Here is a 69,992-nt window from a genome sequence, read left to right as displayed (position 1 = left end):
TCAGAAGCGGGAAATCAGAGGCGTAGAATCAGAGGCGGGGAAACAGAGGCGGGGAAACAGAAACGGGGAATCAGAGGCGGGGATTCAGAGGCTGGGATTCATAGGCGGGGAATCAGAGGCGGGGAATCAGAGGCAGGGAATCTGAGGCAGGGAATCAGAGCTGGAGAATCTGATGCGGGGAATCAGAGGCGGGGAATCAGAGGCGTGGAATCAGAGGCGGGGAATCAGAGGCGGGGAATCAGATGCGAGGAATCAGAGGCGGGGAATCAGAGGCGGGGAATCAGATGCGGGGAATCAGAGGCAGGGAATTTGAGGCAGGGAATCTGAGGCAGGGAATCAGAGCCGGGGAATCAGAGGCAGGGAATCAGAGGCGGGAATCAGAAGCGGGGAATCAGAGGCGGGGAATCAGATGCGGGGAATCAGTGGCAGGGAATCTGAGGCAGGGAATCTGAAGCAGGGAATCTGAGCCAGGGAATCTGAGGCAGGGAATCAGAGGTGGGGAATCAGAGGCGGGGAATCAGAGGCGGGGAATCAGAGGCCGGGAATCAGACGCAGGGAATCAAATGAAGGGAATCAGATGAAGGGAATCTGAGGCAGGGAATCTGAGGCAGGGAATCTGAGGCAGGGAATCTGAGGCAGGGAATCTGAGGAGGGGAATCTGAGGCGGGGAATCTGAGTCAGGGAATCTGAGGCGGGGAATCTGAGGCAGGGAATCACAGGCATGGAATCAGAGGCGGGTTATCAGAGGGGGGAAATGAGATGTGGGAAACAAGATGCAGAGAAAGATGCACTGAAATAGAGGCAGGGAATGAGAGGCAGGGTATCAGAGGCAGGGAATCAGAGACACGGAAAGAGAGGCGTGGAATCAGAGGCCCGGGATCAGAGGCAGGGAATCAGAGGCAGGGAATCAGAGGCAGGGAATCAGAGGCGGGGAATCAGAGGCAGGGAATCAGAGGCAGGGAATCAGAGGCAGCGAATCAGAGGAGGGGAATCAAAGGCGGGGAATCAGAGGCGGGGAATCAGAGGCGGGGAATCAGAGGCGGGGAATCAGAGGAGGGGAATCAGAGGTGGGGAATCAGTGGGAGGAAAAGAAATGTGGGGAAAGAGAGACAGAGAAAGAGGCGCGGAAATAGGGGCAGGGAAAGAGAGGCGGGGAATGAAAGGTGGGGAATCGGAGGCGAGGAATCAGAGGCGTGGAATCTGAGGCGGGGAAAGAGAAGTGGGGAAACGGCCGGGAAAGTTGCGCGGAAAGGGAGGCGGGTAATCAGAGGCAGGGAATCAGAGGCGGGGAATCAGAGGCGGGGAATCCGAGGCGGGGAAACAGAGGCGGGGAATCAGAGGCGGGGAATAGGAGGCGGGGAATCAGAGGCCGGGAATCAGACGCAGGGAATCAAATGAAGGGAATCAGATGAAGGGAATCTGAGGCTGGGAATCTGAGGCAGGGAATCTGAGGCAGGGAATCTGAGGCAGGGAATCTGAGGCGGGAAATCTGAGGCGGGGAATCTGAGTAGGGGAATCTGAGGCAGGGAATCACAGGCATGGAATCAGAGGCGGGTTATCAGAGGGGGGAAATGAGATGTGGGAAACAAGATGCAGAGAATGATGCACTGAAATAGAGGTAGGGAATGAGAGGCAGGGTATCAGAGGCAGGGAATCAGAGGCGGGGAATCAGAGACACGGAGAGAGAGGCTTGGAATCAGAGGACCAGAATCAGAGGCAGGGAATCAGAGGCAGGGAATCAGAGGCAGGGAATCAGAGGCGGGGAATCAGAGGCAGGGAATAAGAGGAAGGGAATCAGAGGCAGGGAATCAGAGGAGGGGAATCAGAGGCGGGGAATCAGAGGGAAGAAAAGAGATGTGGGGAAAGAGAGGCAGAGAAAGAGGCGCGGAAATAGAGGCAGGGAAAGAGAGGCGGGGAATGAAAGGTGGGGAATCAGAGGCGGGGAATCAGAGGCGGGGAATCTGAGGCGGGGAAAGAGATGTGGGGAAACGGAGGCCGGGAAAGTTGCGTGGAAAGGGAGGCGGGTAATCAGAGGCGGGGAATCCGAGGCGGGGAAACAGAGGCGGGGAATCAGAGGCGGGGATTCAGAGGCTGGGATTCAGATGCGGGGAATCAGAGGCGGGGTATCAGAGGCGGGGAATCAGAGGCGGGGAATCGGAGGCAGGGAATCTGAGGCAGGGAATCTGAGGCAGGGAATCAGAGCTGGGGAATCTGAGGCGGGGAATCAGAGGCGGGGAATCAGAGGCGTGGAATCAGAGGCGGGGAATCAGAGGCTGGGAATCAGATGCGAGGAATCAGAGGCGGGGAATCACAGGCGGGGAGTCAGATGCGGGGAATCAGAGGCAGGGAATTTGAGGCAGGGAATCAGAGGCAGGGAATCAGAGCCGGGGAATCTGAGGCGGGGAATAAGAGGTGGGGAATAAGAGGCGGGGAATCAGAGGCAGGGAATCTGAGGCAGGGAATCTGTCGCAGGGAATCTGAGGCAGGGAATCAGAGCCGGGAAATCTGAGGTGGGGAATCAGAGGCGGGGAATCAGAGGCGGGGAATCAGAGGTGGGGAATCAGAGGTGGGGAATCTGAGGCGGGGAATAAGAGGTGGGGAATAAGAGGCGGGGAATCAGAGGCAGGGAATCTGAGGCAGGGAATCTGTCGCAGGGAATCTGAGGCAGGGAATCAGAGCCGGGAAATCTGAGGTGGGTAATCAGAGGCGGGGAATCAGAGCCGGGGAATCAGAGGTGGGGAATCAGAGGTGGGGAATCAGAGGCGGGGAATTAGAGGCAGGGAATCAGAGGCGAGGAATCAGAGGCGGGGAATCAGAGGCGGGTTATCAGTGGGGGGAAATGAGATGTGGTAAACGAGATGCAGAGAAAGAGGCACGGATATAGAGGCAGGCAAAGAGAGGCAGGGTATCAGAGGCAGGGAATCAGAGGCGCGGAATCAGAGACACGGAAAGAGAGGCGTGGAATCAGAAGCGCGGAATCAGAGGCAGGGAATCAGGGGCAGGGAATCAGAGGCAGGGAATCAGAGTCAGGGAATCAGAGGCAGGGAATCAGAGGCAGGGAATCATAGGCAAGGAATCTGAGGCGGGGAATCAGAGGCGGGGAATCAGAAACGGGGAATCAGAGGCGGGGAATCAGAGGCGGGGAATCAGAGGCAGGGAATCAGAGGCAGGGAATCATAGGCAGGGAATCTGAGGCAGGGAATCTGAGGCGGGGAATCTGAGAGGGGGAATCTGAGTCGGGGAATCTGAGGCGGGGAATCAGACGCAGGGAATCAAATGAAGGGAATCAGATGAAGGGAATCTGAGGCAGGGAATCTGAGGCAGGGAATCTGAGGCAGGGAATCTGAGGCAGGGAATCTGAGGCGGGGAATCTGAGAGGGGGAATCTGAGTCGGGGAATCTGAGGCGGGGAATCAGACGCAGGGAATCAAATGAAGGGAATCAGATGAAGGGAATCTGAGGCAGGGAATCTGAGGCAGGGAATCTGAGGCAGGGAATCTGAGGCAGGGAATCTGAGGCGGGGAATCTGAGAGGGGGAATCTGAGTCGGGGAATCTGAGGCGGGGAATCTGAGGCAGGGAATCACAGGCATGGAATCAGTGGCGGTTTATCAGAGGGGGGAAATGAGATGTGGGAAACAAGATGCAGAGAAAGATGCACGGAAATAGAGGCAGGGAATGAGAGGCAGGGTATCAGAGGCAGGGAATCAGAGGCGGGGAATCAGAGACATGGAAAGAGAGGCGTGCAATCAGAGGCGCGGAATCAGAGGCAGGGAATCAGAGGCAGGGAATCAGAGGCGGGGAATCAGAGGCAGGGAATCAGAGGCAGAGAATCAGAGGCAGGGAATCAGAGGAGGGGAATCAGAGGCGGGGATTCAGAGGCGGGGAATCAGAGGCAGGGAATTTGAGGCAGGGAATCAGAGGAGGGGAATCAGAGGTGGGGATTCAGAGGGAGGAAAAGAGATGTGGGGAAAGAGAGGCAGAGAAAGAGGCGCGGAAATAGAGGCAGGGAAAGAGAGGCGTGGAATGAAATGTGGGGAATCAGAAGCGGGGAATCAGAGGCGTGGAATCTGAGGCGGGGAATCAGAGGCGGGGAATCAGAGGCGGGCTATCAGAGACACGGAAAGAGAAGCGTGGAATCAGAGGCGCGGAATCAGAGGCAGGGAATCAGAGGCAGGGAATCATAGGCAGGGAATCTGAGGCAGGGAATCTGAGGCGGGGAATCTGAGAGGGGGAATCTGAGTCGGGGAATCTGAGGCGGGGAATCAGACGCAGGGAATCAAATGAAGGGAATCAGATGAAGGGAATCTGAGGCAGGGAATCTGAGGCAGGGAATCTGAGGCAGGGAATCTGAGGCAGGGAATCTGAGGCGGGGAATCTGAGAGGGGGAATCTGAGTCGGGGAATCTGAGGCGGGGAATCTGAGGCAGGGAATCACAGGCATGGAATCAGAGGCGGTTTATCAGAGGGGGGAAATGAGATGTGGGAAACAAGATGCAGAGAAAGATGCACGGAAATAGAGGCAGGGAATGAGAGGCAGGGTATCAGAGGCAGGGAATCAGAGGCGGGGAATCAGAGACACGGAAAGAGAGGCGTGGAATCAGAGGCGCGGAATCAGAGGCAGGGAATCAGAGGCAGGGAATCAGAGGCGGGAATCAGAGGCAGGGAATCAGAGGCAGAGAATCAGAGGCAGGGAATCAGAGGAGGGGAATCAGAGGCGGGGATTCAGAGGCGGGGAATCAGAGGCAGGGAATTTGAGGCAGGGAATCAGAGGAGGGGAATCAGAGGTGGGGATTCAGAGGGAGGAAAAGAGATGTGGGGAAAGAGAGGCAGAGAAAGAGGCGCGGAAATAGAGGCAGGGAAAGAGAGGCGTGGAATGAAACGTGGGGAATCAGAAGCGGGGAATCAGAGGCGTAGAATCTGAGGCGGGGAAAGAGATGTTGGGAAACGGAGGCCAGGAAAGTTGCGCGGAAAGGGAGGCGGGTAATCAGAGGCAGGGAATCAGAGACGGGGAATCAGAGGCGGGGAAACAGAGGCGGGGAAACAGAAACGGGGAATCAGAGGCGGGGATTCAGAGGCTGGGATTCATAGGCGGGGAATCAGAGGCGGGGAATCAGAGGCGGGGAATCAGAGGCAGGGAATCAGAGGCAGGGAATCAGAGGCAGCGAATCAGAGGAGGGGAATCAAAGGCGGGGAATCAGAGGCGGGGAATCAGAGGCGGGGAATCAGAGGCGGGGAATCAGAGGAGGGGAATCAGAGGTGGGGAATCAGTGGGAGGAAAAGAAATGTGGGGAAAGAGAGACAGAGAAAGAGGCGCGGAAATAGGGGCAGGGAAAGAGAGGCGGGGAATGAAAGGTGGGGAATCGGAGGCGAGGAATCAGAGGCGTGGAATCTGAGGCGGGGAAAGAGAAGTGGGGAAACGGAGGCCGGGAAAGTTGCGCGGAAAGGGAGGCGGGTAATCAGAGGCAGGGAATCAGAGGCGGGGAATCAGAGGCGGGGAATCCGAGGCGGGGAAACAGAGGCGGGGAATCAGAGGCGGGGAATAGGAGGCGGGGAATCAGAGGCCGGGAATCAGACGCAGGGAATCAAATGAAGGGAATCAGATGAAGGGAATCTGAGGCTGGGAATCTGAGGCAGGGAATCTGAGGCAGGGAATCTGAGGCAGGCAATCTGAGGCGGGAAATCTGAGGCGGGGAATCTGAGTAGGGGAATCTGAAGCGGGGAATCTGAGGCAGGGAATCACAGGCATGGAATCAGAGGCGGGTTATCAGAGGGGGGAAATGAGATGTGGGAAACAAGATGCAGAGAATGATGCACTGAAATAGAGGTAGGGAATGAGAGGCTGGGTATCAGAGGCAGGGAATCAGAGGCGGGGAATCAGAGACACGGAGAGAGAGGATTGGAATCAGAGGACCAGAATCAGAGGCAGGGAATCAGAGGAGGGGAATCAGAGGCGGGGATTCAGAGGCGGGGAATCAGAGGCAGGGAATTTGAGGCAGGGAATCAGAGGAGGGGAATCAGAGGTGGGGATTCAGAGGGAGGAAAAGAGATGTGGGGAAAGAGAGGCAGAGAAAGAGGCGCGGAAATAGAGGCAGGGAAAGAGAGGCGTGGAATGAAATGTGGGGAATCAGAAGCGGGGAATCAGAGGCGTGGAATCTGAGGCGGGGAAAGAGATGTTGGGAAACGGAGGCCGGGAAAGTTGCGCGGAAAGGGAGGCGGGTAATCAGAGGCAGGGAATCAGAGACGGGGAATCAGAGGCGGGGAAACAGAGGCGGGGAAACAGAAACGGGAAATCAGAGGCGGGGATTCAGAGGCTGGGATTCATAGGCGGGGAATCAGAGGCGGGGAATCAGAGGCGGGGAATCAGAGGCGGGGAATGGGAGGCAGGGAATCTGAGGCAGGGAATCTGAGGCAGGGAATCAGAGCTGGAGAATCTGATGCGGGGAATCAGAGGCGGGGAATCAGAGGCGTGGAATCAGAGGCGGGGAATCAGAGGCGGGGAATCAGATGCGAGGAATCAGAGGCGGGGAATCAGAGGCAGAGAATCAGAGGCAGGGAATCAGAGGAGGGGAATCAGAGGCGGGGATTCAGAGGCGGGGAATCAGAGGCAGGGAATCTGAGGCAGGGAATCTGAAGCAGGAAATCTGAGCCAGGGAATCTGAGGCAGGGAATCAGAGGTGGGGAATCAGAGGCGGGGAATCAGAGGCGGGGAATCAGAGGCCGGGAATCAGACGCAGGGAATCAAATGAAGGGAATCAGATGAAGGGAATCTGAGGCAGGTAATCTGAGGCAGGGAATCTGAGGCAGGGAATCTGAGGCAGGGAATCTGAGGAGGGGAATCTGAGGCGGGGAATCTGAGTCGGGGAATCTGAGGCGGGGAATCTGAGGCAGGGAATCACAGGCATGGAATCAGAGGCGGGTTATCAGAGGGGGGAAATGAGATGTGGGAAACAAGATGCAGAGAAAGATGCACGGAAATAGAGGCAGGGAATGAGAGGCAGGGTATCAGAGGCAGGGAATCAGAGACACGGAAAGAGAGGCGTGGAATCAGAGGCCCGGGATCAGAGGCAGGGAATCAGAGGCAGGGAATCAGAGGCAGGGATTCAGAGGCGGGGAATCAGGGGCAGGGAATCAGAGGCAGGGAATCAGAGGCAGCGAATCAGAGGAGGGGAATCAAAGGCGGGGAATCAGAGGCGGGGAATCAGAGGAGGGGAATCAGAGGTGGGGAATCAGTGGGAGGAAAAGAGATGTGGGGAAAGAGAGGCAGAGAAAGAGGCGCGGAAATAGGGGCAGGGAAAGAGAGGCGGGGAATGAAAGGTGGGGAATCGGAGGCGAGGAATCAGAGGCGTGGAATCTGAGGCGGGGAAAGAGGTGGGGAAACGGAGGCCGGGAAAGTTGCGCGGAAACGGAGGCGGGTAATCAGAGGCAGGGAATCAGAGGCGGGGAATCAGAGGCGGGGAATCCGAGGCGGGGAAACAGAGGCGGGGAATCAGAGGCGGGGATTCAGAGGCTGGGATTCAGAGGCGGGGAATCGGACGCAGGGAATCTGAGGCAGGGAATCTGAGGCAGGGAATCAGAGCTGGGGAATCTGAGGCGGGGAATCAGAGGCGGGGAATCAGAGGCGTGGTATCAGAGGTGGGGAATCAGAGGCGGGGAATCAGATGCGAGGAATCAGAGGCGGGGTATCAGAGGTGGGGAATCAGATGCGCGGAATCAGAGGCAGGGAATCAGAGGCAGGGAATCAGAGGCGGGGAATCAGAGGCAGGGAATCAGAGGCAGAGAATCAGAGGCAGGGAATCAGAGGAGGGGAATCAGAGGCGGGGATTCAGAGGCGGGGAATCAGAGGCAGGGAATTTGAGGCAGGGAATCAGAGGAGGGGAATCAGAGGTGGGGATTCAGAGGGAGGAAAAGAGATGTGGGGAAAGAGAGGCAGAGAAAGAGGCGCGGAAATAGAGGCAGGGAAAGAGAGGCGTGGAATGAAATGTGGGGAATCAGAAGCGGGGAATCAGAGGCGTGGAATCTGAGGCGGGGAATCAGAGGCGGGGAATCAGAGGCGGGCTATCAGAGACACGGAAAGAGAAGCGTGGAATCAGAGGCGCGGAATCAGAGGCAGGGAATCAGAGGCAGGGAATCATAGGCAGGGAATCTGAGGCAGGGAATCTGAGGCGGGGAATCTGAGAGGGGGAATCTGAGTCGGGGAATCTGAGGCGGGGAATCAGACGCAGGGAATCAAATGAAGGGAATCAGATGAAGGGAATCTGAGGCAGGGAATCTGAGGCAGGGAATCTGAGGCAGGGAATCTGAGGCAGGGAATCTGAGGCGGGGAATCTGAGAGGGGGAATCTGAGTCGGGGAATCTGAGGCGGGGAATCTGATGCAGGGAATCGCAGGCATGGAATCAGAGGCGGTTTATCAGAGGGGGGAAATGAGATGTGGGAAACAAGATGCAGAGAAAGATGCACGGAAATAGAGGCAGGGAATGAGAGGCAGGGTATCAGAGGCAGGGAATCAGAGGCGGGGAATCAGAGACACGGAAAGAGAGGCGTGGAATCAGAGGCGCGGAATCAGAGGCAGGGAATCAGAGGCAGGGAATCAGAGGCGGGAATCAGAGGCAGGGAATCAGAGGCAGAGAATCAGAGGCAGGGAATCAGAGGAGGGGAATCAGAGGCGGGGATTCAGAGGCGGGGAAACAGAGGCAGGGAATTTGAGGCAGGGAATCAGAGGAGGGGAATCAGAGGTGGGGATTCAGAGGGAGGAAAAGAGATGTGGGGAAAGAGAGGCAGAGAAAGAGGCGCGGAAATAGAGGCAGGGAAAGAGAGGCGTGGAATGAAACGTGGGGAATCAGAAGCGGGGAATCAGAGGCGTAGAATCTGAGGCGGGGAAAGAGATGTTGGGAAACGGAGGCCAGGAAAGTTGCGCGGAAAGGGAGGCGGGTAATCAGATGCAGGGAATCAGAGACGGGGAATCAGAGGCGGGGAAACAGAGGCGGGGAAACAGAAACGGGGAATCAGAGGCGGGGATTCAGAGGCTGGGATTCATAGGCGGGGAATCAGAGGCGGGGAATCAGAGGCGGGGAATCAGAGGCAGGGAATCAGAGGCAGGGAATCAGAGGCAGCGAATCAGAGGAGGGGAATCAAAGGCGGGGAATCAGAGGCGGGGAATCAGAGGCGGGGAATCAGAGGCGGGGAATCAGAGGAGGGGAATCAGAGGTGGGGAATCAGTGGGAGGAAAAGAAATGTGGGGAAAGAGAGACAGAGAAAGAGGCGCGGAAATAGGGGCAGGGAAAGAGAGGCGGGGAATGAAAGGTGGGGAATCGGAGGCGAGGAATCAGAGGCGTGGAATCTGAGGCGGGGAAAGAGAAGTGGGGAAACGGAGGCCGGGAAAGTTGCGCGGAAAGGGAGGCGGGTAATCAGAGGCAGGGAATCAGAGGCGGGGAATCAGAGGCGGGGAATCCGAGGCGGGGAAACAGAGGCGGGGAATCAGAGGCGGGGAATAGGAGGCGGGGAATCAGAGGCCGGGAATCAGACGCAGGGAATCAAATGAAGGGAATCAGATGAAGGGAATCTGAGGCTGGGAATCTGAGGCAGGGAATCTGAGGCAGGGAATCTGAGGCAGGGAATCTGAGGCGGGAAATCTGAGGCGGGGAATCTGAGTAGGGGAATCTGAAGCGGGGAATCTGAGGCAGGGAATCACAGGCATGGAATCAGAGGCGGGTTATCAGAGGGGGGAAATGAGATGTGGGAAACAAGATGCAGAGAATGATGCACTGAAATAGAGGTAGGGAATGAGAGGCTGGGTATCAGAGGCAGGGAATCAGAGGCGGGGAATCAGAGACACGGAGAGAGAGGCTTGGAATCAGAGGACCAGAATCAGAGGCAGGGAATCAGAGGCAGGGAATCAGAGGCAGGGAATCAGAGGCGGGGAATCAGAGGCAGGGAATAAGAGGAAGGGAATCAGAGGCAGGGAATCAGAGGAGGGGAATCAGAGGCGGGGAATCAGAGGCGGGGAATCTGAGGCGGGGAAAGAGATGTGGGGAAACGGAGGCCGGGAAAGTTGCGTGGAAAGGGAGGCGGGTAATCAGAGGCGGGGAATCCGAGGCGGGGAAACAGAGGCGGGGAATCAGAGGCGGGGATTCAGAGGCTGGGATTCAGATGCGGGGAATCAGAGGCGGGGTATCAGAGGCGGGGAATCAGAGGCGGGGAATCGGAGGCAGGGAATCTGAGGCAGGGAATCTGAGGCAGGGAATCAGAGCTGGGGAATCTGAGGCGGGGAATCAGAGGCGGGGAATCAGAGGCGTGGAATCAGAGGCGGGGAATCAGAGGCTGGGAATCAGATGCGAGGAATCAGAGGCGGGGAATCTCAGGCGGGGAGTCAGATGCGGGGAATCAGAGGCAGGGAATTTGAGGCAGGGAATCAGAGGCAGGGAATCAGAGCCGGGGAATCTGAGGCGGGGAATAAGAGGTGGGGAATAAGAGGCGGGGAATCAGAGGCAGGGAATCTGAGGCAGGGAATCTGTCGCAGGGAATCTGAGGCAGGGAATCAGAGCCGGGAAATCTGAGGTGGGGAATCAGAGGCGGGGAATCAGAGGCGGGGAATCAGAGGTGGGGAATCAGAGGTGGGGAATCTGAGGCGGGGAATAAGAGGTGGGGAATAAGAGGCGGGGAATCAGAGGCAGGGAATCTGAGGCAGGGAATCTGTCGCAGGGAATCTGAGGCAGGGAATCAGAGCCGGGAAATCTGAGGTGGGTAATCAGAGGCGGGGAATCAGAGCCGGGGAATCAGAGGTGGGGAATCAGAGGTGGGGAATCAGAGGCGGGGAATTAGAGGCAGGGAATCAGAGGCGAGGAATCAGAGGCGGGGAATCAGAGGCGGGTTATCAGTGGGGGGAAATGAGATGTGGTAAACGAGATGCAGAGAAAGAGGCACGGATATAGAGGCAGGCAAAGAGAGGCAGGGTATCAGAGGCAGGGAATCAGAGGCGCGGAATCAGAGACACGGAAAGAGAGGCGTGGAATCAGAAGCGCGGAATCAGAGGCAGGGAATCAGGGGCAGGGAATCAGAGGCAGGGAATCAGAGTCAGGGAATCAGAGGCAGGGAATCAGAGGCAGGGAATCATAGGCAAGGAATCTGAGGCGGGGAATCAGAGGCGGGGAATCAGAAGCGGGGAATCAGAGGCGGGGAATCAGAGGCAGGGAATCTGATGCAGGGAGTCAGAGGCAGGGAATCTGAGGCAGGGAATCTGATGCAGGGAATCAGAGCCGGGGAATCTGAGGCGGGGAATCAGAGGCGGGGAATCAGAGGCAGGGAATCAGAGGCAGGGAATCATAGGCAGGGAATCTGAGGCAGGGAATCTGAGGCGGGGAATCTGAGAGGGGGAATCTGAGTCGGGGAATCTGAGGCGGGGAATCAGACGCAGGGAATCAAATGAAGGGAATCAGATGAAGGGAATCTGAGGCAGGGAATCTGAGGCAGGGAATCTGAGGCAGGGAATCTGAGGCAGGGAATCTGAGGCGGGGAATCTGAGAGGGGGAATCTGAGTCGGGGAATCTGAGGCGGGGAATCTGAGGCAGGGAATCACAGGCATGGAATCAGTGGCGGTTTATCAGAGGGGGGAAATGAGATGTGGGAAACAAGATGCAGAGAAAGATGCACGGAAATAGAGGCAGGGAATGAGAGGCAGGGTATCAGAGGCAGGGAATCAGAGGCGGGGAATCAGAGACACGGAAAGAGAGGCGTGCAATCAGAGGCGCGGAATCAGAGGCAGGGAATCAGAGGCAGGGAATCAGAGGCGGGGAATCAGAGGCAGGGAATCAGAGGCAGAGAATCAGAGGCAGGGAATCAGAGGAGGGGAATCAGAGGCGGGGATTCAGAGGCGGGGAATCAGAGGCAGGGAATTTGAGGCAGGGAATCAGAGGAGGGGAATCAGAGGTGGGGATTCAGAGGGAGGAAAAGAGATGTGGGGAAAGAGAGGCAGAGAAAGAGGCGCGGAAATAGAGGCAGGGAAAGAGAGGCGTGGAATGAAATGTGGGGAATCAGAAGCGGGGAATCAGAGGCGTGGAATCTGAGGCGGGGAATCAGAGGCGGGGAATCAGAGGCGGGCTATCAGAGACACGGAAAGAGAAGCGTGGAATCAGAGGCGCGGAATCAGAGGCAGGGAATCAGAGGCAGGGAATCATAGGCAGGGAATCTGAGGCAGGGAATCTGAGGCGGGGAATCTGAGAGGGGGAATCTGAGTCGGGGAATCTGAGGCGGGGAATCAGACGCAGGGAATCAAATGAAGGGAATCAGATGAAGGGAATCTGAGGCAGGGAATCTGAGGCAGGGAATCTGAGGCAGGGAATCTGAGGCAGGGAATCTGAGGCGGGGAATCTGAGAGGGGGAATCTGAGTCGGGGAATCTGAGGCGGGGAATCTGAGGCAGGGAATCACAGGCATGGAATCAGAGGCGGTTTATCAGAGGGGGGAAATGAGATGTGGGAAACAAGATGCAGAGAAAGATGCACGGAAATAGAGGCAGGGAATGAGAGGCAGGGTATCAGAGGCAGGGAATCAGAGGCGGGGAATCAGAGACACGGAAAGAGAGGCGTGGAATCAGAGGCGCGGAATCAGAGGCAGGGAATCAGAGGCAGGGAATCAGAGGCGGGAATCAGAGGCAGGGAATCAGAGGCAGAGAATCAGAGGCAGGGAATCAGAGGAGGGGAATCAGAGGCGGGGATTCAGAGGCGGGGAATCAGAGGCAGGGAATTTGAGGCAGGGAATCAGAGGAGGGGAATCAGAGGTGGGGATTCAGAGGGAGGAAAAGAGATGTGGGGAAAGAGAGGCAGAGAAAGAGGCACGGAAATAGAGGCAGGGAAAGAGAGGCGTGGAATGAAACGTGGGGAATCAGAAGCGGGGAATCAGAGGCGTAGAATCTGAGGCGGGGAAAGAGATGTTGGGAAACGGAGGCCAGGAAAGTTGCGCGGAAAGGGAGGCGGGTAATCAGAGGCAGGGAATCAGAGACGGGGAATCAGAGGCGGGGAAACAGAGGCGGGGAAACAGAAACGGGGAATCAGAGGCGGGGATTCAGAGGCTGGGATTCATAGGCGGGGAATCAGAGGCGGGGAATCAGAGGCGGGGAATCAGAGGCAGGGAATCAGAGGCAGGGAATCAGAGGCAGCGAATCAGAGGAGGGGAATCAAAGGCGGGGAATCAGAGGCGGGGAATCAGAGGCGGGGAATCAGAGGCGGGGAATCAGAGGAGGGGAATCAGAGGTGGGGAATCAGTGGGAGGAAAAGAAATGTGGGGAAAGAGAGACAGAGAAAGAGGCGCGGAAATAGGGGCAGGGAAAGAGAGGCGGGGAATGAAAGGTGGGGAATCGGAGGCGAGGAATCAGAGGCGTGGAATCTGAGGCGGGGAAAGAGAAGTGGGGAAACGGAGGCCGGGAAAGTTGCGCGGAAAGGGAGGCGGGTAATCAGAGGCAGGGAATCAGAGGCGGGGAATCAGAGGCGGGGAATCCGAGGCGGGGAAACAGAGGCGGGGAATCAGAGGCGGGGAATAGGAGGCGGGGAATCAGAGGCCGGGAATCAGACGCAGGGAATCAAATGAAGGGAATCAGATGAAGGGAATCTGAGGCTGGGAATCTGAGGCAGGGAATCTGAGGCAGGGAATCTGAGGCAGGCAATCTGAGGCGGGAAATCTGAGGCGGGGAATCTGAGTAGGGGAATCTGAAGCGGGGAATCTGAGGCAGGGAATCACAGGCATGGAATCAGAGGCGGGTTATCAGAGGGGGGAAATGAGATGTGGGAAACAAGATGCAGAGAATGATGCACTGAAATAGAGGTAGGGAATGAGAGGCTGGGTATCAGAGGCAGGGAATCAGAGGCGGGGAATCAGAGACACGGAGAGAGAGGATTGGAATCAGAGGACCAGAATCAGAGGCAGGGAATCAGAGGAGGGGAATCAGAGGCGGGGATTCAGAGGCGGGGAATCAGAGGCAGGGAATTTGAGGCAGGGAATCAGAGGAGGGGAATCAGAGGTGGGGATTCAGAGGGAGGAAAAGAGATGTGGGGAAAGAGAGGCAGAGAAAGAGGCGCGGAAATAGAGGCAGGGAAAGAGAGGCGTGGAATGAAATGTGGGGAATCAGAAGCGGGGAATCAGAGGCGTGGAATCTGAGGCGGGGAAAGAGATGTTGGGAAACGGAGGCCGGGAAAGTTGCGCGGAAAGGGAGGCGGGTAATCAGAGGCAGGGAATCAGAGACGGGGAATCAGAGGCGGGGAAACAGAGGCGGGGAAACAGAAACGGGAAATCAGAGGCGGGGATTCAGAGGCTGGGATTCATAGGCGGGGAATCAGAGGCGGGGAATCAGAGGCGGGGAATCAGAGGCGGGGAATGGGAGGCAGGGAATCTGAGGCAGGGAATCTGAGGCAGGGAATCAGAGCTGGAGAATCTGATGCGGGGAATCAGAGGCGGGGAATCAGAGGCGTGGAATCAGAGGCGGGGAATCAGAGGCGGGGAATCAGATGCGAGGAATCAGAGGCGGGGAATCAGAGGCAGAGAATCAGAGGCAGGGAATCAGAGGAGGGGAATCAGAGGCGGGGATTCAGAGGCGGGGAATCAGAGGCAGGGAATCTGAGGCAGGGAATCTGAAGCAGGGAATCTGAGCCAGGGAATCTGAGGCAGGGAATCAGAGGTGGGGAATCAGAGGCGGGGAATCAGAGGCGGGGAATCAGAGGCCGGGAATCAGACGCAGGGAATCAAATGAAGGGAATCAGATGAAGGGAATCTGAGGCAGGTAATCTGAGGCAGGGAATCTGAGGCAGGGAATCTGAGGCAGGGAATCTGAGGAGGGGAATCTGAGGCGGGGAATCTGAGTCGGGGAATCTGAGGCGGGGAATCTGAGGCAGGGAATCACAGGCATGGAATCAGAGGCGGGTTATCAGAGGGGGGAAATGAGATGTGGGAAACAAGATGCAGAGAAAGATGCACGGAAATAGAGGCAGGGAATGAGAGGCAGGGTATCAGAGGCAGGGAATCAGAGACACGGAAAGAGAGGCGTGGAATCAGAGGCCCGGGATCAGAGGCAGGGAATCAGAGGCAGGGAATCAGAGGCGGGGAATCAGGGGCAGGGAATCAGAGGCAGGGAATCAGAGGCAGCGAATCAGAGGAGGGGAATCAAAGGCGGGGAATCAGAGGCGGGGAATCAGAGGAGGGGAATCAGAGGTGGGGAATCAGTGGGAGGAAAAGAGATGTGGGGAAAGAGAGGCAGAGAAAGAGGCGCGGAAATAGGGGCAGGGAAAGAGAGGCGGGGAATGAAAGGTGGGGAATCGGAGGCGAGGAATCAGAGGCGTGGAATCTGAGGCGGGGAAAGAGGTGGGGAAACGGAGGCCGGGAAAGTTGCGCGGAAACGGAGGCGGGTAATCAGAGGCAGGGAATCAGAGGCGGGGAATCAGAGGCGGGGAATCCGAGGCGGGGAAACAGAGGCGGGGAATCAGAGGCGGGGATTCAGAGGCTGGGATTCAGAGGCGGGGAATCGGACGCAGGGAATCTGAGGCAGGGAATCTGAGGCAGGGAATCAGAGCTGGGGAATCTGAGGCGGGGAATCAGAGGCGGGGAATCAGAGGCGTGGTATCAGAGGTGGGGAATCAGAGGCGGGGAATCAGATGCGAGGAATCAGAGGCGGGGTATCAGAGGTGGGGAATCAGATGCGCGGAATCAGAGGCAGGGAATCAGAGGCAGGGAATCAGAGGCGGGGAATCAGAGGCAGGGAATCAGAGGCAGAGAATCAGAGGCAGGGTATCAGAGGAGGGGAATCAGAGGCGGGGATTCAGAGGCGGGGAATCAGAGGCAGGGAATTTGAGGCAGGGAATCAGAGGAGGGGAATCAGAGGTGGGGATTCAGAGGGAGGAAAAGAGATGTGGGGAAAGAGAGGCAGAGAAAGAGGCGCGGAAATAGAGGCAGGGAAAGAGAGGCGTGGAATGAAATGTGGGGAATCAGAAGCGGGGAATCAGAGGCGTGGAATCTGAGGCGGGGAATCAGAGGCGGGGAATCAGAGGCGGGCTATCAGAGACACGGAAAGAGAAGCGTGGAATCAGAGGCGCGGAATCAGAGGCAGGGAATCAGAGGCAGGGAATCATAGGCAGGGAATCTGAGGCAGGGAATCTGAGGCGGGGAATCTGAGAGGGGGAATCTGAGTCGGGGAATCTGAGGCGGGGAATCAGACGCAGGGAATCAAATGAAGGGAATCAGATGAAGGGAATCTGAGGCAGGGAATCTGAGGCAGGGAATCTGAGGCAGGGAATCTGAGGCAGGGAATCTGAGGCGGGGAATCTGAGAGGGGGAATCTGAGTCGGGGAATCTGAGGCGGGGAATCTGATGCAGGGAATCGCAGGCATGGAATCAGAGGCGGTTTATCAGAGGGGGGAAATGAGATGTGGGAAACAAGATGCAGAGAAAGATGCACGGAAATAGAGGCAGGGAATGAGAGGCAGGGTATCAGAGGCAGGGAATCAGAGGCGGGGAATCAGAGACACGGAAAGAGAGGCGTGGAATCAGAGGGGCGGAATCAGAGGCAGGGAATCAGAGGCAGGGAATCAGAGGCGGGAATCAGAGGCAGGGAATCAGAGGCAGAGAATCAGAGGCAGGGAATCAGAGGAGGGGAATCAGAGGCGGGGATTCAGAGGCGGGGAATCAGAGGCAGGGAATTTGAGGCAGGGAATCAGAGGAGGGGAATCAGAGGTGGGGATTCAGAGGGAGGAAAAGAGATGTGGGGAAAGAGAGGCAGAGAAAGAGGCGCGGAAATAGAGGCAGGGAAAGAGAGGCGTGGAATGAAACGTGGGGAATCAGAAGCGGGGAATCAGAGGCGTAGAATCTGAGGCGGGGAAAGAGATGTTGGGAAACGGAGGCCAGGAAAGTTGCGCGGAAAGGGAGGCGGGTAATCAGAGGCAGGGAATCAGAGACGGGGAATCAGAGGCGGGGAAACAGAGGCGGGGAAACAGAAACGGGGAATCAGAGGCGGGGATTCAGAGGCTGGGATTCATAGGCGGGGAATCAGAGGCGGGGAATCAGAGGCGGGGAATCAGAGGCAGGGAATCAGAGGCAGGGAATCAGAGGCAGCGAATCAGAGGAGGGGAATCAAAGGCGGGTAATCAGAGGCGGGGAATCAGAGGCGGGGAATCAGAGGCGGGGAATCAGAGGAGGGGAATCAGAGGTGGGGAATCAGTGGGAGGAAATGAAATGTGGGGAAAGAGAGACAGAGAAAGAGGCGCGGAAATAGGGGCAGGGAAAGAGAGGCGGGGAATGAAAGGTGGGGAATCGGAGGCGAGGAATCAGAGGCGTGGAATCTGAGGCGGGGAAAGAGAAGTGGGGAAACGGAGGCCGGGAAAGTTGCGCGGAAAGGGAGGCGGGTAATCAGAGGCAGGGAATCAGAGGCGGGGAATCAGAGGCGGGGAATCCGAGGCGGGGAAACAGAGGCGGGGAATCAGAGGCGGGGAATAGGAGGCGGGGAATCAGAGTCCGGGAATCAGACGCAGGGAATCAAATGAAGGGAATCAGATGAAGGGAATCTGAGGCTGGGAATCTGAGGCAGGGAATCTGAGGCAGGGAATCTGAGGCAGGGAATCTGAGGCGGGAAATCTGAGGCGGGGAATCTGAGTAGGGGAATCTGAAGCGGGGAATCTGAGGCAGGGAATCACAGGCATGGAATCAGAGGCGGGTTATCAGAGGGGGGAAATGAGATGTGGGAAACAAGATGCAGAGAATGATGCACTGAAATAGAGGTAGGGAATGAGAGGCTGGGTATCAGAGGCAGGGAATCAGAGGCGGGGAATCAGAGACACGGAGAGAGAGGCTTGGAATCAGAGGACCAGAATCAGAGGCAGGGAATCAGAGGCAGGGAATCAGAGGCAGGGAATCAGAGGCGGGGAATCAGAGGCAGGGAATAAGAGGAAGGGAATCAGAGGCAGGGAATCAGAGGAGGGGAATCAGAGGCGGGGAATCAGAGGCAGGGAATCAGAGGCAGGGAATCAGAGGCAGGGAATCAGAGGAGGGGAATCAGAGGCGGGGAATCAGAGGGAAGAAAAGAGATGTGGGGAAAGAGAGGCAGAGAAAGAGGCGCGGAAATAGAGGCAGGGAAAGAGAGGCGGGGAATGAAAGGTGGGGAATCAGAGGCGGGGAATCAGAGGCGGGGAATCTGAGGCGGGGAAAGAGATGTGGGGAAACGGAGGCCGGGAAAGTTGCGTGGAAAGGGAGGCGGGTAATCAGAGGCGGGGAATCCGAGGCGGGGAAACAGAGGCGGGGAATCAGAGGCGGGGATTCAGAGGCTGGGATTCAGATGCGGGGAATCAGAGGCGGGGTATCAGAGGCGGGGAATCAGAGGCGGGGAATCGGAGGCAGGGAATCTGAGGCAGGGAATCTGAGGCAGGGAATCAGAGCTGGGGAATCTGAGGCGGGGAATCAGAGGCGGGGAATCAGAGGCGTGGAATCAGAGGCGGGGAATCAGAGGCTGGGAATCAGATGCGAGGAATCAGAGGCGGGGAATCAGAGGCGGGGAATCAGATGCGGGGAATCAGAGGCAGGGAATTTGAGGCAGGGAATCTGAGGCAGGGAATCAGAGCCGGGGAATCAGAGGCAGGGAATCAGAGGCGGGAATCAGAAGCGGGGAATCAGAGGCGGGGAATCAGATGCGGGGAATCAGTGGCAGGGAATCTGAGGCAGGGAATCTGAAGCAGGGAATCTGAGCCAGGGAATCTGAGGCAGGGAATCAGAGGTGGGGAATCAGAGGCGGGGAATCAGAGGCGGGGAATCAGAGGCCGGGAATCAGACGCAGGGAATCAAATGAAGGGAATCAGATGAAGGGAATCTGAGGCAGGGAATCTGAGGCAGGGAATCTGAGGCAGGGAATCTGAGGCAGGGAATCTGAGGAGGGGAATCTGAGGCGGGGAATCTGAGTCAGGGACTCTGAGGCGGGGAATCTGAGGCAGGGAATCACAGGCATGGAATCAGAGGCGGGTTATCAGAGGGGGGAAATGAGATGTGGGAAACAAGATGCAGAGAAAGATGCACTGAAATAGAGGCAGGGAATGAGAGGCAGGGTATCAGAGGCAGGGAATCAGAGACACGGAAAGAGAGGCGTGGAATCAGAGGCCCGGGATCAGAGGCAGGGAATCAGAGGCAGGGAATCAGAGGCAGGGAATCAGAGGCGAGGAATCAGAGGCAGGGAATCAGAGGCAGGGAATCAGAGGCAGCGAATCAGAGGAGGGGAATCAAAGGCAGGGAATCAGAGGCGGGGAATCAGAGGCGGGGAATCAGAGGCGGGGAATCAGAGGAGGGGAATCAGAGGTGGGGAATCAGTGGGAGGAAAAGAAATGTGGGGAAAGAGAGACAGAGAAAGAGGCGCGGAAATAGGGGCAGGGAAAGAGAGGCGGGGAATGAAAGGTGGGGAATCGGAGGCGAGGAATCAGAGGCGTGGAATCTGAGGCGGGGAAAGAGAAGTGGGGAAACGGAGGCCGGGAAAGTTGCGCGGAAAGGGAGGCGGGTAATCAGAGGCAGGGAATCAGAGGCGGGGAATCAGAGGCGGGGAATCCGAGGCGGGGAAACAGAGGCGGGGAATCAGAGGCGGGGAATAGGAGGCGGGGAATCAGAGGCCGGGAATCAGACGCAGGGAATCAAATGAAGGGAATCAGATGAAGGGAATCTGAGGCTGGGAATCTGAGGCAGGGAATCTGAGGCAGGGAATCTGAGGCAGGGAATCTGAGGCGGGAAATCTGAGGCGGGGAATCTGAGTAGGGGAATCTGAAGCGGGGAATCTGAGGCAGGGAATCACAGGCATGGAATCAGAGGTGGGTTATCAGAGGGGGGAAATGAGATGTGGGAAACAAGATGCAGAGAATGATGCACTGAAATAGAGGTAGGGAATGAGAGGCTGGGTATCAGAGGCAGGGAATCAGAGGCGGGGAATCAGAGACACGGAGAGAGAGGCTTGGAATCAGAGGACCAGAATCAGAGGCAGGGAATCAGAGGCAGGGAATCAGAGGCAGGGAATCAGAGGCGGGGAATCAGAGGCAGGGAATAAGAGGAAGGGAATCAGAGGCAGGGAATCAGAGGAGGGGAATCAGAGGCGGGGAATCAGAGGCAGGGAATCAGAGGCAGGGAATCAGAGGCAGGGAATCAGAGGAGGGGAATCAGAGGCGGGGAATCAGAGGGAAGAAAAGAGATGTGGGGAAAGAGAGGCAGAGAAAGAGGCGCGGAAATAGAGGCAGGGAAAGAGAGGCGGGGAATGAAAGGTGGGGAATCAGAGGCGGGGAATCAGAGGCGGGGAATCTGAGGCGGGGAAAGAGATGTGGGGAAACGGAGGCCGGGAAAGTTGCGTGGAAAGGGAGGCGGGTAATCAGAGGCGGGGAATCCGAGGCGGGGAAACAGAGGCGGGGAATCAGAGGCGGGGATTCAGAGGCTGGGATTCAGATGCGGGGAATCAGAGGCGGGGTATCAGAGGCGGGGAATCAGAGGCGGGGAATCGGAGGCAGGGAATCTGAGGCAGGGAATCTGAGGCAGGGAATCAGAGCTGGGGAATCTGAGGCGGGGAATCAGAGGCGGGGAATCAGAGGCGTGGAATCAGAGGCGGGGAATCAGAGGCTGGGAATCAGATGCGAGGAATCAGAGGCGGGGAATCACAGGCGGGGAGTCAGATGCGGGGAATCAGAGGCAGGGAATTTGAGGCAGGGAATCAGAGGCAGGGAATCAGAGCCGGGGAATCTGAGGCGGGGAATAAGAGGTGGGGAATAAGAGGCGGGGAATCAGAGGCAGGGAATCTGAGGCAGGGAATCTGTCGCAGGGAATCTGAGGCAGGGAATCAGAGCCGGGAAATCTGAGGTGGGGAATCAGAGGCGGGGAATCAGAGGCGGGGAATCAGAGGTGGGGAATCAGAGGTGGGGAATCTGAGGCGGGGAATAAGAGGTGGGGAATAAGAGGCGGGGAATCAGAGGCAGGGAATCTGAGGCAGGGAATCTGTCGCAGGGAATCTGAGGCAGGGAATCAGAGCCGGGAAATCTGAGGTGGGTAATCAGAGGCGGGGAATCAGAGCCGGGGAATCAGAGGTGGGGAATCAGAGGTGGGGAATCAGAGGCGGGGAATTAGAGGCAGGGAATCAGAGGCGAGGAATCAGAGGCGGGGAATCAGAGGCGGGTTATCAGTGGGGGGAAATGAGATGTGGTAAACGAGATGCAGAGAAAGAGGCACGGATATAGAGGCAGGCAAAGAGAGGCAGGGTATCAGAGGCAGGGAATCAGAGGCGCGGAATCAGAGACACGGAAAGAGAGGCGTGGATTCAGAAGCGCGGAATCAGAGGCAGGGAATCAGGGGCAGGGAATCAGAGGCAGGGAATCAGAGTCAGGGAATCAGAGGCAGGGAATCAGAGGCAGGGAATCATAGGCAAGGAATCTGAGGCGGGGAATCAGAGGCGGGGAATCAGAAGCGGGGAATCAGAGGCGGGGAATCAGAGGCAGGGAATCTGATGCAGGGAGTCAGAGGCAGGGAATCTGAGGCAGGGAATCTGATGCAGGGAATCAGAGCCGGGTAATCTGAGGCGGGGAATCAGAGGCGGGGAATCAGAGGCAGGGAATCAGAGGCAGGGAATCATAGGCAGGGAATCTGAGGCAGGGAATCTGAGGCGGGGAATCTGAGAGGGGGAATCTGAGTCGGGGAATCTGAGGCGGGGAATCAGACGCAGGGAATCAAATGAAGGGAATCAGATGAAGGGAATCTGAGGCAGGGAATCTGAGGCAGGGAATCTGAGGCAGGGAATCTGAGGCAGGGAATCTGAGGCGGGGAATCTGAGAGGGGGAATCTGAGTCGGGGAATCTGAGGCGGGGAATCAGACGCAGGGAATCAAATGAAGGGAATCAGATGAAGGGAATCTGAGGCAGGGAATCTGAGGCAGGGAATCTGAGGCAGGGAATCTGAGGCAGGGAATCTGAGGCGGGGAATCTGAGAGGGGGAATCTGAGTCGGGGAATCTGAGGCGGGGAATCTGAGGCAGGGAATCACAGGCATGGAATCAGTGGCGGTTTATCAGAGGGGGGAAATGAGATGTGGGAAACAAGATGCAGAGAAAGATGCACGGAAATAGAGGCAGGGAATGAGAGGCAGGGTATCAGAGGCAGGGAATCAGAGGCGGGGAATCAGAGACACGGAAAGAGAGGCGTGGAATCAGAGGCGCGGAATCAGAGGCAGGGAATCAGAGGCAGGGAATCAGAGGCGGGGAATCAGAGGCAGGGAATCAGAGGCAGAGAATCAGAGGCAGGGAATCAGAGGAGGGGAATCAGAGGCGGGGATTCAGAGGCGGGGAATCAGAGGCAGGGAATTTGAGGCAGGGAATCAGAGGAGGGGAATCAGAGGTGGGGATTCAGAGGGAGGAAAAGAGATGTGGGGAAAGAGAGGCAGAGAAAGAGGCGCGGAAATAGAGGCAGGGAAAGAGAGGCGTGGAATGAAATGTGGGGAATCAGAAGCGGGGAATCAGAGGCGTGGAATCTGAGGCGGGGAAAGAGATGTTGGGAAACGGAGGCCGGGAAAGTTGCGCGGAAAGGGAGGCGGGTAATCAGAGGCAGGGAATCAGAGACGGGGAATCAGAGGCGGGGAAACAGAGGCGGGGAAACAGAAACGGGAAATCAGAGGCGGGGATTCAGAGGCTGGGATTCATAGGCGGGGAATCAGAGGCGGGGAATCAGAGGCGGGGAATCAGAGGCGGGGAATGGGAGGCAGGGAATCTGAGGCAGGGAATCTGAGGCAGGGAATCAGAGCTGGAGAATCTGATGCGGGGAATCAGAGGCGGGGAATCAGAGGCGTGGAATCAGAGGCGGGGAATCAGAGGCGGGGAATCAGATGCGAGGAATCAGAGGCGGGGAATCAGAGGCAGAGAATCAGAGGCAGGGAATCAGAGGAGGGGAATCAGAGGCGGGGATTCAGAGGCGGGGAATCAGAGGCAGGGAATCTGAGGCAGGGAATCTGAAGCAGGGAATCTGAGCCAGGGAATCTGAGGCAGGGAATCAGAGGTGGGGAATCAGAGGCGGGGAATCAGAGGCGGGGAATCAGAGGCCGGGAATCAGACGCAGGGAATCAAATGAAGGGAATCAGATGAAGGGAATCTGAGGCAGGTAATCTGAGGCAGGGAATCTGAGGCAGGGAATCTGAGGCAGGGAATCTGAGGAGGGGAATCTGAGGCGGGGAATCTGAGTCGGGGAATCTGAGGCGGGGAATCTGAGGCAGGGAATCACAGGCATGGAATCAGAGGCGGGTTATCAGAGGGGGGAAATGAGATGTGGGAAACAAGATGCAGAGAAAGATGCACGGAAATAGAGGCAGGGAATGAGAGGCAGGGTATCAGAGGCAGGGAATCAGAGACACGGAAAGAGAGGCGTGGAATCAGAGGCCCGGGATCAGAGGCAGGGAATCAGAGGCAGGGAATCAGAGGCAGGGAATCAGAGGCGGGGAATCAGGGGCAGGGAATCAGAGGCAGGGAATCAGAGGCAGCGAATCAGAGGAGGGGAATCAAAGGCGGGGAATCAGAGGCGGGGAATCAGAGGAGGGGAATCAGAGGTGGGGAATCAGTGGGAGGAAAAGAGATGTGGGGAAAGAGAGGCAGAGAAAGAGGCGCGGAAATAGGGGCAGGGAAAGAGAGGCGGGGAATGAAAGGTGGGGAATCGGAGGCGAGGAATCAGAGGCGTGGAATCTGAGGCGGGGAAAGAGGTGGGGAAACGGAGGCCGGGAAAGTTGCGCGGAAAGGGAGGCGGGTAATCAGAGGCAGGGAATCAGAGGCGGGGAATCAGAGGCGGGGAATCCGAGGCGGGGAAACAGAGGCGGGGAATCAGAGGCGGGGATTCAGAGGCTGGGATTCAGAGGCGGGGAATCGGACGCAGGGAATCTGAGGCAGGGAATCTGAGGCAGGGAATCAGAGCTGGGGAATCTGAGGCGGGGAATCAGAGGCGGGGAATCAGAGGCGTGGTATCAGAGGTGGGGAATCAGAGGCGGGGAATCAGATGCGAGGAATCAGAGGCGGGGTATCAGAGGTGGGGAATCAGAAGCGGGGTATCAGAGGCAGGGAATTTGAGGCAGGGAATCTGAGGCAGGGAATCAGAGCCGGGGAATCTGAGGTGGGGAATATGAGGTGGGGAATAAGAGGCGGGGAATCAGAGGCAGGGAATCTGAGGCAGGGAATCAGAGGCAGGGAATCAGAGGCGGGGAATCAGAGGCAGGGAATCTGAGGCAGGGAATCTGAGGCAGGGAATCTGAGGCAGGGAATCAGAGGCGGGGAATCAGAGGCAGGGAATCAGAGGCGGGGAATCAGAGGCAGGGAATCAGAGGTGGGGAATCAGAGGCAGGGAATCTGAGGCAGGGAATCTGAGGCAGGGAATCTGAGGCAGGGAATCAGAGGCGGGGAATCAGAGGCAGGGAATCAGAGGCGGGGAATCAGAGGCGGGGAATCAGCGGGAGGAAAAGAGATGTGGGGAAAGAGAGGCAGTGAAAGAGGCGCGGAAATAGAGGCAGGGAAAGCGAGGCGGGGAATGAAAGGTGGGGAATCAAAGGCGGGGAAACAGGCGGGTAAACAGAGGCAGGTAAACATAGGTGGATAAATAGAGGCGGTGAAAGAGGCGGGCAAAACATAGTGGTTGGAACTTGTGTGTTTAAAATCAGGTACACAAAACAGATCAAACAGTGTTGTTGAAATTGAGGGAGGAAAATACAGGCACGGAAAGAGTGGAGGGGAAAGAGTGGAGGCGAAAGAGAGGCGTAGAGACAGAGGTGGGGAATCATAGGCGGGGAATCAGAGGTGGTGAAACAGGTGGGTAAACAGAGGTGGGTAAACATAGGCGGAGAAATAGAGGCGGGAAAAGTGATGGGTGAAACATAGTGGTTGGAAATTGTGTGTTGAAAATGAGGTACACAGAACAGATCAAACAGAGTTGTTGAAATTGAGGGAGGGAAAGAGAGGCGCGGAAAAAGTGTAGGGGAAAAAGCGGAGGCGAAAGAGAGGCATACAGACAGAGGTGGGGAATCAGAGGCGGGGAATCAGAGGCGGGGAATCAGAGGCGGGCAATCAGTGGCAGGCAATCAGAGGTGGGGAATCAGAGGAGGGGAATCAGAGGCGGGGATTCAGAGGCGGGGAATCAGAGGCAGGGAATTTGAGGCAGGGAATCAGAGGAGGGGAATCAGAGGTGGGGATTCAGAGGGAGGAAAAGAGATGTGGGGAAAGAGAGGCAGAGAAAGAGGCGCGGAAATAGAGGCAGGGAAAGAGAGGCGTGGAATGAAACGTGGGGAATCAGAAGCGGGGAATCAGAGGCGTAGAATCTGAGGCGGGGAAAGAGATGTTGGGAAACGGAGGCCAGGAAAGTTGCGCGGAAAGGGAGGCGGGTAATCAGAGGCAGGGAATCAGAGACGGGGAATCAGAGGCGGGGAAACAGAGGCGGGGAAACAGAAACGGGGAATCAGAGGCGGGGATTCAGAGGCTGGGATTCATAGGCGGGGAATCAGAGGGTGGGAATCAGAGGCGGGGAATCAGAGGCAGGGAATCAGAGGCAGGGAATCAGAGGCAGCGAATCAGAGGAGGGGAATCAAAGGCGGGGAATCAGAGGCGGGGAATCAGAGGCGGGGAATCAGAGGCGGGGAATCAGAGGAGGGGAATCAGAGGTGGGGAATCAGTGGGAGGAAAAGAAATGTGGGGAAAGAGAGACAGAGAAAGAGGCGCGGAAATAGGGGCAGGGAAAGAGAGGCGGGGAATGAAAGGTGGGGAATCGGAGGCGAGGAATCAGAGGCGTGGAATCTGAGGCGGGGAAAGAGAAGTGGGGAAACGGAGGCCGGGAAAGTTGCGCGGAAAGGGAGGCGGGTAATCAGAGGCAGGGAATCAGAGGCGGGGAATCAGAGGCGGGGAATCCGAGGCGGGGAAACAGAGGCGGGGAATCAGAGGCGGGGAATAGGAGGCGGGGAATCAGAGGCCGGGAATCAGACGCAGGGAATCAAATGAAGGGAATCAGATGAAGGGAATCTGAGGCTGGGAATCTGAGGCAGGGAATCTGAGGCAGGGAATCTGAGGCAGGGAATCTGAGGCGGGAAATCTGAGGCGGGGAATCTGAGTAGGGGAATCTGAAGCGGGGAATCTGAGGCAGGGAATCACAGGCATGGAATCAGAGGCGGGTTATCAGAGGGGGGAAATGAGATGTGGGAAACAAGATGCAGAGAATGATGCACTGAAATAGAGGTAGGGAATGAGAGGCTGGGTATCAGAGGCAGGGAATCAGAGGCGGGGAATCAGAGACACGGAGAGAGAGGCTTGGAATCAGAGGACCAGAATCAGAGGCAGGGAATCAGAGGCAGGGAATCAGAGGCAGGGAATCAGAGGCGGGGAATCAGAGGCAGGGAATAAGAGGAAGGGAATCAGAGGCAGGGAATCAGAGGAGGGGAATCAGAGGCGGGGAATCAGAGGCAGGGAATCAGAGGCAGGGAATCAGAGGCAGGGAATCAGAGGAGGGGAATCAGAGGCGGGGAATCAGAGGGAAGAAAAGAGATGTGGGGAAAGAGAGGCAGAGAAAGAGGCGCGGAAATAGAGGCAGGGAAAGAGAGGCGGGGAATGAAAGGTGGGGAATCAGAGGCGGGGAATCAGAGGCGGGGAATCAGAGGCGGGGAAAGAGATGTGGGGAAACGGAGGCCGGGAAAGTTGCGTGGAAAGGGAGGCGGGTAATCAGAGGCGGGGAATCCGAGGCGGGGAAACAGAGGCGGGGAATCAGAGGCGGGGATTCAGAGGCTGGGATTCAGATGCGGGGAATCAGAGGCGGGGTATCAGAGGCGGGGAATCAGAGGCGGGGAATCGGAGGCAGGGAATCTGAGGCAGGGAATCTGAGGCAGGGAATCAGAGCTGGGGAATCTGAGGCGGGGAATCAGAGGCGGGGAATCAGAGGCGTGGAATCAGAGGCGGGGAATCAGAGGCTGGGAATCAGATGCGAGGAATCAGAGGCGGGGAATCAGAGGCGGGGAATCAGATGCGGGGAATCAGAGGCAGGGAATTTGAGGCAGGGAATCTGAGGCAGGGAATCAGAGCCGGGGAATCAGAGGCAGGGAATCAGAGGCGGGAATCAGAAGCGGGGAATCAGAGGCGGGGAATCAGATGCGGGGAATCAGTGGCAGGGAATCTGAGGCAGGGAATCTGAAGCAGGGAATCTGAGCCAGGGAATCTGAGGCAGGGAATCAGAGGTGGGGAATCAGAGGCGGGGAATCAGAGGCGGGGAATCAGAGGCCGGGAATCAGACGCAGGGAATCAAATGAAGGGAATCAGATGAAGGGAATCTGAGGCAGGGAATCTGAGGCAGGGAATCTGAGGCAGGGAATCTGAGGCAGGGAATCTGAGGAGGGGAATCTGAGGCGGGGAATCTGAGTCAGGGAATCTGAGGCGGGGAATCTGAGGCAGGGAATCACAGGCATGGAATCAGAGGCGGGTTATCAGAGGGGGGAAATGAGATGTGGGAAACAAGATGCAGAGAAAGATGCACTGAAATAGAGGCAGGGAATGAGAGGCAGGGTATCAGAGGCAGGGAATCAGAGACACGGAAAGAGAGGCGTGGAATCAGAGGCCCGGGATCAGAGGCAGGGAATCAGAGGCAGGGAATCAGAGGCAGGGAATCAGAGGCGGGGAATCAGAGGCAGGGAATCAGAGGCAGGGAATCAGAGGCAGCGAATCAGAGGAGGGGAATCAAAGGCGGGGAATCAGAGGCGGGGAATCAGAGGCGGGGAATCAGAGGCAGGGAATCAGAGGAGGGGAATCAGAGGTGGGGAATCAGTGGGAGGAAAAGAAATGTGGGGAAAGAGAGACAGAGAAAGAGGCGCGGAAATAGGGGCAGGGAAAGAGAGGCGGGGAATGAAAGGTGGGGAATCGGAGGCGAGGAATCAGAGGCGTGGAATCTGAGGCGGGGAAAGAGAAGTGGGGAAACGGAGGCCGGGAAAGTTGCGCGGAAAGGGAGGCGGGTAATCAGAGGCAGGGAATCAGAGGCGGGGAATCAGAGGCGGGGAATCCGAGGCGGGGAAACAGAGGCGGGGAATCAGAGGCGGGGAATAGGAGGCGGGGAATCAGAGGCCGGGAATCAGACGCAGGGAATCAAATGAAGGGAATCAGATGAAGGGAATCTGAGGCTGGGAATCTGAGGCAGGGAATCTGAGGCAGGGAATCTGAGGCAGGGAATCTGAGGCGGGAAATCTGAGGCGGGGAATCTGAGTAGGGGAATCTGAAGCGGGGAATCTGAGGCAGGGAATCACAGGCATGGAATCAGAGGCGGGTTATCAGAGGGGGGAAATGAGATGTGGGAAACAAGATGCAGAGAATGATGCACTGAAATAGAGGTAGGGAATGAGAGGCTGGGTATCAGAGGCAGGGAATCAGAGGCGGGGAATCAGAGACACGGAGAGAGAGGCTTGGAATCAGAGGACCAGAATCAGAGGCAGGGAATCAGAGGCAGGGAATCAGAGGCAGGGAATCAGAGGCGGGGAATCAGAGGCAGGGAATAAGAGGAAGGGAATCAGAGGCAGGGAATCAGAGGAGGGGAATCAGAGGCGGGGAATCAGAGGCAGGGAATCAGAGGCAGGGAATCAGAGGCAGGGAATCAGAGGAGGGGAATCAGAGGCGGGGAATCAGAGGGAAGAAAAGAGATGTGGGGAAAGAGAGGCAGAGAAAGAGGCGCGGAAATAGAGGCAGGGAAAGAGAGGCGGGGAATGAAAGGTGGGGAATCAGAGGCGGGGAATCAGAGGCGGGGAATCTGAGGCGGGGAATGAGATGTGGGGAAACGGAGGCCGGGAAAGTTGCGTGGAAAGGGAGGCGGGTAATCAGAGGCGGGGAATCCGAGGCGGGGAAACAGAGGCGGGGAATCAGAGGCGGGGATTCAGAGGCTGGGATTCAGATGCGGGGAATCAGAGGCGGGGTATCAGAGGCGGGGAATCAGAGGCGGGGAATCGGAGGCAGGGAATCTGAGGCAGGGAATCTGAGGCAGGGAATCAGAGCTGGGGAATCTGAGGCGGGGAATCAGAGGCGGGGAATCAGAGGCGTGGAATCAGAGGCGGGGAATCAGAGGCTGGGAATCAGATGCGAGGAATCAGAGGCGGGGAATCACAGGCGGGGAGTCAGATGCGGGGAATCAGAGGCAGGGAATTTGAGGCAGGGAATCAGAGGCAGGGAATCAGAGCCGGGGAATCTGAGGCGGGGAATAAGAGGTGGGGAATAAGAGGCGGGGAATCAGAGGCAGGGAATCTGAGGCAGGGAATCTGTCGCAGGGAATCTGAGGCAGGGAATCAGAGCCGGGAAATCTGAGGTGGGGAATCAGAGGCGGGGAATCAGAGGCGGGGAATCAGAGGTGGGGAATCAGAGGTGGGGAATCTGAGGCGGGGAATAAGAGGTGGGGAATAAGAGGCGGGGAATCAGAGGCAGGGAATCTGAGGCAGGGAATCTGTCGCAGGGAATCTGAGGCAGGGAATCAGAGCCGGGAAATCTGAGGTGGGTAATCAGAGGCGGGGAATCAGAGCCGGGGAATCAGAGGTGGGGAATCAGAGGTGGGGAATCAGAGGCGGGGAATTAGAGGCAGGGAATCAGAGGCGAGGAATCAGAGGCGGGGAATCAGAGGCGGGTTATCAGTGGGGGGAAATGAGATGTGGTAAACGAGATGCAGAGAAAGAGGCACGGATATAGAGGCAGGCAAAGAGAGGCAGGGTATCAGAGGCAGGGAATCAGAGGCGCGGAATCAGAGACACGGAAAGAGAGGCGTGGATTCAGAAGCGCGGAATCAGAGGCAGGGAATCAGGGGCAGGGAATCAGAGGCAGGGAATCAGAGTCAGGGAATCAGAGGCAGGGAATCAGAGGCAGGGAATCATAGGCAAGGAATCTGAGGCAGGGAATCAGAGGCGGGGAATCAGAAGCGGGGAATCAGAGGCGGGGAATCAGAGGCAGGGAATCTGATGCAGGGAGTCAGAGGCAGGGAATCTGAGGCAGGGAATCTGATGCAGGGAATCAGAGCCGGGTAATCTGAGGCGGGGAATCAGAGGCGGGGAATCAGAGGCAGGGAATCAGAGGCAGGGAATCATAGGCAGGGAATCTGAGGCAGGGAATCTGAGGCGGGGAATCTGAGAGGGGGAATCTGAGTCGGGGAATCTGAGGCGGGAAATCAGACGCAGGGAATCAAATGAAGGGAATCAGATGAAGGGAATCTGAGGCAGGGAATCTGAGGCAGGGAATCTGAGGCAGGGAATCTGAGGCAGGGAATCTGAGGCGGGGAATCTGAGAGGGGGAATCTGAGTCGGGGAATCTGAGGCGGGGAATCAGACGCAGGGAATCAAATGAAGGGAATCAGATGAAGGGAATCTGAGGCAGGGAATCTGAGGCAGGGAATCTGAGGCAGGGAATCTGAGGCAGGGAATCTGAGGCGGGGAATCTGAGAGGGGGAATCTGAGTCGGGGAATCTGAGGCGGGGAATCTGAGGCAGGGAATCACAGGCATGGAATCAGTGGCGGTTTATCAGAGGGGGGAAATGAGATGTGGGAAACAAGATGCAGAGAAAGATGCACGGAAATAGAGGCAGGGAATGAGAGGCAGGGTATCAGAGGCAGGGAATCAGAGGCGGGGAATCAGAGACACGGAAAGAGAGGCGTGGAATCAGAGGCGCGGAATCAGAGGCAGGGAATCAGAGGCAGGGAATCAGAGGCGGGGAATCAGAGGCAGGGAATCAGAGGCAGAGAATCAGAGGCAGGGAATCAGAGGAGGGGAATCAGAGGCGGGGATTCAGAGGCGGGGAATCAGAGGCAGGGAATTTGAGGCAGGGAATCAGAGGAGGGGAATCAGAGGTGGGGATTCAGAGGGAGGAAAAGAGATGTGGGGAAAGAGAGGCAGAGAAAGAGGCGCGGAAATAGAGGCAGGGAAAGAGAGGCGTGGAATGAAATGTGGGGAATCAGAAGCGGGGAATCAGAGGCGTGGAATCTGAGGCGGGGAAAGAGATGTTGGGAAACGGAGGCCGGGAAAGTTGCGCGGAAAGGGAGGCGGGTAATCAGAGGCAGGGAATCAGAGACGGGGAATCAGAGGCGGGGAAACAGAGGCGGGGAAACAGAAACGGGAAATCAGAGGCGGGGATTCAGAGGCTGGGATTCATAGGCGGGGAATCAGAGGCGGGGAATCAGAGGCGGGGAATCAGAGGCGGGGAATGGGAGGCAGGGAATCTGAGGCAGGGAATCTGAGGCAGGGAATCAGAGCTGGAGAATCTGATGCGGGGAATCAGAGGCGGGGAATCAGAGGCGTGGAATCAGAGGCGGGGAATCAGAGGCGGGGAATCAGATGCGAGGAATCAGAGGCGGGGAATCAGAGGCAGAGAATCAGAGGCAGGGAATCAGAGGAGGGGAATCAGAGGCGGGGATTCAGAGGCGGGGAATCAGAGGCAGGGAATCTGAGGCAGGGAATCTGAAGCAGGGAATCTGAGCCAGGGAATCTGAGGCAGGGAATCAGAGGTGGGGAATCAGAGGCGGGGAATCAGAGGCGGGGAATCAGAGGCCGGGAATCAGACGCAGGGAATCAAATGAAGGGAATCAGATGAAGGGAATCTGAGGCAGGGAATCTGAGGCAGGGAATCTGAGGCAGGGAATCTGAGGCAGGGAATCTGAGGAGGGGAATCTGAGGCGGGGAATCTGAGTCGGGGAATCTGAGGCGGGGAATCTGAGGCAGGGAATCACAGGCATGGAATCAGAGGCGGGTTATCAGAGGGGGGAAATGAGGCGGTGAAAGAGGCGGGCAAAACATAGTGGTTGGAACTTGTGTGTTTAAAATCAGGTACACAAAACAGATCAAACAGTGTTGTTGAAATTGAGGGAGGAAAATACAGGCACGGAAAGAGTGGAGGGGAAAGAGTGGAGGCGAAAGAGAGGCGTAGAGACAGAGGTGGGGAATCAGAGGCGGGGAATCAGAGGCGGGGAATCAGAGGCGGGCAATCAGTGGCAGGCAATCAGAGGTGGGGAATCAGAGGCGGGGAATAAGAGGCCTGGAATCAGAGGCGGGGAATCGGAGGCGTGGAATCAGAGGCGGGGAATCAGAGGCGGGGATTCAGAGGTGGGGATTCAGAGGCTGGGAATCAGAGGCGGGGAATCATAGGCGGGGAATCAGAGGCGGGGAATCGGAGGCAGGGAATCTGAGGCAGAGAATCTGAGGCATGGAATCAGAGCCGGGGAATCTGAGGCAGGGAATCAGAGGCGAGGAATCAGAGGCGGGGATTCAGAGGCGGGGAATCAGAGGCAGGGAATCATAGGCGGGAATCAGAAGCGGGGAATCAGAGGCGGGGAATCAGATGCGGGGTAATCAGTGGCAGGGAATCTGAGGCAGGGAATCTGAAGCAGGGAATCTGAGCCAGGGAATCTGAGGCAGGGAATCAGAGGTGGGGAATCAGAGGCGGGGAATCAGAGGCGGGGAATCAGAGGCCGGGAATCAGACGCAGGGAATCAAATGAAGGGAAATTGAGGCTGGGAATCTGAGGCAGGGAATCTGAGGCAGGGAATCTGAGGCAGGGAATCTGAGGCGGGAAATCTGAGGCGGGGAATCTGAGTAGGGGAATCTGAAGCGGGGAATCTGAGGCAGGGAATCACAGGCATGGAATCAGAGGCGGGTTATCAGAGGGGGGAAATGAGATGTGGGAAACAAGATGCAGAGAATGATGCACGGAAATAGAGGTAGGGAATGAGAGGCAGGGTATGAGAGGCAGGGAATCAGAGGCGGGGAATCAGAGACACGGAAAGAGAGGCTTGGAATCAGAGGACCGGAATCAGAGGCAGGGAATCAGAGGCAGGGAATCAGAGGCAGGGAATCAGAGGCGGGGAATCAGAGGCAGGGAATAAGAGGCAGGGAATCAGAGGCAGGGAATCAGAGGAGGGGAATCAGAGGTGGGGAATCAGAGGCGGGGAATCAGAGGCAGGGAATCAGAGGCAGGGAATCAGAGGCAGGGAATCATAGGCAAGGAATCTGAGGCGGGGAATCAGAGGCGGGGAATCAGAAGTGGGGAATCAGAGGCGGGGAATCAGAGGCATGGAATCTGATGCAGGGAGTCAGAGGCAGGGAATCTGAGGCAGGGAATCTGATGCAGGGAATCAGAGGCGTGGAATCTGAGGCGGGGAAAGAGAAGTGGGGAAACGGAGGCCGGGAAAGTTGCGCGGAAAGGGAGGCGGGTAATCAGAGGCAGGGAATCAGAGGCGGGGAATCAGAGGCGGGGAATCCGAGGCGGGGAAACAGAGGCGGGGAATCAGAGGCGGGGATTCAGAGGCTGGGATTCAGAGGCGGGGAATCGGACGCAGGGAATCTGAGGCAGGGAATCTGAGGCAGGGAATCAGAGCTGGGGAATCAGAGGCGGGGAATCAGTGGCGGGGAATCAGAGGCGTGGAATCAGAGGTGGGGAATCAGAGGCGGGGAATCAGATGCGAGGAATCAGAGGCGGGGAATCAGAGGCGGGGAATCAGATGCGGGGAATCAGAGGCAGGGAATTTGAGGCAGGGAATCTGAGGCAGGGAATCAGAGCCGGGGAATCTGAGGCGGGGAATATGAGGTGGGGAATAAGAGGCGGGGAATCAGAGGCAGGGAATCTGAGGCAGGGAATCAGAGGCAGGGAATCAGAGGCGGGGAATCAGAGGCAGGGAATCTGAGGCAGGGAATCTGAGGCAGGGAATCTGAGGCAGGGAATCAGAGGCGGGGAATCAGAGGCAGGGAATCAGAGGCGGGGAATCAGAGGCAGGGAATATGAGGCGGGGAAGCTGATGCAGGGAATCAGAGCCAGGGAATCTGAGGCAGGGCATCAGAGGCGGGGAATCAGAGGCGGGGAATCAGAGGCGGGGAATAAGAGGCGGGGAATCAGAGGCGGGGAATCAGAGGCAGGGAATCTGAGGCAGGGAATCAGAGGCGGGGAATCAGAGGCGGGGAATCAGCGGGAGGAAAAGAGATGTGGGGAAAGAGAGGCAGTGAAAGAGGCGCGGAAATAGAGGCAGGGAAAGCGAGGCGGGGAATGAAAGGTGGGGAATCAGAGGCGGGGAAACAGGCGGGTAAACAGAGGCAGGTAAACATAGGTGGATAAATAGAGGCGGTAAAAGAGGCGGGCAAAACATAGTGGCTGGAACTTGTGTGTTTAAAATCAGGTACACAAAACAGATCAAACAGTGTTGTTGAAATTGAGGGAGGGAAAGACAGGCATGGAAAGAGTGGAGTGGAAAGAGTGGAGGCGAAAGAGAGGCGTAGAGTCAGAGGTGGGGAATCATAGGCGGGGAATCAGAGGCGGTGAAACAGGTGGGTAAACAGAGGTGGGTAAACATAGGCGGAGAAATAGAGGCGGGGAAAGTGATGGGTGAAACATAGTGGTTGGAAATTGTGTGTTGAAAATGAGGTACACAGAACAGATCAAACAGAGTTGTTGAAATTGAGGGAGGGAAAGAGAGGCGCGGAAAAAGTGTAGGGGAAAAAGCGGAGGCGAAAGAGAGGCATACAGACAGAGGTGGGGAATCAGAGGCGGGGAATCAGAGGCGGGGAATCAGAGGCGGGCATTCAGTGGCAGGCAATCAGAGGTGGGGAATCAGAGGCGGGGAATAAGAGGCCTGGAATCAGAGGCGGGGAATCAGAGGCGTGGAATCAGAGGCGGGGAATCAGAGGCGGGGATTCAGAGGTGGGGATTCAGAGGCTGGGAATCAGAGGCGGGGAATCATAGGCGGGGAATCAGAGGCGGGGAATCGGAGGCAGGGAATCTGAGGCAGGGAATCTGAGGCATGGAATCAGAGCCGGGGAATCTGAGGCAGGGAATCAGAGGCGAGGAATCAGAGGCGGGGATTCAGAGGCGGGGAATCAGAGGCAGGGAATCAGAGGCGGGAATCAGAAGCGGGGAATCAGAGGCGGGGAATCAGATGCGGGGAATCAGTGGCAGGGAATCTGAGGCAGGGAATCTGAAGCAGGGAATCTGAGCCAGGGAATCTGAGGCAGGGAATCAGAGGTGGGGAATCAGAGGCGGGGAATCAGAGGCGGGGAATCAGAGGCCGGGAATCAGACGCAGGGAATCAAATGAAGGGAATCAGATGAAGGGAATCTGAGGCTGGGAATCTGAGGCAGGGAATCTGAGGCAGGGAATCTGAGGCAGGGAATCTGAGGCAGGAAATCTGAGGCGGGGAATCTGAGTAGGGGAATCTGAAGCGGGGAATCTGAGGCAGGGAATCACAGGCATGGAATCAGTGGCGGGTTATCAGAGGGGGGAAATGAGATGTGGGAAACAAGATGCAGAGAATGATGCACGGAAATAGAGGTAGGGAATGAGAGGCAGGGTATCAGAGGCAGGGAATCAGAGGCGGGGAATCAGAGACACGGAGAGAGAGGCTTGGAATCAGAGGACCGGAATCAGAGGCAGGGAATCTGAGGCAGGGAATCACAGGCATGGAATCAGAGGCGGGTTATCAGAGGGGGGAAATGAGATGTGGGAAACAAGATGCAGAGAAAGATGCACGGAAATAGAGGCAGGGAATGAGAGGCAGGGTATCAGAGGCAGGGAATCAGAGACACGGAAAGAGAGGCGTGGAATCAGAGGCCCGGGATCAGAGGCAGGGAATCAGAGGCAGGGAATCAGAGGCAGGGAATCAGAGGTGGGGAATCAGGGGCAGGGAATCAGAGGCAGGGAATCAGAGGCAGCGAATCAGAGGAGGGGAATCAAAGGCGGGGAATCAGAGGCGGGGAATCAGAGGAGGGGAATCAGAGGTGGGGAATCAGTGGGAGGAAAAGAGATGTGGGGAAAGAGAGGCAGAGAAAGAGGCGCGGAAATAGGGGCAGGGAAAGAGAGGCGGGGAATGAAAGGTGGGGAATCGGAGGCGAGGAATCAGAGGCGTGGAATCTGAGGCGGGGAAAGAGGTGGGGAAACGGAGGCCGGGAAAGTTGCGCGGAAAGGGAGGCGGGTAATCAGAGGCAGGGAATCAGAGGCGGGGAATCAGAGGCGGGGAATCCGAGGCGGGGAAACAGAGGCGGGGAATCAGAGGCGGGGATTCAGAGGCTGGGATTCAGAGGCGGGGAATCGGACGCAGGGAATCTGAGGCAGGGAATCTGAGGCAGGGAATCAGAGCTGGGGAATCTGAGGCGGGGAATCAGAGGCGGGGAATCAGAGGCGTGGTATCAGAGGTGGGGAATCAGAGGCGGGGAATCAGATGCGAGGAATCAGAGGCGGGGTATCAGAGGTGGGGAATCAGATGCGGGGTATCAGAGGCAGGGAATTTGAGGCAGGGAATCTGAGGCAGGGAATCAGAGCCGGGGAATCTGAGGTGGGGAATATGAGGTGGGGAATAAGAGGCGGGGAATCAGAGGCAGGGAATCTGAGGCAGGGAATCAGAGGCAGGGAATCAGAGGCGGGGAATCAGAGGCAGGGAATCTGAGGCAGGGAATCTGAGGCAGGGAATCTGAGGCAGGGAATCAGAGGCGGGGAATCAGAGGCAGGGAATCAGAGGCGGGGAATCAGAGGCAGGGAATCAGAGGTGGGGAATCAGAGGCAGGGAATCTGAGGCAGGGAATCTGAGGCAGGGAATCTGAGGCAGGGAATCAGAGGCGGGGAATCAGAGGCAGGGAATCAGAGGCGGGGAATCAGAGGCGGGGAATCAGCGGGAGGAAAAGAGATGTGGGGAAAGAGAGGCAGTGAAAGAGGCGCGGAAATAGAGGCAGGGAAAGCGAGGCGGGGAATGAAAGGTGGGGAATCAAAGGCGGGGAAACAGGCGGGTAAACAGAGGCAGGTAAACATAGGTGGATAAATAGAGGCGGTGAAAGAGGCGGGCAAAACATAGTGGTTGGAACTTGTGTGTTTAAAATCAGGTAAACAAAACAGATCAAACAGTGTTGTTGAAATTGAGGGAGGAAAATACAGGCACGGAAAGAGTGGAGGGGAAAGAGTGGAGGCGAAAGAGAGGCGTAGAGACAGAGGTGGGGAATCATAGGCGGGGAATCAGAGGTGGTGAAACAGGTGGGTAAACAGAGGTGGGTAAACATAGGCGGAGAAATAGAGGCGGGAAAAGTGATGGGTGAAACATAGTGGTTGGAAATTGTGTGTTGAAAATGAGGTACACAGAACAGATCAAACAGAGTTGTTGAAATTGAGGGAGGGAAAGAGAGGCGCGGAAAAAGTGTAGGGGAAAAAGCGGAGGCGAAAGAGAGGCATACAGACAGAGGTGGGGAATCAGAGGCGGGGAATCAGAGGCGGGGAATCAGAGGCGGGCAATCAGTGGCAGGCAATCAGAGGTGGGGAATCACAGGCGGGGAATAAGAGGCCTGGAATCAGAGGCGGGGAATCAGAGGCGTGGAATCAGAGGCGGGGAATCAGAGGCGGGGATTCAGAGGTGGGGATTCAGAGGCTGGGAATCAGAGGCGGGGAATCATAGGCGGGGAATCAGAGGCGGGGAATCGGAGGCAGGGAATCTGAGGCAGAGAATCTGAGGCATGGAATCAGAGCCGGGGAATCTGAGGCAGGGAATCAGAGGCGAGGAATCAGAGGCAGGGATTCAGAGGCGGGGAATCAGATGCGGGGTAATCAGTGGCAGGGAATCTGAGGCAGGGAATCTGAAGCAGGGAATCTGAGCCAGGGAATCTGAGGCAGGGAATCAGAGGTGGGGAATCAGAGGCGGGGAATCAGAGGCGGGGAATCAGAGGCCGGGAATCAGACGCAGGGAATCAAATGAAGGGAAATTGAGGCTGGGAATCTGAGGCAGGGAATCTGAGGCAGGGAATCTGAGGCAGGGAATCTGAGGCGGGAAATCTGAGGCGGGGAATCTGAGTAGGGGAATCTGAAGCGGGGAATCTGAGGCAGGGAATCACAGGCATGGAATCAGAGGCGGGTTATCAGAGGGGGGAAATGAGATGTGGGAAACAAGATGCAGAGAATGATGCACGGAAATAGAGGTAGGGAATGAGAGGCAGGGTATGAGAGGCAGGGAATCAGAGGCGGGGAATCAGAGACACGGAAAGAGAGGCTTGGAATCAGAGGACCGGAATCAGAGGCAGGGAATCAGAGGCAGGGAATCAGAGGCAGGGAATCAGAGGCGGGGAATCAGAGGCAGGGAATAAGAGGCAGGGAATCAGAGGCAGGGAATCAGAGGAGGGGAATCAGAGGTGGGGAATCAGAGGCGGGGAATCAGAGGCAGGGAATCAGAGGCAGGGAATCAGAGGCAGGGAATCATAGGCAAGGAATCTGAGGCGGGGAATCAGAGGCGGGGAATCAGAAGTGGGGAATCAGAGGCGGGGAATCAGAGGCATGGAATCTGATGCAGGGAGTCAGAGGCAGGGAATCTGAGGCAGGGAATCTGATGCAGGGAATCAGAGGCGTGGAATCTGAGGCGGGGAAAGAGAAGTGGGGAATCGGAGGCCGGGAAAGTTGCGCGGAAAGGGAGGCGGGTAATCAGAGGCAGGGAATCAGAGGCGGGGAATCAGAGGCGGGGAATCCGAGGCGGGGAAACAGAGGCGGGGAATCAGAGGCGGGGATTCAGAGGCTGGGATTCAGAGGCGGGGAATCGGACGCAGGGAATCTGAGGCAGGGAATCTGAGGCAGGGAATCAGAGCTGGGGAATCAGAGGCGGGGAATCAGAGGCGGGGAATCAGAGGCGTGGAATCAGAGGTGGGGAATCAGAGGCGGGGAATCAGATGCGAGGAATCAGAGGCGGGGAATCAGAGGCGGGGAATCAGATGCGGGGAATCAGAGGCAGGGAATTTGAGGCAGGGAATCTGAGGCAGGGAATCAGAGCCGGGGAATCTGAGGCGGGGAATATGAGGTGGGGAATAAGAGGCGGGGAATCAGAGGCAGGGAATCTGAGGCAGGGAATCAGAGGCAGGGAATCAGAGGCGGGGAATCAGAGGCAGGGAATCTGAGGCAGGGAATCTGAGGCAGGGAATCTGAGGCAGGGAATCAGAGGCGGGGAATCAGAGGCAGGGAATCAGAGGCGGGGAATCAGAGGCAGGGAATATGAGGCGGGGAAGCTGATGCAGGGAATCAGAGCCAGGGAATCTGAGGCAGGGCATCAGAGGCGGGGAATCAGAGGCGGGGAATCAGAGGCGGGGAATAAGAGGCGGGGAATCAGAGGCGGGGAATCAGAGGCAGGGAATCTGAGGCAGGGAATCAGAGGCGGGGAATCAGAGGCGGGGAATCAGCGGGAGGAAAAGAGATGTGGGGAAAGAGAGGCAGTGAAAGAGGCGCGGAAATAGAGGCAGGGAAAGCGAGGAGGGGAATGAAAGGTGGGGAATCAGAGGCGGGGAAACAGGCGGGTAAACAGAGGCAGGTAAACATAGGTGGATAAATAGAGGCGGTGAAAGAGGCGGGCAAAACATAGTGGCTGGAACTTGTGTGTTTAAAATCAGGTACACAAAACAGATCAAACAGTGTTGTTGAAATTGAGGGAGGGAAAGACAGGCATGGAAAGAGTGGAGTGGAAAGAGTGGAGGCGAAAGAGAGGCGTAGAGTCAGAGGTGGGGAATCATAGGCGGGGAATCAGAGGCGGTGAAACAGGTGGGTAAACAGAGGTGGGTAAACATAGGCGGAGAAATAGAGGCGGGGAAAGTGATGGGTGAAACATAGTGGTTGGAAATTGTGTGTTGAAAATGAGGTACACAGAACAGATCAAACAGAGTTGTTGAAATTGAGGGAGGGAAAGAGAGGCGCGGAAAAAGTGTAGGGGAAAAAGCGGAGGCGAAAGAGAGGCATACAGACAGAGGTGGGGAATCAGAGGCGGGGAATCAGAGGCGGGGAATCAGAGGCGGGCAATCAGTGGCAGGCAATCAGAGGTGGGGAATCAGAGGCGGGGAATAAGAGGCCTGGAATCAGAGGCGGGGAATCAGAGGCGTGGAATCAGAGGCGGGGAATCAGAGGCGGGGATTCAGAGGTGGGGATTCAGAGGCTGGGAATCAGAGGCGGGGAATCATAGGCGGGGAATCAGAGGCGGGGAATCGGAGGCAGGGAATCTGAGGCAGGGAATCTGAGGCATGGAATCAGAGCCGGGGAATCTGAGGCAGGGAATCAGAGGCGAGGAATCAGAGGCGGGGATTCAGAGGCGGGGAATCAGAGGCAGGGAATCAGAGGCGGGAATCAGAAGCGGGGAATCAGAGGCGGGGAATCAGATGCGGGGAATCAGTGGCAGGGAATCTGAGGCAGGGAATCTGAAGCAGGGAATCTGAGCCAGGGAATCTGAGGCAGGGAATCAGAGGTGGGGAATCAGAGGCGGGGAATCAGAGGCGGGGAATCAGAGGCCGGGAATCAGACGCAGGGAATCAAATGAAGGGAATCAGATGAAGGGAATCTGAGGCTGGGAATCTGAGGCAGGGAATCTGAGGCAGGGAATCTGAGGCAGGGAATCTGAGGCAGGAAATCTGAGGCGGGGAATCTGAGTAGGGGAATCTGAAGCGGGGAATCTGAGGCAGGGAATCACAGGCATGGAATCAGTGGCGGGTTATCAGAGGGGGGAAATGAGATGTGGGAAACAAGATGCAGAGAATGATGCACGGAAATAGAGGTAGGGAATGAGAGGCAGGGTATCAGAGGCAGGGAATCAGAGGCGGGGAATCAGAGACACGGAGAGAGAGGCTTGGAATCAGAGGACCGGAATCAGAGGCAGGGAATCAGAGGCAGGGAATCAGAGGCAGGGAATCAGAGGCGGGGAATCAGAGGCAGGGAATAAGAGGAAGGGAATCAGAGGCAGGGAATCAGAGGAGGGGAATCAGAGGCGGGGAATCAGAGGCAGGGAATCAGAGGCAGGGAATCAGAGGCAGGGAATCAGAGGAGGGGAATCAGAGGCGGGGAATCAGAGGGAAGAAAAGAGATGTGGGGAAAGAGAGGCAGAGAAAGAGGCGCGGAAATAGAGGCAGGGAAAGAGAGGCGGGGAATGAAAGGTGGGGAATCAGAGGCGGGGAATCAGAGGCGTGGAATCTGAGGCGGGGAAAGAGATGTGGGGAAACGGAGGCCGGGAAAGTTGCGTGGAAAGGGAGGCGGGTAATCAGAGGCGGGGAATCCGAGGCGGGGAAACAGAGGCGGGGAATCAGAGGCGGGGATTCAGAGGCTGGGATTCAGAGGCGGGGAATCAGAGGCGGGGAATCGGAGGCAGGGAATCTGAGGCAGGGAATCTGAGGCAGGGAATCAGAGCTGGGGAATCTGAGGCGGGGAATCAGAGGCGGGGAATCAGAGGTGTGGAATCAGAGGCAGGGAATCAGAGGCTGGGAATCAGATGCGAGGAATCAGAGGCGGGGAATCAGAGGCTGGGAATCAGAGGCGTGGAATCAGAGGCGGGGAATCAGAGGCTGGGAATCAGATGCGGGGAATCAGAGGCAGGGAATTTGAGGCAGGGAATCTGAGGCAGGGAATCAGAGCCGGGGAATCTGAGGCGGGGAATAAGAGGTGGGGAATAAGAGGCGGGGAATCAGAGGCAGGGAATCTGAGGCAGGGAATCTGTCGCAGGGAATCTGAGGCAGGGAATCAGAGCCGGGAAATCTGAGGTGGGGAATCAGAGGCGGGGAATCAGAGGCGGGGAATCAGAGGTGGGGAATCAGAGGTGGGGAATCTGAGGCGGGGAATAAGAGGTGGGGAATAAGAGGCGGGGAATCAGAGGCAGGGAATCTGAGGCAGGGAATCTGTCGCAGGGAATCTGAGGCAGGGAATCAGAGCTGGGAAATCTGAGGTGGGGAATCAGAGGCGGGGAATCAGAGGCCGGGAATCAGAGGTGGGGAATCAGAGGTGGGGAATCAGAGGCGGGGAATTAGAGGCAGGGAATCAGAGGTGAGGAATCAGAGGCGGGGAATCAGAGGCGGGTTATCAGTGGGGGGAAATGAGATGTGGTAAACGAGATGCAGAGAAAGAGGCACGGATATAGAGGCAGGCAAAGAGAGGCAGGATATCAGAGGCAGGGAATCAGAGGCGCGGAATCAGAGACACGGAAAGAGAGGCGTGGATTCAGAAGCGCGGAATCAGAGGCAGGGAATCAGGGGCAGGGAATCAGAGGCAGGGAATCAGAGTCAGGGAATCAGAGGCAGGGAATCAGAGGCAGGGAATCATAGGCAAGGAATCTGAGGCGGGGAATCAGAGGCGGGGAATCAGAAGCGGGGAATCAGAGGCGGGGAATCAGAGGCAGGGAATCTGATGCAGGGAGTCAGAGGCAGGGAATCTGAGGCAGGGAATCTGATGCAGGGAATCAGAGCCGGGGAATCTGAGGCGGGGAATCAGAGGCGGGGAATCAGAGCGGGCTATCAGAGTCACGGAAAGAGAAGCGTGGAATCAGAGGCGCGGAATCAGAGGCAGGGAATCAGAGGCAGGGAATCATAGGCAGGGAATCTGAGGCGGGGAATCAGAAGCGGGGAATCAGAAGCGGGGAATCAGAGGCGGGGAATCAGAGGCACGGAATCTGATGCAGGGAATCAGAGGCAGGGAATCTGAGGCAGGGAATCTGATGCAGGGAATCAGAGGCGGGGAATCAGAGTCGGGCTATCAGAGACACGGAACGAGAAGCGTGGAATCAGAGGCGCGGAATCAGAGCCGGCGAATCTGAGCCGGGAAATAAGAGGCAGTTAAACAGAGGCGGTGAAACATTGGTGTGGAATCGGAGGCGGGATATCAGTGGCAGGGAATCAGAGGCAGAGAATCAGAGGCAGGGAATCAGATGCAGGGAATCAGAGGCGGGGAATCTGAGGCGGGGAATCTGAGGTGGGGAATGAGAGGCGGTGAAACAGGCGGGTAAACAGAGGTGGGTAAACATAGGCAGATAAATAGAGGCGGGGAAAGAGATCGGTGAAACATAGTGGTTGGAAATTGTGTGTTGAAAATGAGGTACAGAGAACAGATCAAACAGAGTTGTTGAAATTGAGGGAGGGAAAGAAAGGCGCGGAAAGAGTGGAAGGGAAAGAGCAGAGGTGAAAGAGAGGCATAGAGACATAGTTGGGGAATCAGAGGTGGGGAATCAGAGACGGGGAATCAGAGGCGGGCAATCAGAGGTGGGATATCAGAGACGGGGAATCTGAGGCAGGGAATCTGAGGCAGGGAATCAGAGCCGGGGAATCTGAGGCGGGGAATTAGAGGCGAGGAAAGAGATGTTTGGAAACGGAGGCCGGGAAAGTTGTGCGGAAAGGGAGGCGGGGAATCAGAGGCGGGGAATCAGAGGCAGGGAATCAGAGGCCGGGAATCAGAGGCGGGGAATTAGAGGCAGGGAATCAGATGCGGGGAATCAGAGCCGGGGAATCTGAGGTGGGGAATCAGAGGTGGGGAATCAGAGGCGGGGAATCAGAGGAGGGGAATCAGAGGCGGGTAATCAGAAGTGGGAAATCAGAGGTAGGGAATCTGAGGCAGGAAATCTGAGGCAGGGAATCAGAGCCGGGGAATCTGAGGCGGGGAATCAGAGGCGGGTCATCAGGGGCGGGGAATCAGAGGCGGGGAATCAGAGGCGGGGAATCAGAGGTGGGGAATCAGATGCGGGGAATCAGAGGCAGGGAATCTGAGGCAGGGAAACTAAGGCAGGGAATCTGAGGTGGGGAATCTGTCGCAGGGAATCTGAGGCAGGGAATCAGAGGCGGGAAATCTGAGGTGGGGAATCAGAGGCGGGGAATCAGAGGCGGGGAATCAGAGGCGGGGAATCAGAGGCGGGGAATTAGAGGCAGGGAATCAGAGGCGGGGAATCAGAGGCGGGGAATCAGAGGCGGGTTATCAGTGGGGGGAAATGAGATGTGGTAAACGAGATGCAGAGAAAGAGGCACGGATATAGAGGCAGGCAAAGAGAGGCAGGGTATCAGAGGCAGGGAATCAGAGGCGCGGAATCAGAGACACGGAAAGAGAGGCGTGGAATCAGAAGCGCGGAATCAGAGGCAGGGAATCAGGGGCAGGGAATCAGAGGCAGGGAATCAGAGTCAGGGAATCAGAGGCAGGGAATCAGAGGCAGGGAATCATAGGCAAGGAATCTGAGGCGGGGAATCAGAGGCGGGGAATCAGAAGTGGGGAATCAGAGGCGGGGAATCAGAGGCATGGAATCTGATGCAGGGAGTCAGAGGCAGGGAATCTGAGGCAGGGAATCTGATGCAGGGAATCAGAGGCGTGGAATCTGAGGTGGGGAAAGAGAAGTGGGGAAACGGAGGCCGGGAAAGTTGCGCGGAAAGGGAGGCGGGTAATCAGAGGCAGGGAATCTGAGGCGGGGAATCAGAGGCGGGGAATCCGAGGCGGGGAAACAGAGGCGGGGAATCAGAGGCGGGGATTCAGAGGCTGGGATTCAGAGGCGGGGAATCGGACGCAGGGAATCTGAGGCAGGGAATCTGAGGCAGGGAATCAGAGCTGGGGAATCTGAGGCGGGGAATCAGAGGCGGGGAATCAGATGCGAGGAATCAGAGGCGGGGAATCAGAGGCGGGGAATCAGATGCGGGGAATCAGAGGCAGGGAATTTGAGGCAGGGAATCTGAGGCAGGGAATCAGAGCCGGGGAATCTGAGGCGGGGAATATGAGGTGGGGAATAAGAGGCGGGGAATCAGAGGCAGGGAATCAGAGGCAGGGAATCAGAGGCGGGGAATCAGAGGCAGGGAATCTGAGGCAGGGAATCAGAGGCAGGGAATATGAGGCGGGGAAGCTGATGCAGGGAATAAGAGACGGGGAATCTGAGGCAGGGCATCAGAGGCGGGGAATCGGAGGCGGGGAATCAGAGGCGGGGAATAAGAGGCGGGGAATCAGAGGCGGGGAATCAGAGGCAGGGAATCTGAGGCGGGGAATCAGAGGCGGGGAATCGGCGGGAGGAAAAGAGATGTGGGGAAAGAGAGGCAGTGAAAGAGGCGCGGAAATAGAGGCAGGGAAAGCGAGGCGGGGAATGAAAGGTGGGGAATCAGAGGCGGGGAAACAGGCGGGTAAACAGAGGCGGGGAATCAGAGGCGGGGATTCAGAGGTGGGGATTCAGAGGCTGGGAATCAGAGGCGGGGAATCATAGGCGGGGAATCAGAGGCGGGGAATCGGAGGCAGGGAATCTGAGGCAGGGAATCTGAGGCATGGAATCAGAGCCGGGGAATCTGAGGCAGGGAATCAGAGGCGAGGAATCAGAGGCGGGGATTCAGAGGCGGGGAATCAGAGGCAGGGAATCAGAGGCGGGAATCAGAAGCGGGGAATCAGAGGCGGGGAATCAGATGCGGGGAATCAGTGGCAGGGAATCTGAGGCAGGGAATCTGAAGCAGGGAATCTGAGCCAGGGAATCTGAGGCAGGGAATCAGAGGTGGGGAATCAGAGGCGGGGAATCAGAGGCGGGGAATCAGAGGCCGGGAATCAGACGCAGGGAATCAAATGAAGGGAATCAGATGAAGGGAATCTGAGGCTGGGAATCTGAGGCAGGGAATCTGAGGCAGGGAATCTGAGGCAGGGAATCTGAGGCGGGAAATCTGAGGCGGGGAATCTGAGTAGGGGAATCTGAAGCGGGGAATCTGAGGCAGGGAATCACAGGCATGGAATCAGAGGCGGGTTATCAGAGGGGGGAAATGAGATGTGGGAAACAAGATGCAGAGAATGATGCACGGAAATAGAGGTAGGGAATGAGAGGCAGGGTATGAGAGGCAGGGAATCAGAGGCGGGGAATCAGAGACACGGAAAGAGAGGCTTGGAATCAGAGGACCGGAATCAGAGGCAGGGAATCAGAGGCAGGGAATCAGAGGCAGGGAATCAGAGGCGGGGAATCAGAGGCAGGGAATAAGAGGAAGGGAATCAGAGGCAGGGAATCAGAGGAGGGGAATCAGAGGCGGGGAATCAGAGGCAGGGAATCAGAGGCAGGGAATCAGAGGCAGGGAATCAGAGGAGGGGAATCAGAGGCGGGGAGTCAGAGGCGTGGAATCTGAGGCGGGGAAAGAGATGTGGGGAAACGGAGGCCGGGAAAGTTGCGTGGAAAGGGAGGCGGGTAATCAGAGGCGGGGAATCCGAGGCGGAGAAACAGAGGCGGGGAATCAGAGGCGGGGATTCAGAGGCTGGGATTCAGATGCAGGGAATCAGAGGCGGGGTATCAGAGGCGGGGAATCAGAGGCGGGGAATCGGAGGCAGGGAATCTGAGGCAGGGAATCTGAGGCAGGGAATCAGAGCTGGGGAATCTGAGGCGGGGAATCAGAGGCGGGGAATCAGAGGCGTGGAATCAGAGGCGGGGAATCAGAGGCTGGGAATCAGATGCGAGGAATCAGAGGCGGGGAATCACAGGCGGGGAGTCAGATGCGGGGAATCAGAGGCAGGGAATTTGAGGCAGGGAATCAGAGGCAGGGAATCAGAGCCTGGGAATCTGAGGCGGGGAATAAGAGGTGGGGAATAAGAGGCGGGGAATCAGAGGCAGGGAATCTGAGGCAGGGAATCTGTCACAGGGAATCTGAGGCAGGGAATCAGAGCCGGGAAATCTGAGGTGGGTAATCAGAGGCGGGGAATCAGAGCCGGGGAATCAGAGGTGGGGAATCAGAGGGGGGGAATCAGAGGCGGGGAATTAGAGGCAGGGAATCAGAGGCGGGGAATTAGAGGCAGGGAATCAGAGGCGTGGAATCAGAAGCGCGGAATCAGAGGCAGGGAATCAGGGGCAGGGAATCAGAGGCAGGGAATCAGAGTCAGGGAATCAGAGGCAGGGAATCAGAGGCAGGGAATCATAGGCAAGGAATCTGAGGCGGGGAATCAGAGGCGGGGAATCAGAAGCGGGGAATCAGAGGCGGGGAATCAGAGGCAGGGAATCTGATGCAGGGAGTCAGAGGCAGGGAATCTGAGGCAGGGAATCTGATGCAGGGAATCAGAGCCGGGGAATCTGAGGCGGGGAATCAGAGGCGGGGAATCAGAAGCGGGGAATCAGAGGCGGGGAATCAGAGGCAGGGAATCTGATGCAGGGAATCAGAGGCAGGGAATCTGAGGCAGGGAATCTGATGCAGGGAATCAGAGCCGGGGAATCTGAGGTGGGGAATCAGAGGCGGGGAATCAGAGGCGGGCTATCAGAGACACGGAACGAGAAGCGTGGAATCAGAGGCGCGGAATCAGAGCCGGCGAATCTGAGCCGGGAAATAAGAGGCAGTTAAACAGAGGCGGTGAAACATTGGTGTGGAATCGGAGGCGGGATATCAGTGGCAGGGAATCAGAGGCAGAGAATCAGAGGCAGGGAATCAGAGGCAGGGAATCAGAGGCGGGGTATCTGAGGCGGGGAATCTGAGGTGGGGAATGAGAGGCGGTGAAACAGGCGGGTAAACAGAGGTGGGTAAACATAGGCAGATAAATAGAGGCGGGGAAAGAGATCGGTGAAACATAGTGGTTGGAAATTGTGTGTTGAAAATGAGGTACAGAGAACAGATCAAACAGAGTTGTTGAAATTGAGGGAGGGAAAGAAAGGCGCAGAAAGAGTGGAAGGGAAAGAGCAGAGGTGAAAGAGAGGCATAGAGACATAGTTGGGGAATCAGAGGTGGGGAATCAGAGACGGGGAATCAGAGGCAGGCAATCAGAGGTGGGAAATCAGAGACGGGGAATCTGAGGCAGGGAATCTGAGGCAGGGAATCAGAGCCGGGGAATCTGAGGCGGGGAATTAGAGGCGGGGAAAGAGATGTTTGGAAACGGAGGCCGGGAAAGTTGTGCGGAAAGGGAGGCGGGGAATCAGAGGCGGGGAATCAGAGGCAGGGAATCAGAGGCCGGGAATCAGAGGCGGGGAATTAGAGGCAGGGAATCAGATGCGGGGAATCAGAGCCGGGGAATCTGAGGTGGGGAATCAGAGCCGGGGAATCTGAGGCAGGAAATCTGAGGCAGGGAATCAGAGCTGGGGAATCTGAGGCGGGGAATCAGAGGCGGGTCATCAGAGGCGGGGAATCAGAGGCGGGGAATCAGGGGCGGGGAATTAGAGGCGGCGAATCAGAGGCGGGGAATCAGAGGTGGGGAATCAGATGCGGGGAATCAGAGGCAGGGAATCTGAGGCAGGGAAACTAAGGCAGGGAATCTGAGGTGGGGAATCAGAAGCGGGGAATTAGAGGCGGGGAATTAGAGGCGGGTAATCAGAGGTGGGGAATCAGAGGCAGGGAATCAGATGAAGGGAATAAGATGAAGGGAATCTGAGGCAGGGAATCTGAGGCAGGGAATCTGAGGCGGGGAATCTGAGGCGGTGAATCTGAGGCGGGTTATCAGAGGGGGGAAATGAGATGTGGGAAACGAGATGCAGAGAAAGAGGCACGGAAATAGAGGCAGCGAAAGAGAGGCAGGGTATCAGAGGCAGGGAATCAGAGGCGGGGAATCAGAGACACGGAAAGAGAGGCGTGGAATCAGAGGCGCGGAATCAGAGGCAGGGAATCAGAGGCAGGGAATCAGAGGCGGGGAATCTGAGGTGGGAATCAGAGGCGGGGAATCAGAGGCGGGGAATCAGATGCGGGGAATCAGAGGCAGGGAATCTGAGGCAGGGAATCTGAAGCAGGGAATATGAGCCAGGGAATTTGAGGCAGGGAATCAGAGGTGGGGAATCAGAGGCGGGGAATCAGAGGCGGGGAATCTGAGGCGGGGAATCAGACGAAGGGAATCAAATGAAGGGAATCAGATTAAGGGAATCTGAGGCAGGGAATCTGAGGCAGGGAATCTGAGGCAGGGAATCTGAGGCAGGGAATCTGAGGCGGGGAATCTGAGAGGGGGAATCTGAGTCGGGGAATCTGAGGCGGGGAATCTGAGGCAGGGAATCACAGGCATGGAATCAGAGGCGGTTTATCAGAGGGGGGAAATGAGATGTGGGAAACAAGATGCAGAGAAAGATGCACGGAAATAGAGGCAGGGAATGAGAGGCAGGGTATCAGAGGCAGGGAATCAGAGGCGGGGAATCAGAGACACGGAAAGAGAGGCGTGGAATCAGAGGCGAAATCAGAGGCAGGGAATCAGAGGCAGGGAATCAGAGGCAGGGAATCAGAGGCGGGGAATCAGAGCCGGGAAATCTGAGGTGGGGAATCAGAGGCGGGGAATCAGAGGCGGGGAATCAGAGGTGGGGAATCAGAGGTGGGGAATCTGAGGCGGGGAATAAGAGGTGGGGAATAAGAGGCGGGGAATCAGAGGCAGGGAATCTGAGGCAGGGAATCTGTCGCAGGGAATCTGAGGCAGGGAATCAGAGCCGGGAAATCTGAGGTGGGTAATCAGAGGCGGGGAATCAGAGCCGGGGAATCAGAGGTGGGGAATCAGAGGTGGGGAATCAGAGGCGGGGAATTAGAGGCAGGGAATCAGAGGCGAGGAATCAGAGGCGGGGAATCAGAGGCGGGTTATCAGTGGGGGGAAATGAGATGTGGTAAACGAGATGCAGAGAAAGAGGCACGGATATAGAGGCAGGCAAAGAGAGGCAGGGTATCAGAGGCAGGGAATCAGAGGCGCGGAATCAGAGACACGGAAAGAGAGGCGTGGATTCAGAAGCGCGGAATCAGAGGCAGGGAATCAGGGGCAGGGAATCAGAGGCAGGGAATCAGAGTCAGGGAATCAGAGGCAGGGAATCAGAGGCAGGGAATCATAGGCAAGGAATCTGAGGCGGGGAATCAGAGGCGGGGAATCAGAAGCGGGGAATCAGAGGCGGGGAATCAGAGGCAGGGAATCTGATGCAGGGAGTCAGAGGCAGGGAATCTGAGGCAGGGAATCTGATGCAGGGAATCAGAGCCGGGTAATCTGAGGCGGGGAATCAGAGGCGGGGAATCAGAGGCAGGGAATCAGAGGCAGGGAATCATAGGCAGGGAATCTGAGGCAGGGAATCTGAGGCGGGGAATCTGAGAGGGGGAATCTGAGTCGGGGAATCTGAGGCGGGGAATCAGACGCAGGGAATCAAATGAAGGGAATCAGATGAAGGGAATCTGAGGCAGGGAATCTGAGGCAGGGAATCTGAGGCAGGGAATCTGAGGCAGGGAATCTGAGGCGGGGAATCTGAGAGGGGGAATCTGAGTCGGGGAATCTGAGGCGGGGAATCAGACGCAGGGAATCAAATGAAGGGAATCAGATGAAGGGAATCTGAGGCAGGGAATCTGAGGCAGGGAATCTGAGGCAGGGAATCTGAGGCAGGGAATCTGAGGCGGGGAATCTGAGAGGGGGAATCTGAGTCGGGGAATCTGAGGCGGGGAATCTGAGGCAGGGAATCACAGGCATGGAATCAGTGGCGGTTTATCAGAGGGGGGAAATGAGATGTGGGAAACAAGATGCAGAGAAAGATGCACGGAAATAGAGGCAGGGAATGAGAGGCAGGGTATCAGAGGCAGGGAATCAGAGGCGGGGAATCAGAGACACGGAAAGAGAGGCGTGGAATCAGAGGCGCGGAATCAGAGGCAGGGAATCAGAGGCAGGGAATCAGAGGCGGGGAATCAGAGGCAGGGAATCAGAGGCAGAGAATCAGAGGCAGGGAATCAGAGGAGGGGAATCAGAGGCGGGGATTCAGAGGCGGGGAATCAGAGGCAGGGAATTTGAGGCAGGGAATCAGAGGAGGGGAATCAGAGGTGGGGATTCAGAGGGAGGAAAAGAGATGTGGGGAAAGAGAGGCAGAGAAAGAGGCGCGGAAATAGAGGCAGGGAAAGAGAGGCGTGGAATGAAATGTGGGGAATCAGAAGCGGGGAATCAGAGGCGTGGAATCTGAGGCGGGGAAAGAGATGTTGGGAAACGGAGGCCGGGAAAGTTGCGCGGAAAGGGAGGCGGGTAATCAGAGGCAGGGAATCAGAGACGGGGAATCAGAGGCGGGGAAACAGAGGCGGGGAAACAGAAACGGGAAATCAGAGGCGGGGATTCAGAGGCTGGGATTCATAGGCGGGGAATCAGAGGCGGGGAATCAGAGGCGGGGAATCAGAGGCGGGGAATGGGAGGCAGGGAATCTGAGGCAGGGAATCTGAGGCAGGGAATCAGAGCTGGAGAATCTGATGCGGGGAATCAGAGGCGGGGAATCAGAGGCGTGGAATCAGAGGCGGGGAATCAGAGGCGGGGAATCAGATGCGAGGAATCAGAGGCGGGGAATCAGAGGCAGAGAATCAGAGGCAGGGAATCAGAGGAGGGGAATCAGAGGCGGGGATTCAGAGGCGGGGAATCAGAGGCAGGGAATCTGAGGCAGGGAATCTGAAGCAGGGAATCTGAGCCAGGGAATCTGAGGCAGGGAATCAGAGGTGGGGAATCAGAGGCGGGGAATCAGAGGCGGGGAATCAGAGGCCGGGAATCAGACGCAGGGAATCAAATGAAGGGAATCAGATGAAGGGAATCTGAGGCAGGGAATCTGAGGCAGGGAATCTGAGGCAGGGAATCTGAGGCAGGGAATCTGAGGAGGGGAATCTGAGGTGGGGAATCTGAGTCGGGGAATCTGAGGCGGGGAATCTGAGGCAGGGAATCACAGGCATGGAATCAGAGGCGGGTTATCAGAGGGGGGAAATGAGGCGGTGAAAGAGGCGGGCAAAACATAGTGGTTGGAACTTGTGTGTTTAAAATCAGGTACACAAAACAGATCAAACAGTGTTGTTGAAATTGAGGGAGGAAAATACAGGCACGGAAAGAGTGGAGGGGAAAGAGTGGAGGCGAAAGAGAGGCGTAGAGACAGAGGTGGGGAATCAGAGGCGGGGAATCAGAGGCGGGGAATCAGAGGCGGGCAATCAGTGGCAGGCAATCAGAGGTGGGGAATCAGAGGCGGGGAATAAGAGGCCTGGAATCAGAGGCGGGGAATCGGAGGCGTGGAATCAGAGGCGGGGAATCAGAGGCGGGGATTCAGAGGTGGGGATTCAGAGGCTGGGAATCAGAGGCGGGGAATCATAGGCGGGGAATCAGAGGCGGGGAATCGGAGGCAGGGAATCTGAGGCAGAGAATCTGAGGCATGGAATCAGAGCCGGGGAATCTGAGGCAGGGAATCAGAGGCGAGGAATCAGAGGCGGGGATTCAGAGGCGGGGAATCAGAGGCAGGGAATCAGAGGCGGGAATCAGAAGCGGGGAATCAGAGGCGGGGAATCAGATGCGGGGTAATCAGTGGCAGGGAATCTGAGGCAGGGAATCTGAAGCAGGGAATCTGAGCCAGGGAATCTGAGGCAGGGAATCAGAGGTGGGGAATCAGAGGCGGGGAATCAGAGGCGGGGAATCAGAGGCCGGGAATCAGACGCAGGGAATCAAATGAAGGGAAATTGAGGCTGGGAATCTGAGGCAGGGAATCTGAGGCAGGGAATCTGAGGCAGGGAATCTGAGGCGGGAAATCTGAGGCGGGGAATCTGAGTAGGGGAATCTGAAGCGGGGAATCTGAGGCAGGGAATCACAGGCATGGAATCAGAGGCGGGTTATCAGAGGGGGGAAATGAGATGTGGGAAACAAGATGCAGAGAATGATGCACGGAAATAGAGGTAGGGAATGAGAGGCAGGGTATGAGAGGCAGGGAATCAGAGGCGGGGAATCAGAGACACGGAAAGAGAGGCTTGGAATCAGAGGACCGGAATCAGAGGCAGGGAATCAGAGGCAGGGAATCAGAGGCAGGGAATCAGAGGCGGGGAATCAGAGGCAGGGAATAAGAGGCAGGGAATCAGAGGCAGGGAATCAGAGGAGGGGAATCAGAGGTGGGGAATCAGAGGCGGGGAATCAGAGGCAGGGAATCAGAGGCAGGGAATCAGAGGCAGGGAATCATAGGCAAGGAATCTGAGGCGGGGAATCAGAGGCGGGGAATCAGAAGTGGGGAATCAGAGGCGGGGAATCAGAGGCATGGAATCTGATGCAGGGAGTCAGAGGCAGGGAATCTGAGGCAGGGAATCTGATGCAGGGAATCAGAGGCGTGGAATCTGAGGCGGGGAAAGAGAAGTGGGGAAACGGAGGCCGGGAAAGTTGCGCGGAAAGGGAGGCGGGTAATCAGAGGCAGGGAATCAGAGGCGGGGAATCAGAGGCGGGGAATCCGAGGCGGGGAAACAGAGGCGGGGAATCAGAGGCGGGGATTCAGAGGCTGGGATTCAGAGGCGGGGAATCGGACGCAGGGAATCTGAGGCAGGGAATCTGAGGCAGGGAATCAGAGCTGGGGAATCAGAGGCGGGGAATCAGAGGCGGGGAATCAGAGGCGTGGAATCAGAGGTGGGGAATCAGAGGCGGGGAATCAGATGCGAGGAATCAGAGGCGGGGAATCAGAGGCGGGGAATCAGATGCGGGGAATCAGAGGCAGGGAATTTGAGGCAGGGAATCTGAGGCAGGGAATCAGAGCCGGGGAATCTGAGGCGGGGAATATGAGGTGGGGAATAAGAGGCGGGGAATCAGAGGCAGGGAATCTGAGGCAGGGAATCAGAGGCAGGGAATCAGAGGCGGGGAATCAGAGGCAGGGAATCTGAGGCAGGGAATCTGAGGCAGGGAATCTGAGGCAGGGAATCAGAGGCGGGGAATCAGTGGCAGGGAATCAGAGGCGGGGAATCAGAGGCAGGGAATATGAGGCGGGGAAGCTGATGCAGGGAATCAGAGCCAGGGAATCTGAGGCAGGGCATCAGAGGCGGGGAATCAGAGGCGGGGAATCAGAGGCGGGGAATAAGAGGCGGGGAATCAGAGGCGGGGAATCAGAGGCAGGGAATCTGAGGCAGGGAATCAGAGGCGGGGAATCAGAGGCGGGGAATCAGCGGGAGGAAAAGAGATGTGGGGAAAGAGAGGCAGTGAAAGAGGCGCGGAAATAGAGGCAGGGAAAGCGAGGCGGGGAATGAAAGGTGGGGAATCAGAGGCGGGGAAACAGGCGGGTAAACAGAGGCAGGTAAACATAGGTGGATAAATAGAGGCGGTGAAAGAGGCGGGCAAAACATAGTGGCTGGAACTTGTGTGTTTAAAATCAGGTACACAAAACAGATCAAACAGTGTTGTTGAAATTGAGGGAGGGAAAGACAGGCATGGAAAGAGTGGAGTGGAAAGAGTGGAGGCGAAAGAGAGGCGTAGAGTCAGAGGTGGGGAATCATAGGCGGGGAATCAGAGGCGGTGAAACAGGTGGGTAAACAGAGGTGGGTAAACATAGGCGGAGAAATAGAGGCGGGGAAAGTGATGGGTGAAACATAGTGGTTGGAAATTGTGTGTTGAAAATGAGGTACACAGAACAGATCAAACAGAGTTGTTGAAATTGAGGGAGGGAAAGAGAGGCGCGGAAAAAGTGTAGGGGAAAAAGCGGAGGCGAAAGAGAGGCATACAGACAGAGGTGGGGAATCAGAGGCGGGGAATCAGAGGCGGGGAATCAGAGGCGGGCAATCAGTGGCAGGCAATCAGAGGTGGGGAATCAGAGGCGGGGAATAAGAGGCCTGGAATCAGAGGCGGGGAATCAGAGGCGTGGAATCAGAGGCGGGGAATCAGAGGCGGGGATTCAGAGGTGGGGATTCAGAGGCTGGGAATCAGAGGCGGGGAATCATAGGCGGGGAATCAGAGGCGGGGAATCGGAGGCAGGGAATCTGAGGCAGGGAATCTGAGGCATGGAATCAGAGCCGGGGAATCTGAGGCAGGGAATCAGAGGCGAGGAATCAGAGGCGGGGATTCAGAGGCGGGGAATCAGAGGCAGGGAATCAGAGGCGGGAATCAGAAGCGGGGAATCAGAGGCGGGGAATCAGATGCGGGGAATCAGTGGCAGGGAATCTGAGGCAGGGAATCTGAAGCAGGGAATCTGAGCCAGGGAATCTGAGGCAGGGAATCAGAGGTGGGGAATCAGAGGCGGGGAATCAGAGGCGGGGAATCAGAGGCCGGGAATCAGACGCAGGGAATCAAATGAAGGGAATCAGATGAAGGGAATCTGAGGCTGGGAATCTGAGGCAGGGAATCTGAGGCAGGGAATCTGAGGCAGGGAATCTGAGGCAGGAAATCTGAGGCGGGGAATCTGAGTAGGGGAATCTGAAGCGGGGAATCTGAGGCAGGGAATCACAGGCATGGAATCAGTGGCGGGTTATCAGAGGGGGGAAATGAGATGTGGGAAACAAGATGCAGAGAATGATGCACGGAAATAGAGGTAGGGAATGAGAGGCAGGGTATCAGAGGCAGGGAATCAGAGGCGGGGAATCAGAGACACGGAGAGAGAGGCTTGGAATCAGAGGACCGGAATCAGAGGCAGGGAATCTGAGGCAGGGAATCACAGGCATGGAATCAGAGGCGGGTTATCAGAGGGGGGAAATGAGATGTGGGAAACAAGATGCAGAGAAAGATGCACGGAAATAGAGGCAGGGAATGAGAGGCAGGGTATCAGAGGCAGGGAATCAGAGACACGGAAAGAGAGGCGTGGAATCAGAGGCCCGGGATCAGAGGCAGGGAATCAGAGGCAGGGAATCAGAGGCAGGGAATCAGAGGCGGGGAATCAGGGGCAGGGAATCAGAGGCAGGGAATCAGAGGCAGCGAATCAGAGGAGGGGAATCAAAGGCGGGGAATCAGAGGCGGGGAATCAGAGGAGGGGAATCAGAGGTGGGGAATCAGTGGGAGGAAAAGAGATGTGGGGAAAGAGAGGCAGAGAAAGAGGCGCGGAAATAGGGGCAGGGAAAGAGAGGCGGGGAATGAAAGGTGGGGAATCGGAGGCGAGGAATCAGAGGCGTGGAATCTGAGGCGGGGAAAGAGGTGGGGAAACGGAGGCCGGGAAAGTTGCGCGGAAAGGGAGGCGGGTAATCAGAGGCAGGGAATCAGAGGCGGGGAATCAGAGGCGGGGAATCCGAGGCGGGGAAACAGAGGCGGGGAATCAGAGGCGGGGATTCAGAGGCTGGGATTCAGAGGCGGGGAATCGGACGCAGGGAATCTGAGGCAGGGAATCTGAGGCAGGGAATGAGAGCTGGGGAATCTGAGGCGGGGAATCAGAGGCGGGGAATCAGAGGCGTGGTATCAGAGGTGGGGAATCAGAGGCGGGGAATCAGATGCGAGGAATCAGAGGCGGGGTATCAGAGGTGGGGAATCAGATGCGGGGTATCAGAGGCAGGGAATTTGAGGCAGGGAATCTGAGGCAGGGAATCAGAGCCGGGGAATCTGAGGTGGGGAATATGAGGTGGGGAATAAGAGGCGGGGAATCAGAGGCAGGGAATCTGAGGCAGGGAATCAGAGGCAGGGAATCAGAGGCGGGGAATCAGAGGCAGGGAATCTGAGGCAGGGAATCTGAGGCAGGGAATCTGAGGCAGGGAATCAGAGGCGGGGAATCAGAGGCAGGGAATCAGAGGCGGGGAATCAGAGGCAGGGAATCAGAGGTGGGGAATCAGAGGCAGGGAATCTGAGGCAGGGAATCTGAGGCAGGGAATCTGATGCAGGGAATCAGAGGCGGGGAATCAGAGGCAGGGAATCAGAGGCGGGGAATCAGAGGCGGGGAATCAGCGGGAGGAAAAGAGATGTGGGGAAAGAGAGGCAGTGAAAGAGGCGCGGAAATAGAGGCAGGGAAAGCGAGGCGGGGAATGAAAGGTGGGGAATCAAAGGCGGGGAAACAGGCGGGTAAACAGAGGCAGGTAAACATAGGTGGATAAATAGAGGCGGTGAAAGAGGCGGGCAAAACATAGTGGTTGGAACTTGTGTGTTTAAAATCAGGTAAACAAAACAGATCAAACAGTGTTGTTGAAATTGAGGGAGGAAAATACAGGCACGGAAAGAGTGGAGGGGAAAGAGTGGAGGCGAAAGAGAGGCGTAGAGACAGAGGTGGGGAATCATAGGCGGGGAATCAGAGGTGGTGAAACAGGTGGGTAAACAGAGGTGGGTAAACATAGGCGGAGAAATAGAGGCGGGAAAAGTGATGGGTGAAACATAGTGGTTGGAAATTGTGTGTTGAAAATGAGGTACACAGAACAGATCAAACAGAGTTGTTGAAATTGAGGGAGGGAAAGAGAGGCGCGGAAAAAGTGTAGGGGAAAAAGCGGAGGCGAAAGAGAGGCATACAGACAGAGGTGGGGAATCAGAGGCGGGGAATCAGAGGCGGGGAATCAGAGGCGGGCAATCAGTGGCAGGCAATCAGAGGTGGGGAATCACAGGCGGGGAATAAGAGGCCTGGAATCAGAGGCGGGGAATCAGAGGCGTGGAATCAGAGGCGGGGAATCAGAGGCGGGGATTCAGAGGTGGGGATTCAGAGGCTGGGAATCAGAGGCGGGGAATCATAGGCGGGGAATCAGAGGCGGGGAATCGGAGGCAGGGAATCTGAGGCAGAGAATCTGAGGCATGGAATCAGAGCCGGGGAATCTGAGGCAGGGAATCAGAGGCGAGGAATCAGAGGCGGGGATTCAGAGGCGGGGAATCAGAGGCAGGGAATCAGAGGCGGGAATCAGAAGCGGGGAATCAGAGGCGGGGAATCAGATGCGGGGTAATCAGTGGCAGGGAATCTGAGGCAGGGAATCTGAAGCAGGGAATCTGAGCCAGGGAATCTGAGGCAGGGAATCAGAGGTGGGGAATCAGAGGCGGGGAATCAGAGGCGGGGAATCAGAGGCCGGGAATCAGATGCAGGGAATCAAATGAAGGGAAATTGAGGCTGGGAATCTGAGGCAGGGAATCTGAGGCAGGGAATCTGAGGCAGGGAATCTGAGGCGGGAAATCTGAGGCGGGGAATCTGAGTAGGGGAATCTGAAGCGGGGAATCTGAGGCAGGGAATCACAGGCATGGAATCAGAGGCGGGTTATCAGAGGGGGGAAATGAGATGTGGGAAACAAGATGCAGAGAATGATGCACGGAAATAGAGGTAGGGAATGAGAGGCAGGGTATGAGAGGCAGGGAATCAGAGGCGGGGAATCAGAGACACGGAAAGAGAGGCTTGGAATCAGAGGACCGGAATCAGAGGCAGGGAATCAGAGGCAGGGAATCAGAGGCAGGGAATCAGAGGCGGGGAATCAGAGGCAGGGAATAAGAGGCAGGGAATCAGAGGCAGGGAATCAGAGGAGGGGAATCAGAGGTGGGGAATCAGAGGCGGGGAATCAGAGGCAGGGAATCAGAGGCAGGGAATCAGAGGCAGGGAATCATAGGCAAGGAATCTGAGGCGGGGAATCAGAGGCGGGGAATCAGAAGTGGGGAATCAGAGGCGGGGAATCAGAGGCATGGAATCTGATGCAGGGAGTCAGAGGCAGGGAATCTGAGGCAGGGAATCTGATGCAGGGAATCAGAGGCGTGGAATCTGAGGCGGGGAAAGAGAAGTGGGGAAACGGAGGCCGGGAAAGTTGCGCGGAAAGGGAGGCGGGTAATCAGAGGCAGGGAATCAGAGGCGGGGAATCAGAGGCGGGGAATCCGAGGCGGGGAAACAGAGGCGGGGAATCAGAGGCGGGGATTCAGAGGCTGGGATTCAGAGGCGGGGAATCGGACGCAGGGAATCTGAGGCAGGGAATCTGAGGCAGGGAATCAGAGCTGGGGAATCAGAGGCGGGGAATCAGAGGCGGGGAATCAGAGGCGTGGAATCAGAGGTGGGGAATCAGAGGCGGGGAATCAGATGCGAGGAATCAGAGGCGGGGAATCAGAGGCGGGGAATCAGATGCGGGGAATCAGAGGCAGGGAATTTGAGGCAGGGAATCTGAGGCAGGGAATCAGAGCCGGGGAATCTGAGGCGGGGAATATGAGGTGGGGAATAAGAGGCGGGGAATCAGAGGCAGGGAATCTGAGGCAGGGAATCAGAGGCAGGGAATCAGAGGCGGGGAATCAGAGGCAGGGAATCTGAGGCAGGGAATCTGAGGCAGGGAATCTGAGGCAGGGAATCAGAGGCGGGGAATCAGAGGCAGGGAATCAGAGGCGGGGAATCAGAGGCAGGGAATATGAGGCGGGGAAGCTGATGCAGGGAATCAGAGCCAGGGAATCTGAGGCAGGGCATCAGAGGCGGGGAATCAGAGGCGGGGAATCAGAGGCGGGGAATAAGAGGCGGGGAATCAGAGGCGGGGAATCAGAGGCAGGGAATCTGAGGCAGGGAATCAGAGGCGGGGAATCAGAGGCGGGGAATCAGCGGGAGGAAAAGAGATGTGGGGAAAGAGAGGCAGTGAAAGAGGCGCGGAAATAGAGGCAGGGAAAGCGAGGCGGGGAATGAAAGGTGGGGAATCAGAGGCGGGGAAACAGGCGGGTAAACAGAGGCAGGTAAACATAGGTGGATAAATAGAGGCGGTGAAAGAGGCGGGCAAAACATAGTGGCTGGAACTTGTGTGTTTAAAATCAGGTACACAAAACAGATCAAACAGTGTTGTTGAAATTGAGGGAGGGAAAGACAGGCATGGAAAGAGTGGAGTGGAAAGAGTGGAGGCGAAAGAGAGGCGTAGAGTCAGAGGTGGGGAATCATAGGCGGGGAATCAGAGGCGGTGAAACAGGTGGGTAAACAGAGGTGGGTAAACATAGGCGGAGAAATAGAGGCGGGGAAAGTGATGGGTGAAACATAGTGGTTGGAAATTGTGTGTTGAAAATGAGGTACACAGAACAGATCAAACAGAGTTGTTGAAATTGAGGGAGGGAAAGAGAGGCGCGGAAAAAGTGTAGGGGAAAAAGCGGAGGCGAAAGAGAGGCATACAGACAGAGGTGGGGAATCAGAGGCGGGGAATCAGAGGCGGGGAATCAGAGGCGGGCAATCAGTGGCAGGCAATCAGAGGTGGGGAATCAGAGGCGGGGAATAAGAGGCCTGGAATCAGAGGCGGGGAATCAGAGGCGTGGAATCAGAGGCGGGGAATCAGAGGCGGGGATTCAGAGGTGGGGATTCAGAGGCTGGGAATCAGAGGCGGGGAATCATAGGCGGGGAATCAGAGGCGGGGAATCGGAGGCAGGGAATCTGAGGCAGGGAATCTGAGGCATGGAATCAGAGCCGGGGAATCTGAGGCAGGGAATCAGAGGCGAGGAATCAGAGGCGGGGATTCAGAGGCGGGGAATCAGAGGCAGGGAATCAGAGGCGGGAATCAGAAGCGGGGAATCAGAGGCGGGGAATCAGATGCGGGGAATCAGTGGCAGGGAATCTGAGGCAGGGAATCTGAAGCAGGGAATCTGAGCCAGGGAATCTGAGGCAGGGAATCAGAGGTGGGGAATCAGAGGCGGGGAATCAGAGGCGGGGAATCAGAGGCCGGGAATCAGACGCAGGGAATCAAATGAAGGGAATCAGATGAAGGGAATCTGAGGCTGGGAATCTGAGGCAGGGAATCTGAGGCAGGGAATCTGAGGCAGGGAATCTGAGGCAGGAAATCTGAGGCGGGGAATCTGAGTAGGGGAATCTGAAGCGGGGAATCTGAGGCAGGGAATCACAGGCATGGAATCAGTGGCGGGTTATCAGAGGGGGGAAATGAGATGTGGGAAACAAGATGCAGAGAATGATGCACGGAAATAGAGGTAGGGAATGAGAGGCAGGGTATCAGAGGCAGGGAATCAGAGGCGGGGAATCAGAGACACGGAGAGAGAGGCTTGGAATCAGAGGACCGGAATCAGAGGCAGGGAATCAGAGGCAGGGAATCAGAGGCAGGGAATCAGAGGCGGGGAATCAGAGGCAGGGAATAAGAGGAAGGGAATCAGAGGCAGGGAATCAGAGGAGGGGAATCAGAGGCGGGGAATCAGAGGCAGGGAATCAGAGGCAGGGAATCAGAGGCAGGGAATCAGAGGAGGGGAATCAGAGGCGGGGAATCAGAGGGAAGAAAAGAGATGTGGGGAAAGAGAGGCAGAGAAAGAGGCGCGGAAATAGAGGCAGGGAAAGAGAGGCGGGGAATGAAAGGTGGGGAATCAGAGGCGGGGAATCAGAGGCGTGGAATCTGAGGCGGGGAAAGAGATGTGGGGAAACGGAGGCCGGGAAAGTTGCGTGGAAAGGGAGGCGGGTAATCAGAGGCGGGGAATCCGAGGCGGGGAAACAGAGGCGGGGAATCAGAGGCGGGGATTCAGAGGCTGGGATTCAGAGGCGGGGAATCAGAGGCGGGGAATCGGAGGCAGGGAATCTGAGGCAGGGAATCTGAGGCAGGGAATCAGAGCTGGGGAATCTGAGGCGGGGAATCAGAGGCGGGGAATCAGAGGTGTGGAATCAGAGGCGGGGAATCAGAGGCTGGGAATCAGATGCGAGGAATCAGAGGCGGGGAATCAGAGGCTGGGAATCAGAGGCGTGGAATCAGAGGCGGGGAATCAGAGGCTGGGAATCAGATGCGGGGAATCAGAGGCAGGGAATTTGAGGCAGGGAATCTGAGGCAGGGAATCAGAGCCGGGGAATCTGAGGCGGGGAATAAGAGGTGGGGAATAAGAGGCGGGGAATCAGAGGCAGGGAATCTGAGGCAGGGAATCTGTCGCAGGGAATCTGAGGCAGGGAATCAGAGCCGGGAAATCTGAGGTGGGGAATCAGAGGCGGGGAATCAGAGGCGGGGAATCAGAGGTGGGGAATCAGAGGTGGGGAATCTGAGGCGGGGAATAAGAGGTGGGGAATAAGAGGCGGGGAATCAGAGGCAGGGAATCTGAGGCAGGGAATCTGTCGCAGGGAATCTGAGGCAGGGAATCAGAGCTGGGAAATCTGAGGTGGGGAATCAGAGGCGGGGAATCAGAGGCCGGGAATCAGAGGTGGGGAATCAGAGGTGGGGAATCAGAGGCGGGGAATTAGAGGCAGGGAATCAGAGGTGAGGAATCAGAGGCGGGGAATCAGAGGCGGGTTATCAGTGGGGGGAAATGAGATGTGGTAAACGAGATGCAGAGAAAGAGGCACGGATATAGAGGCAGGCAAAGAGAGGCAGGGTATCAGAGGCAGGGAATCAGAGGCGCGGAATCAGAGACACGGAAAGAGAGGCGTGGATTCAGAAGCGCGGAATCAGAGGCAGGGAATCAGGGGCAGGGAATCAGAGGCAGGGAATCAGAGTCAGGGAATCAGAGGCAGGGAATCAGAGGCAGGGAATCATAGGCAAGGAATCTGAGGCGGGGAATCAGAGGCGGGGAATCAGAAGCGGGGAATCAGAGGCGGGGAATCAGAGGCAGGGAATCTGATGCAGGGAGTCAGAGGCAGGGAATCTGAGGCAGGGAATCTGATGCAGGGAATCAGAGGCGGGGAATCAGAGCGGGCTATCAGAGTCACGGAAAGAGAAGCGTGGAATCAGAGGCGCGGAATCAGAGGCAGGGAATCAGAGGCAGGGAATCATAGGCAGGGAATCTGAGGCGGGGAATCAGAGGCGGGGAATCAGAAGCGGGGAATCAGAGGCGGGGAATCAGAGGCACGGAATCTGATGCAGGGAATCAGAGGCAGGGAATCTGAGGCAGGGAATCTGATGCAGGGAATCAGAGGCGGGGAATCAGAGTCGGGCTATCAGAGACACGGAACGAGAAGCGTGGAATCAGAGGCGCGGAATCAGAGCCGGCGAATCTGAGCCGGGAAATAAGAGGCAGTTAAACAGAGGCGGTGAAACATTGGTGTGGAATCGGAGGCGGGATATCAGTGGCAGGGAATCAGAGGCAGAGAATCAGAGGCAGGGAATCAGATGCAGGGAATCAGAGGCGGGGAATCTGAGGCGGGGAATCTGAGGTGGGGAATGAGAGGCGGTGAAACAGGCGGGTAAACAGAGGTGGGTAAACATAGGCAGATAAATAGAGGCGGGGAAAGAGATCGGTGAAACATAGTGGTTGGAAATTGTGTGTTGAAAATGAGGTACAGAGAACAGATCAAACAGAGTTGTTGAAATTGAGGGAGGGAAAGAAAGGCGCGGAAAGAGTGGAAGGGAAAGAGCAGAGGTGAAAGAGAGGCATAGAGACATAGTTGGGGAATCAGAGGCGGGCAATCAGAGGTGGGATATCAGAGACGGGGAATCTGAGGCAGGGAATCTGAGGCAGGGAATCAGAGCCGGGGAATCTGAGGCGGGGAATTAGAGGCGAGGAAAGAGATGTTTGGAAACGGAGGCCGGGAAAGTTGTGCGGAAAGGGAGGCGGGGAATCAGAGGCGGGGAATCAGAGGCAGGGAATCAGAGGCCGGGAATCAGAGGTGGGGAATTAGAGGCAGGGAATCAGATGCGGGGAATCAGAGCCGGGGAATCTGAGGTGGGGAATCAGAGGTGGGGAATCAGAGGCGGGGAATCAGAGGAGGGGAATCAGAGGCGGGTAATCAGAAGTGGGAAATCAGAGGTAGGGAATCTGAGGCAGGAAATCTGAGGCAGGGAATCAGAGCCGGGGAATCTGAGGCGGGGAATCAGAGGCGGGTCATCAGAGGCGGGGAATCAGAGGCGGGGAATCAGAGGCGGGGAATCAGAGGTGGGGAATCAGATGCGGGGAATCAGAGGCAGGGAATCTGAGGCAGGGAAACTAAGGCAGGGAATCTGAGGTGGGGAATCTGTCGCAGGGAATCTGAGGCAGGGAATCAGAGGCGGGAAATCTGAGGTGGGGAATCAGAGGCGGGGAATCAGAGGCGGGGAATCAGAGGCGGGGAATCAGAGGCGGGGAATTAGAGGCAGGGAATCAGAGGCGGGGAATCAGAGGCGGGGAATCAGAGGCGGGTTATCAGTGGGGGGAAATGAGATGTGGTAAACGAGATGCAGAGAAAGAGGCACGGATATAGAGGCAGGCAAAGAGAGGCAGGGTATCAGAGGCAGGGAATCAGAGGCGCGGAATCAGAGACACGGAAAGAGAGGCGTGGAATCAGAAGCGCGGAATCAGAGGCAGGGAATCAGGGGCAGGGAATCAGAGGCAGGGAATCAGAGTCAGGGAATCAGAGGCAGGGAATCAGAGGCAGGGAATCATAGGCAAGGAATCTGAGGCGGGGAATCAGAGGCGGGGAATCAGAAGTGGGGAATCAGAGGCGGGGAATCAGAGGCATGGAATCTGATGCAGGGAGTCAGAGGCAGGGAATCTGAGGCAGGGAATCTGATGCAGGGAATCAGAGGCGTGGAATCTGAGGTGGGGAAAGAGAAGTGGGGAAACGGAGGCCGGGAAAGTTGCGCGGAAAGGGAGGCGGGTAATCAGAGGCAGGGAATCTGAGGCGGGGAATCAGAGGCGGGGAATCCGAGGCGGGGAAACAGAGGCGGGGAATCAGAGGCGGGGATTCAGAGGCTGGGATTCAGAGGCGGGGAATCGGACGCAGGGAATCTGAGGCAGGGAATCTGAGGCAGGGAATCAGAGCTGGGGAATCTGAGGCGGGGAATCAGAGGCGGGGAATCAGATGCGAGGAATCAGAGGCGGGGAATCAGAGGCGGGGAATCAGATGCGGGGAATCAGAGGCAGGGAATTTGAGGCAGGGAATCTGAGGCAGGGAATCAGAGCCGGGGAATCTGAGGCGGGGAATATGAGGTGGGGAATAAGAGGCGGGGAATCAGAGGCAGGGAATCAGAGGCAGGGAATCAGAGGCGGGGAATCAGAGGCAGGGAATCTGAGGCAGGGAATCAGAGGCAGGGAATATGAGGCGGGGAAGCTGATGCAGGGAATCAGAGACGGGGAATCTGAGGCAGGGCATCAGAGGCGGGGAATCGGAGGCGGGGAATCAGAGGCGGGGAATAAGAGGCGGGGAATCAGAGGCGGGGAATCAGAGGCAGGGAATCTGAGGCAGGGAATCAGAGGCGGGGAATCAGAGGCGGGGAATCGGCGGGAGGAAAAGAGATGTGGGGAAAGAGAGGCAGTGAAAGAGGCGCGGAAATAGAGGCAGGGAAAGCGAGGCGGGGAATGAAAGGTGGGGAATCAGAGGCGGGGAAACAGGCGGGTAAACAGAGGCAGGTAAACATAGGTGGATAAATAGAGGTGGTGAAAGAGGCGGGCAAAACATAGTGGCTGGAACTTGTGTGTTTAAAATCAGGTACACAAAACAGATCAAACAGTGTTGTTAAAATTGAGGGAGGGAAAGACAGGCATGGAAAGAGTGGAGTGGAAAGAGTGGAGGCGAAAGAGAGGCGTAGAGTCAGAGGTGGGGAATCATAGGCGGGGAATCAGAGGCGGTGAAACAGGTGGGTAAACAGAGGTGGGTAAACATAGGCGGAGAAATAGAGGCGGGGAAAGTGATGGGTGAAACATAGTGGTTGGAAATTGTGTGTTGAAAATGAGGTACACAGAACAGATCAAACAGAGTTGTTGAAATTGAGGGAGGGAAAGAGAGGCGCGGAAAAAGTGTAGGTGAAAATGCGGAGGCGAAAGAGAGGCATACAGACAGAGGTGGGGAATCAGAGGCGGGGAATAAGAGGCCTGGAATCAGAGGCGGGGAATCAGAGGCGTGGAATCAGAGGCGGGGAATCAGAGGTGGGGATTCAGAGGTGGGGATTCAGAGGCTGGGAATCAGAGGCGGGGAATCATAGGCGGGGAATCAGAGGCGGGGAATCGGAGGCAGGGAATCTGAGGCAGGGAATCTGAGGCATGGAATCAGAGCCGGGGAATCTGAGGCAGGGAATCAGAGGCGAGGAATCAGAGGCGGGGATTCAGAGGCGGGGAATCAGAGGCAGGGAATCAGAGGCGGGAATCAGAAGCGGGGAATCAGAGGCGGGGAATCAGATGCGGGGAATCAGTGGCAGGGAATCTGAGGCAGGGAATCTGAAGCAGGGAATCTGAGCCAGGGAATCTGAGGCAGGGAATCAGAGGTGGGGAATCAGAGGCGGGGAATCAGAGGCGGGGAATCAGAGGCCGGGAATCAGACGCAGGGAATCAAATGAAGGGAATCAGATGAAGGGAATCTGAGGCTGGGAATCTGAGGCAGGGAATCTGAGGCAGGGAATCTGAGGCAGGGAATCTGAGGCGGGAAATCTGAGGCGGGGAATCTGAGTAGGGGAATCTGAAGCGGGGAATCTGAGGCAGGGAATCACAGGCATGGAATCAGAGGCGGGTTATCAGAGGGGGGAAATGAGATGTGGGAAACAAGATGCAGAGAATGATGCACGGAAATAGAGGTAGGGAATGAGAGGCAGGGTATGAGAGGCAGGGAATCAGAGGCGGGGAATCAGAGACACGGAAAGAGAGGCTTGGAATCAGAGGACCGGAATCAGAGGCAGGGAATCAGAGGCAGGGAATCAGAGGCAGGGAATCAGAGGCGGGGAATCAGAGGCAGGGAATAAGAGGAAGGGAATCAGAGGCAGGGAATCAGAGGAGGGGAATCAGAGGCGGGGAATCAGAGGCAGGGAATCAGAGGCAGGGAATCAGAGGCAGGGAATCAGAGGAGGGGAATCAGAGGCGGGGAGTCAGAGGCGTGGAATCTGAGGCGGGGAAAGAGATGTGGGGAAACGGAGGCCGGGAAAGTTGCGTGGAAAGGGAGGCGGGTAATCAGAGGCGGGGAATCCGAGGCGGAGAAACAGAGGCGGGGAATCAGAGGCGGGGATTCAGAGGATGGGATTCAGATGCAGGGAATCAGAGGCGGGGTATCAGAGGCGGGGAATCAGAGGCGGGGAATCGGAGGCAGGGAATCTGAGGCAGGGAATCTGAGGCAGGGAATCAGAGCTGGGGAATCTGAGGCGGGGAATCAGAGGCGGGGAATCAGAGGCGTGGAATCAGAGGCGGGGAATCAGAGGCTGGGAATCAGATGCGAGGAATCAGAGGCGGGGAATCACAGGCGGGGAGTCAGATGCGGGGAATCAGAGGCAGGGAATTTGAGGCAGGGAATCAGAGGCAGGGAATCAGAGCCGGGGAATCTGAGGCGGGGAATAAGAGGTGGGGAATAAGAGGCGGGGAATCAGAGGCAGGGAATCTGAGGCAGGGAATCTGTCACAGGGAATCTGAGGCAGGGAATCAGAGCCGGGAAATCTGAGGTGGGTAATCAGAGGCGGGGAATCAGAGCCGGGGAATCAGAGGTGGGGAATCAGAGGTGGGGAATCAGAGGCGGGGAATTAGAGGCAGGGAATCAGAGGCGGGGAATTAGAGGCAGGGAATCAGAGGCGTGGAATCAGAAGCGCGGAATCAGAGGCAGGGAATCAGGGGCAGGGAATCAGAGGCAGGGAATCAGAGTCAGGGAATCAGAGGCAGGGAATCAGAGGCAGGGAATCATAGGCAAGGAATCTGAGGCGGGGAATCAGAGGCGGGGAATCAGAAGCGGGGAATCAGAGGCGGGGAATCAGAGGCAGGGAATCTGATGCAGGGAGTCAGAGGCAGGGAATCTGAGGCAGGGAATCTGATGCAGGGAATCAGAGCCGGGGAATCTGAGGCGGGGAATCAGAGGCGGGGAATCAGAAGCGGGGAATCAGAGGCGGGGAATCAGAGGCAGGGAATCTGATGCAGGGAATCAGAGGCAGGGAATCTGAGGCAGGGAATCTGATGCAGGGAATCAGAGCCGGGGAATCTGAGGTGGGGAATCAGAGGCGGGGAATCAGAGGCGGGCTATCAGAGACACGGAACGAGAAGCGTGGAATCAGAGGCGCGGAATCAGAGCCGGCGAATCTGAGCCGGGAAATAAGAGGCAGTTAAACAGAGGCGGTGAAACATTGGTGTGGAATCGGAGGCGGGATATCAGTGGCAGGGAATCAGAGGCAGAGAATCAGAGGCAGGGAATCAGAGGCAGGGAATCAGAGGCGGGGTATATGAGGCGGGGAATCTGAGGTGGGGAATGAGAGGCGGTGAAACAGGCGGGTAAACAGAGGTGGGTAAACATAGGCAGATAAATAGAGGCGGGGAAAGAGATCGGTGAAACATAGTGGTTGGAAATTGTGTGTTGAAAATGAGGTACAGAGAACAGATCAAACAGAGTTGTTGAAATTGAGGGAGGGAAAGAAAGGCGCAGAAAGAGTGGAAGGGAAAGAGCAGAGGTGAAAGAGAGGCATAGAGACATAGTTGGGGAATCAGAGGTGGGGAATCAGAGACGGGGAATCAGAAACAGGCAATCAGAGGTGGGAAATCAGAGACGGGGAATCTGAGGCAGGGAATCTGAGGCAGGGAATCAGAGCCGGGGAATCTGAGGCGGGGAATTAGAGGCGGGGAAAGAGATGTTTGGAAACGGAGGCCGGGAAAGTTGTGCGGAAAGGGAGGCGGGGAATCAGAGGCGGGGAATCAGAGGCAGGGAATCAGAGGCCGGGAATCAGAGGCGGGGAATTAGAGGCAGGGAATCAGATGCGGGGAATCAGAGCCGGGGAATCTGAGGTGGGGAATCAGAGCCGGGGAATCTGAGGCAGGAAATCTGAGGCAGGGAATCAGAGCTGGGGAATCTGAGGCGGGGAATCAGAGGCGGGTCATCAGAGGCGGGGAATCAGAGGCGGGGAATCAGGGGCGGGGAATTAGAGGCGGCGAATCAGAGGCGGGGAATCAGAGGTGGGGAATCAGATGCGGGGAATCAGAGGCAGGGAATCTGAGGCAGGGAAACTAAGGCAGGGAATCTGAGGTGGGGAATCAGAAGCGGGGAATTAGAGGCGGGGAATTAGAGGCGGGTAATCAGAGGTGGGGAATCAGAGGCAGGGAATCAGATGAAGGGAATAAGATGAAGGGAATCTGAGGCAGGGAATCTGAGGCAGGGAATCTGAGGCGGGGAATCTGAGGCGGGGAATCTGAGGCGGGTTATCAGAGGGGGGAAATGAGATGTGGGAAACGAGATGCAGAGAAAGAGGCACGGAAATAGAGGCAGCGAAAGAGAGGCAGGGTATCAGAGGCAGGGAATCAGAGGCGGGGAATCAGAGACACGGAAAGAGAGGCGTGGAATCAGAGGCGCGGAATCAGAGGCAGGGAATCAGAGGCAGGGAATCAGAGGCGGGGAATCTGAGGTGGGAATCAGAGGCGGGGAATCAGAGGCGGGGAATCAGATGCGGGGAATCAGAGGCAGGGAATCTGAGGCAGGGAATCTGAAGCAGGGAATATGAGCCAGGGAATTTGAGGCAGGGAATCAGAGGTGGGGAATCAGAGGCGGGGAATCAGAGGCGGGGAATCTGAGGCGGGGAATCAGACGAAGGGAATCAAATGAAGGGAATCAGATTAAGGGAATCTGAGGCAGGGAATCTGAGGCAGGGAATCTGAGGCAGGGAATCTGAGGCAGGGAATCTGAGGCGGGGAATCTGAGAGGGGGAATCTGAGTCGGGGAATCTGAGGCGGGGAATCTGAGGCAGGGAATCACAGGCATGGAATCAGAGGCGGTTTATCAGATGGGGGAAATGAGATGTGGGAAACAAGATGCAGAGAAAGATGCACGGAAATAGAGGCAGGGAATGAGAGGCAGGGTATCAGAGGCAGGGAATCAGAGGCGGGGAATCAGAGACACGGAAAGAGAGGCGTGGAATCAGAGGCGAAATCAGAGGCAGGGAATCAGAGGCAGGGAATCAGAGGCAGGGAATCAGAGGCGGGGAATCAGAGGCAGGGAATCAGAGGCAGAGAATCAGAGGCAGGGAATCAGAGGAGGGGAATCAGAGGCGGGGAATCAGAGGCGGGGAATCAGAGGCAGGGAATTTGAGGCAGGGAATCAGAGGAGGGGAATCAGAGGTGGGGAATCAGAGGGAGGAAAAGAGATGTGGGGAAAGAGAGGCAGAGAAAGAGGCGCGGAAATAGAGGCAGGGAAAGAGAAGCGTGGAATTAAATGTGGGGAATCAGAGGCGGGGAATCAGAGGCGTGGAATCTGAGGCGGGGAAAGAGATGTGGGGAAACGGAGGCCGGGAAAGTTGCGCGGAAAGGGAGGCGGGTAATCAGAGGCAGGGAATCAGAGACGGGGAATCAGAGGCGGGGAATCCGAGGCGGGGAAACAGAGGCGGGGAATCAGAGGCGGGGATTCAGAGGCTGGGATTCAGAGGCGGGGAATAAGAGGCGGGGAATAAGAGGCGGGGAATCAGAGGCGGGGAATGGGAGGCAGGGAATCTGAGGCAGGGAATCTGAGGCAGGGAATCAGAGCTGGAGAATCTGATGCGGGGAATCAGAGTCGGGGAATCAGAGGCGTGGAATCAGAGGCGGGGAATCAGAGGCGGGGAATCAGATGCGAGGAATCAGAGGCGGGGAATCAGAGGCGGGGAATCAGATGCGGGGAATCTGAGGCAGGAAATCTGAGGCAGGGAATCAGAGCCGGGGAATCTGAGGCGGGGAATCAGAGACACGGAAAGAGAGGCTTGGAATCAGAGGACCGGAATCAGAGGCAGGGAATCAGAGGCAGGGAATCAGAGGCAGGGAATCAGAGGCGGGGAATCAGAGGCAGGGAATAAGAGGAAGGGAATCAGAGGCAGGGAATCAGAGGAGGGGAATCAGAGGCGGGGAATCAGAGGCAGGGAATCAGAGGCAGGGAATCAGAGGCAGGGAATCAGAGGAGGGGAATCAGAGGCGGGGAGTCAGAGGCGTGGAATCTGAGGCGGGGAAAGAGA

The sequence above is a fragment of the Narcine bancroftii genome, chromosome 13 (genome assembly GCF_036971445.1).
Source record: "Narcine bancroftii isolate sNarBan1 chromosome 13, sNarBan1.hap1, whole genome shotgun sequence".
NCBI classification, from domain to species: domain Eukaryota; kingdom Metazoa; phylum Chordata; class Chondrichthyes; order Torpediniformes; family Narcinidae; genus Narcine; species Narcine bancroftii.
Note: the sequence above shows the minus strand (reverse complement) of the source record.